Source organism: Excalfactoria chinensis, chromosome 13, assembly GCF_039878825.1.
Source record: "Excalfactoria chinensis isolate bCotChi1 chromosome 13, bCotChi1.hap2, whole genome shotgun sequence".
NCBI classification, from domain to species: Eukaryota; Metazoa; Chordata; class Aves; order Galliformes; family Phasianidae; genus Excalfactoria; species Excalfactoria chinensis.
Window position 1 is genome coordinate 14,444,465 of NC_092837.1, and position 71,207 is coordinate 14,515,671.

A 71,207-nucleotide genomic window follows, 5' to 3' on the forward strand; every position below is an offset into this window, starting at 1 on the left:
GTTGCTGTTTCTACTCTTCCTGGAGGCTTTTGACTCGTGGAAGCATCAGCTCTGCATTGCAGCTGTGCATCACTTGGTAGGGGAGAACGGCAGCTGCCTGCTATGGGCAGAGGTACGGGCAGGGCCAACAGCACCCAGCCCTCCTGCCCCCAGCAGGCCATGGCTGAGTTTGGCCATGTGGTTTTTGCTGTTTGAAAGGGTGGAAGGGATCTGAGCAAAGAGCAATAAGGGGGAATAACAGCTGTAAAAACCAGCCTGGGAAGCACAAGGCACCTGCATTGAGGGCAGCTCACCTCTGCACACTGCAGGTCATCTTCTGCTCCATGCTGATCTGAGTCATTTTGCTCTCCTTCGGTCAGTTCCAGCCCCAGGAGCAAGCAGGCTCATCCCTGCTCCCTAAAAGAGTAGAGGGATAACATCTGCTAATTCTTTGGACACACGAAGGTTTTGTAATGCTTCCTGCATGTGTTTGCACAATTTGCTATAAAGCTTCGGAAAGAAAGGCCAAAAAAACCCCATTCCAGATGCTTCCTTAATTCAGCCCACTAGATAAATGCTGCAGAAACAGCTATTTGTAACAGGGCAAGAGTTCCAAGGGTCACCTCCTGCCTGGTAACCAACTCCTGCTCTGTTAGGAAGCAGCTCCCAGCTCCAGACAAGCAAAGAGGTTTGGTGTCTGCCCAGCATACGCTGCAGGGCAGCGTTGGGCAGCACCGCCACTGATCCAGGAAAGAGCAAACACCTGAAACTCATTAGCTGTAATTGCTGCCATCCCTGGTAGGTGCTGACCCACAGCAGGAGATGTGGCACAATCGGGTTCTGCAGAAATACAAGCAGAGCTAAGCAGGACAGGAAAGCAAGGTGTTCCCCTGCATCCAAGTGCTCTCTGCACACGCTGTTCCCCTCCAGTTATTCTATCACTGCAAGTGTTCCCAGCGGGTAACCACCACCCTCCCAAAGCCCAGCCTGTCCTGCTCACACTCCACACTTGGATTTCTGCATCTCACAGCTGCTCAGAGACAAGAAAAAAACTAATAGAGCTTCTGGACATGGTGAGAAGCAGAGGTAAATGAAGAGCAGACATCTGCAAAGGAAAAACACACTGCAGCGGAGGAGAGTCAGCAAGTCCAGACATAGAACTTGGGCCTGGTGCACTCGGCTCTAGTGCTGCAAAGGAGAAAGCTCGGGGCAGTTTGTAGCATCCAGCCCCACTGCTCAGCCCTGACACACTGCTCACTCTGCCACCACATCACCCTGTGCTCATCATTATTTGGGCAATGATACCCAGCAAGACATTCAGAATGGCACGACATCACCGATCCATTCATTGGACAAATTAAGTTCAAAGTCTTTTTTTTTTTTTATTAAGCACATTCCACAGTACAAAGCTTTAGATCATGAACGATATCTGTACAATTTAACAGTTTCAATAAGCTGTTCATACACCAACTTTCCAAACAGGTAATTGGCAAACATAATTACAAGTTAGAATTAGACTATCCCAGTGCTTTGAAACATTAATATAGCAGTAATGTACAGTTGCTCAATTATGTCAGCAAATCAAAGTCCAGAGTGCGGCCAGGATCTCTAACATGAATCCCAGGAGCCGAGTTCCTTGGGTGCCAATCACAAAAGTCCACTGCTATGTTACACAAAGCACAAAGAAGTTCGGACCGCATGTTCAAATAGCATCATCTCCCCAGGAAAAAACAGGAATTTAAATCTTACACATGCATCTAAAAAAAAAGGGCTCCGTTCTTCAGCTTTGTTGGTTGGTTGGTTGGTTGTCTTCAGGGCTGCAACAGATTTTAAGCCATTTGATATTAAAGCTATCAGACGAGGAGGGGAAGCGAGATACCTTCACACTGCACTGCAATGCCTCCCAGCAAGGGATCTTATGGACCATCAGGAGCCGTTTTTAACCTTCTGTACTTGGTCACGTTGGGTCATCATGAGGAGGGGAAGACGTCACAGTAACACGTGAATGGGAGTTTAACACTGACCCCAACACCCCTCTCAGTGTGAAGAGGAGAGAACCTTGTAGATGCTCTGCCGTACCACCTCGGCGATGTCTTGATTCACTCTTTCTCTGAGCTGGTTTGACACAAAGTGACGCCTCCCTGCACTCAGGATCAGCCTCTCAGTAACCAGACAGACCCTCAGCCTTCCTGATGGTCCGGAGGAGAAACTCCAACCCAACAGAGGTGCAGCCAGGGGACACAAACACCCGACACACACAATCCGTGGCGATCCATCCCTGTGCCAACACGTCTTCCCCAGGAGAACGGGCGCGCTCCACGCTGAGACTGACTGAAGCACTGAAGAAAAGCCACCAGCAGGCAGAGTCACACACGGCTAATGAAGGTACGAGATTCAAGTTTGCATCTGTCCACGGCTTACTCCCAACGTCAGAGAAATGCAGTAGCGTTTATGTGAGCACATAAATTAGAGGGGAGGCTGAGACAACATAAAAAGGAACTACCGAGATTCCCAAATAAAAGCATGCTAACAAAGAGAAACCATGAGCAGGACGCTGCAGTATGGTTACAGCTGAGAGCTACGGGTAAGGAACCCTGCAGGGCGATCGGAGCATTGACCTGAAGGGTCCTCCACCATGAGGAAGGGTTACAAACCGAACATAAATAAACTTCGCTTTGGCCCATGGCACCTCCTCCACTGAGCAGCCAAACTAATGCTAAAGGACGTCAGCAGGCGGCTGTGAGAACCTACTGGTGGTAAAAGAAAGACAACTGTAAATACTGCGGCACAAAACAGAAGATACAGAACATAAATTAAACCTCTTGTTTGTTTGTTTGTTGCTTTTTTCCTTTTTTTTTTCTTTTTTTTTTTTTTAATTTTTAAAAAGTTTAGAAATTACGTTTTAAAATATGTAGTTCCCATTAAAAAAATCCTAACGAATACTGAAAACCTCCTTTTTGCAGAGAAAATGTCTGGGTAATTCATATGAACCCCTACAGTGCCAGTAGTTAGAACATCCTGCTGCCAAGTGCTACCACAGCTTGCGTTAGTGTGCAGTGCCAGGAAACCCTGACTCCCAGCACCCGGAGGTTACACTGTTATGTACATCATATCTACATGCTTATACAGTATTTGAAATGAGGCAAGCACACACGGAAAGGTTTTTACTATACCAAACATTAGGAAGCGCAGGACGGCTGTCGTACAGAGCACAGTTAAAAGGAAAAGACAGTGCTATACAACTAGTTTAGATAACCTAGCCTGAATTACAGGAAATCTTTAATTTAAAAGAAATTATCGGAGCAGAAACAAGTCAACTGTAATCCAAAAATATTACTGAGCAATTCAGAAATATTTCTAAGAGTCCAACGTACACTCCTATCAAACAAAACAGGCTCTGAATCTGCCATAAGAGCAAAGTCTAAAGGACAGCGATGACTTTGAAAGCAAAGCTCTGTACATTCTGGGTATGTGTTTGGCACCCAAATTTCATTGGAGAATGTTGGTTTTTCTTTAAAGTCAGACAAAAGTGCAAAGCAATATAAATTAGGCCAAGTCCTTTCTTGACGTCTGATTTATTTCTGAAAAACAAGCCATCTGAGTTCAGGTTCTACGGACAATATACATGTGAAGCTTTGGATTTCTCACTGCAGGGAAGGGAAGGCTTCTGAAATTCATCTACTCGAAGTCAGTGAATTTGTAGTAAATTCAAAGACGACCACTGAGAGCAGGAAAGATTAAGAAATTTAGATATAGAATCGTGCTGCTTTGCATCTACACAGCATCTAGAACCAATTCTGACTTTAGCTGTCGATCAACATCTTCAGGCATGTAGGAGCCAAAATCCAGTAGTTCAAGACTGTGAAACCCTGAAAGAGACAAAAGACAAACTGAACTCACAGGACACGCAAGTCAAAAAGCACCTTTTGGAGACATACGGAGAAGGTTCAGCACGCACCATCTCAAGCACTCCAGGCTGAAACTACAAAACACCTGTGAGGAGAGCAGTGCTTACCACGGTAAGGAGGTACACAGCTTTAAACCATTCTGTGTTAGAAGTCCTTCCTCCAAGGATGGATGGATGGAACACGGGGCACTGCCTTTGCTGCAGAATATGCTCTGAACATCTGAGTGTTTTTCTTACATACCTTCGGGGGAACTAAGAGGTGAACCACCTGCTCATCTTGCTAAATGCTGAGTACCTTATTGAAAGAGTGACAACTGAACCTTCCTTCCCCCCATGCTGCAGAGGGGCGAGCTTTGCTCAGGATACAAACTTCACTTCCAGAACATGGGATTTTAAGAAAACAGACAACACACCAAAACTAGTTTTAGACTCAATTTCCTCCATCCGGTCACACCATCATGTAAATAATTGGCATAATTAAACCCAACTTTCAGTTTTACTTGCCACTTTTCAAAATCACTTTTCTGGACTATGGTGAACCACCCCGTTCTGATATGGAATTCCCATGAAAGGTTAAAACATCTTTAGACGTTAACCAATGGTTTCCCTTCCCCCCTAGCACAAGACCTAGTGCTTAATATAAGAATATCAGACTATCATATGGTAACAATTTTTATCATGTTACAATAAACAACAGGAATTCAACAGAAAGCAATAAAACTCTCACAGCCAACTGCCAGGACTGTCAAAAATGATCCGCTTTGAAGAGGCACAACATTGCAAGCCTTGTAAAAAACCAAGGGCGCGGGGCTGTTTCAAAACACAGAAAACTATAATGTTTGAAAGCATATAAAACTGTTTCATTAAGTGTCATAATGAAATATGAGCTGTTTGACCATAATTGTATGTAGATTTATGCTTTGTGGATTCTGATTTCAGAAAAACCCTTCAGAATATGACATCACAGCATCTCTCCTGTACGGGAAACATCATTAAGGGACAGTCATTTATCAGCACCAGCAATTCCTTGGATCGTATCCCTGCATGTTTTCAGTTGTGCATCACAGGACAAGTCAGACATAAGCTGCTCAAAATTGTCAAGTGTGCAGAATTTGAAAGGAAGAACACACCACCAAAGGTTCTTCATATTTCACCCACAGATCTCCATGACAGCGGATCTTGCAGGTCACAGGTGGCAGGAAAGAAGATAAGTCACCAACATATTCCTCTTGCACTTAAGACAAACCACATATAGCTTTTCCATAAATCAAAACTAGGAACCATTCAACTCCAACAAGCCTCGGAATTTCCACAGCAAAAGTTCACCTAGGGAGAAATTTCTGTTATCTTAAGGAAAACAAGAGTTTATTGTTTTGAGTCATACAACCTGCAGGTGAAACGATAAACTTATATATGTGGAGAGACAAAGACTTACCTTCTGAGGGTAGTAAAGTGCAGACTGTTATCTGGAGATGTAAGTGTATGTTCTAGATGGAGAGCGAGTCTCGTTTGGGGCACTGGGTGGCACGTTTAAGAAATCCCAAATCAGAATTGTATCGTCATGGGAACTACTAATGATCTGAAATTCATCAAACTGGAGCCTAAAGACACGTCCTGAATGTTCCTGTGAGTAATGGACATCAGTTAGCAGGCCAAGAAGAGGATGACATTTCATTATGTTTGTACTCATGCAGAACTGGATGCAGAATGGTGCATTACATTTTTGGTGCACTGTTTAAGAAGCCCTTAGTTATAATCAATCACACTTGACTTTAAAGAAAAGCAGTTTTCATACATAAGCTTTGTTCAGCATAAATAACACACAGCTTTCAAATAAAGCACTCATAAGTCCTGACTGTCCCCTGCAGGGGCCCACTGCACATGTTGAGGCTGACATTATTAAGACTAACAAAGTCTATCAGGAAGCATCAATCTACAAAACTGGTTGGCAATAACGGTCCACACCAGGGCTTCCTTTTCTTACATAAGATTTTACATTCAACACTGCTGCTAGCCCAGTTTTTGTACAGCACTAACACACCACATCATGGCTTCACCTAGGACACACTGCTGCAAGGATCAGTATGGCTCACACATGGAGCAAGTCCTCCCTTTTCTTTGCATACCTCTTCCTTTCAAACTGAAAGGTTAGAAGAAAGGTTGAGGAAAGACTCACAGAATTTCAGCCCCATCATTCCCTTTAATAGGAAGAAATTGAAAACCATCATGACAGTGGTATTACACCACCACGACAATGGTATTGCACCAGTAACTAAAATGATTTCACATAAGGTCATGATTTTTTAGAGTCTCTAAGGATGTCTTAATTTTTCATTTAGTCATTAATGATGTGTACATTTTCATTCATTTTTAGCACAAGAAATAGCCCAGGCTTTACAGAGAACCCCCTGAATTTTTCACCCATCCTAAGGGAATAAAATGCCTCACGCTTTTAAATAGGATATTTGAAACCTCAAATCAATAAATTGATTATACATACCACTAACGTACGCAAGCATAATGTACTTGCTGGGGCACGGGGGTCAAGAGCAGCTTGCAAGTCCCAAACTTTAATTTTGCTATAAAGAAAGATAAGAAGGTTAAAAGCATCGTTTCAAGTGTAAGCACAGAAACATCTAAAAGCAATGGACGGAATATTCCAGATCTTCCCTTCAGCTGATTTATCAGCATTGAGCAAAATGTTAGAATTTATCTTCACTAATTTACTAAAGCTTAATCTCGTAAAACACGGACAGTCTTGTATTTCTTCTTAGCAGCAAATACAGTGATGTCTTTGTGATGGCCCAAGTGGGTCGTTTATACTCAAGACCAACTAACTACATTTGTATACACAAGTCAGTTTGGAACAGCAGAAAAACCTCTAAAGCCCACAACACTACTGATGAAATTCAAAGATCCAACAGGAATTAAGCAGGGACTGCCAACCCCAGTGAGATGATGAGCCCACATAAAAAGCTGGAGACAAACACAGTTCAAGAATTGTTTTCAATAGCCCCACTGCTCACTTGAAGTACAGTGGGGCTCCTGCCTTTAAGCTAAGAGGAATAGCCACTGAACAGTTCTGAGAGCCCTACATGAGATATCTGCTCTCACAATAAGTATCTTCACTGTTGTTTTTACCAAACAAGAATTGAAAAGAAAGCATTGACTACTCTGAGTATGTGGGCTTGTAAAAGGAGCAGTTCCTAAAGGAAGAGACAAAAGAATGCACTTTTTTAGATCGATTGTCACTTCAGCCAAACAAAAGTTTACTTCCTGTACAACGTCAAGCATGAGTGCCAAATACATTTGGTGTGCACTAGAATGTACCAGAAAAACAGTTTCTTGTCTACTTAAAAGTGCAGCCTGATACGCTGAAACAGAAGCCACTTAAATAGTGATCCATCCATCAAATTGGAAGGGAGCTTTTCTACCACAAACAAGGCCCAAAGGCTTTCAAGAACGCTTTGTTAAGGAAGGCAGAACCTTTTGAAATAGCTCTCAGAAACATACCCATCATAGGCTCCACTAACAATCCTCTTATTGTCGAACCTGATGCATCGGACCAGTTCTTCATGGCCTTCTAATACCCTTAAACAGGCACCACATTCAATGTCCCATAGCCTTAAAAGAACAGAAGAAAGTCTGAGCACTTCAGGTTCAGTGCTATCACCTTACACACAGTGATTTCAGCATGCTACTGAATGGGTTTCTGCAGAAAATACCACAATTTGCTAAAAAGAGCAGCTGGTAGAACTAGATTTTCCTTGTACGCAATTCAGAGAAAACTGCATTGCAGCTGCAGTACATAAAAACTAATCTAGACATTCAAAATTACATATAAGTAAAGGCTGTACACTTGCTAGATTGTTTTAAGAAACCTTAACATACTTCTCTGTTCTGCATAAATCAGTGATTACTAGAGGTTCAGAAAGCATGAAAACCAGTGACCAATGTCTCCACCTCTCAAGTAGAAAACAAGGTCATAAACTACAGGGATTGAGGGTTTTGTTTCCCTCCGTCTGAACCTCACAGTCTCACATGGATGTGATATGTTAACTAGTTGTACAGCATCTGCTTCAATGACATACTGAAATGAGTAGGGGAGCAGCAGAGGTCAGGGGAAATCCTGTTATCGCGTGTAAACGTACATAGGTACATACCAACAGCCTGCTGGCACCCACCTAATGGTATTGTCAGAAGATCCACTGACAACCAGTCGATCCCTGTACTGCAGGCATGCGATGCCACGCTTGTGCCCATTTAGTGTACGAACAAACTCGCATGTACTTGTACTCCAGACCTATGAAACATGAGAATCATGCTCAATAAAGGCTTCTGACTTCCAACAGAAGCTGTTACAAACTCATAAGCAGAAGTCTGAGGCTGATTTCTGCTGGACAGCAGAATGAAATCTTCCGTAGTATTTTTACAGGCAAAGAGGAGGCACGTGGTGTTAGTGGAAGGTGGTATTACAGAGCCTAGCAATGACAAGAGCCATCGGCTCTGCTATTGTACATCATGTCAATGAGAAAGACTGGGAGGTTGCAAGTAGAGGGCTTACATAAAATATTTTCAAGTGGCAGATGATACTGGTCCAAACGACCTTGAAAGGCTGATGACACTTAAATCTTGATAAGTAGTAATCCTTTAAAAGTGAGGATGTTACCTCATATGCAAAAATAAGCTGTATTTTTTACCAAATAAACTGCTAGCAATCTGCTTCTAAGATAAGACCAAAGCCATGGCCTATTAAGGCCTGGTGGCTGCTTCTTCTTTCAACGTTTTTGATGAAATTTATTCATTTTTTAATGAACTGTTATTGAAGTTGTAACGTAAAGGGCTCATGTAAAGTAGCTCCTTTTCCAAAAGAAGTGCAGTGGGTTTCTTGGCCGACATTCAGACACAGAACTGCCAAGAGCTTTTTGGCACAGTCCAGGATAGTTCTGGTGGTAGAGAAGGAAGGGTGGAAACGCTTTTGTTATATTGATACACTCTGGGTAACTCAAATTTTCTGGTATGTAAATTTTTCAAAATACAGCATTTTAATTCTTTAAACACAGCAAAGTCTGGTTTAGCTGGGAAGGTGTGGAATGGAAAAGCAACTGCTGATAAATTTCATGTCTGGAACAGGACTGCCAATTGAAATAAAAAAGCTGACATTTGGAAAAAGGCACAAAATGTGCCACATTTAACAAACAAACCCAACTTGAGATTAGAGTAGGCTTTACTTTTCTGGAGCTGTACAACAGTCACAACAAAAACATTACAAGCCTTGTTATGTGCAAGAAGACATTAACAACTAGTAGGAGGAAGCAGCTAGCTGAATGCTAAGGAGAAAGGCACAGAACTGTTTACAAAAAACCTTGGCTACTCCAATTTGAATTGTAACTTTCAGAAGCTTTTCTGGCTTAGTAGGCATTCAGACCCACAGGAGAGTTCTGCCAACTTACTTTAATGGTCCTGTCACCTGATGCTGATACAATATACTTGTCATCAAAGTCTACCACGTTAACAGCAGCACGATGGCCAACCAGGACACGGCGCAGGGTGATGTCAGTAGGTGATGCCATATCCCAGACAGCGATGGATCTGTCCTTTGAGCATGTCACCATTAAGCCATTACTGAACCTCAAATGAAGCACTGCTTCATTGTGGTGAATCAACGTGTTCAGAACTTCACCTGTATTTACATCCCAAACTCTGCAAAAGAAAAGAATTTTATCCCAAATGAAGGAACTATATACATTACGCATATCTGAAGTTTTGTGTTCATTGACAAGTGCTCCACATACAGAGCCTCCTTTCATTATAGGTCATAACTAAAATAAGTCAGAAGGTGATGTAAGAAACCTAAATGAGGTATTCACCCATGCAACTGGTGCATCAGCCATTCTCCTTCATGCTGTGCTTTGAATGATATGGGTCACATTCCTTCACAATGCTTAACACTACAAAGCATGAGATAGACTTGGAAAAAAATGACTGAACATGATGCTTTCCAATGTGCAAACACCTTATTTTTGGAATAATGGTACTACACTCACACGAGGGATGTTTTCTGATATTTGGAGATGATTACAAATATTCCCAACCCCAATATTCACTTTTTTTAAGCTTTTTTTTCCCCCCAAAACTTAACACTCACCTCACTGTAGAATCTGAAGATCCAGTTACAATGACCCTTTCATCGTACTGCAGACAAAGAACCGAGCCAGTATGTCCTGTTAATACTTTCAAACATTCCAAGCTTGTTTTGTCCCAAATCTGTCCAAAAAATAAAAATAAGAACTCTAAACATCTTGCCAAGAACATGGGTTCAAAAAACTTGAACACTGCTGCTACTGAGAGGAAAGGAAGAAACCTGGACACAGCAGCAAGAACCCTTGGCTAGGCTGCATGTCCAGACAGCAACTCTTGTCCTCCCTTCTAACTTGGGGAGTCTCCTTGAAGCAAGCTTTTGGCATTACAGCAAAACAACCAAGGATCATGAAAAGACGAAAGCCTGTTTTACAAGAAGAAATGCCAGGGCACTCAGGGACAGCTTGCATGAAAGCAGCTTGTTCTGGAGAAAGCCAACCATTTGGTATGACAAAAAGTCACAGCTGACAATAAGTGCTACATAATCTTCTTTCATGTAGACAACTCTGATTTCACAAGTGTTTCTTTGTAGCCAGTGGTATTGATTGCCCGTCTGCTAGAGCAAAACACAGGTGAAGATTTCACAGGGCTATAGAAGGCACCCAGTCCTCGTAAACCCTGAAGAGAGAAGCACTGTTGGAAGAATCCTAGAATGTCCTGGGTTGCAAAGGCCCACAGTGCTCATCCAGTTCCAACCCCCTGCTGTGTGCAGGGTCACCAACCAGCAGCCCAGGCTGCCCAGAGCCACATCCAGCCTGGCCTTGGATGCCTGCAGGGATGGGGCATCCACAGCCTCCTTGGGCAACCTGCTCCAGTGCGTTACCAGCCCCTGGGTGAAAAACTTCCTCCTAACATCCAACCTAAACCTTCCCTGTCTCAGTTTAAAACCATTCCCCTTGTCCTATCACTGTCCACTCTTATCAACAGCCCTTCCCCCTCCTGTTTATACAAGAGAACACATCAAGGAAACAAACAGCTCCCCCTCCAAGGCAGAACTACCATTCACTCATAAAGACCAAAAAAAGCATTTACCTTAATGGAGTTATCTCGTAGGCCACTGATTATCTTTTCATCATCATACTGTAAACAGTAGACACCTTTGCTGTTTTCAGAGCGGCACTGAATCCTTTGCAAATTATGTCGCCCACATCGCCAGTTAGATTCTATAGTCTGACAAGAGGTGAAACAATGGGAGTTAGGCACGAGGCTGCACGCTCCAGTGTGATTACCCCAACAGAAGCCCAGCAAATCTATTCTCACTGTTACAGAGTTCACCCTTAAGATTTAAATGTAAAATTCACATACATTTTTCTCCCACCCACCCATAAAAACCACTTATAACACCATGACTTCAGACCTCGGTATTTTGTCATGACAAAAGCAGTGTTCAGTGCTGAAAATCATACTCAAGCTGCCTTCATCAGAACAGTCAGAGTAACCATCAGAAAAATACATTACAGTTTCCCCTTGTACGTATGCAGTCATCTGATAGCAGCGGCATAGAACTTGTATGGTGTGTGCTCAGCACCACTGAGTAACCAGCATACAGATCGATCCCTGCACCTTCCTGCCCCTGCCATTTCTCGCATTAGCTGTCATGCATCCAAGGGACTGAGATATGGAAACTTCTGCTAACTTGCTCCTTTTCTTTTTAATTCTCCTTTCAGGTAACAGACATGACACCTTAAAAGGAGACAAACTATCTCACGACAGAACAAGAATTAATTCCATCTTGTGATCAGCTTTTTCCTGCTTGTGAAAAGACCAATGTTGGCTTCAAAGACACATGAGATAAGGGATTTTGGTCACACAGCTCTGCAACAACACCAGCAGTACCCCACAGGCTGGAATACCTTTCATCTTCCAGCATGGGCACCAGAACAGTCCAGTTGCAGAACAGTGCAACTACGACCTCCCAGTTCCAAGAAAATATGCCTGTTTTAGCAGAAAACAGTGCATTGCTTGGTTTGCCATGTGCTTACTCCTTCAATTGTCTCCCATTACGCAACTCAGAGAGAATTATCCACAATTATAATACAAACCTGATGTATCACAGGAATTTGTCTAAATTAGAAGTACTAAAGGAAGCTTCTGGAAGAGCATGTTGACAAGTTATTCACCCCCACTCATTCTCCTCCAATTTGTTGGGGAAGCTAATGAAATTAAGACAGCAAGTCATCTGCCAGTTTGGGATCAGCTTTTCCAGCCAGCCAGCACGACTGAACCGGGCTCAGGCTGTTCAGATCTGACATCAGCTCCACTTGGGCTCCTGCTCTGAAGGTAGCAGACTGCTCATTTTGCTACTTCCTCAGCATGGGATGGATGTGTCAGGAAGGGAGGGCTCTCAAGCTTCGGCTGAAGATTTATCATCTGTGCTTGGAGGGCAGAACTGCAACTCGTTAATTCCTTCACTGTTACCGAGCTCATAGACCAGCCTTGGAAACAGCAGAGAATTTAAGACACTAATAGCACGAGCCATTATAACTAGAGATCCGAAGGTAAGATATTTAACAGTGCAATAACTAACACTGAACACACTGGAGATAAAGTATCTCAGATCCAAGTCATCCAATTTAAATAGCTTCAGAAACCATTTATATTCAGTTCTAAAAAGTCGCCTAAGGGAGAGTTTTCCCTACAGGAACGTTCTTGAAAAGGTCAGAAATGAGCAGTTTAATGCACCACGTGCTGGATTACTCAGACCTCCAGGCACTGCAACACCATTTGAGCACCTCCACACCTCAGGCTCCTGTGGCAGCCATTCCCAATAGCTACAGAACACATTAAGAACAGCACCAATCAGCTGTCTCTAGCAGCTTTCTAATCAGAGCAGCAGTCGGTAGCAGTATGCTGACCAAACATTTTGGGACTAGTGCTGGCTTAACTCTTAGCAGCTCACTGTAGGAAGCGACATAATAAGCTTACCACAAGAAAAGACTGGCGTCAGATAAAAGAAACGAAGGTATTATTTAACATCTACACGAAGGCACCATAAAGCAGCAAGTCACATGCAGGTGCACATTTGTGAGTAGATATCATTTCATTTCTACGTTAAATCGTGCGGCTACTGTGGGAAAATACTTCATGTTTTTCGAGAACTTGTAAAATCCCCTTACACTGTGTAAATTTTCAGTGTGCTGGGAAAGTAGCCACAATACACAGAGAACATACAGCAGCATTTAAATTAGCAACAGAGTGAAAACAGATGTGTACGTATAGAGGAATAACATTATTCTAGATGACTAAATGCAGCTGAGTGGGTGGGCAACCTGGAGGACCCTCTGAAAAGGAACATGTTTAATACAATACTGGCAACCACATAAAAGCTTCTGCTAGAGGAGATTCCTGGTTGTTACCAAATAGTGCAGTTAATAGGTTTTCAGCTGCAGCTCCTTCCAGGAGATATCTCAATACACTGCATACACATTCAGTAGGTATGCATGTGCATACGAGCAGAGAGGAAGAAACTACTCTGTTTTATAGACTGTTACAAGCACCGTGGGGTCAATGTTGAGAGACTCCATTTATTTGCATGCTTACAGCAACAAACCTAACACCAATTCATGCAGCACTCTACTTTTCTGTAGCAAGTCTCCAAGGTAACAGCCCCTCTACATGGATTTCACAGCTAAAAGTGAGTGGTGCAGAACACTGTCTCCTTGGCTTACAGGCACAGCTAACAGTTTCACACACTTCACTAATGCTCACTTAGGGCGATAGCAGCAAGTGTGCTACACAGCCAACAAAATCTGGACACAAGGGATAGGGAACAAATGTGAAGATGAAACCTGCTATGCGGAGAGCCAGTTAGCAGCTGAGGAACTGCAGAACTGGACAGAAAGGCACTTTGATGTACCCTGTGTTCAGTTCCTTGGCTAAATATGGGACTTCTATCCTTGCAAATATTATTGCAAAGCAGGTTTATCTTTACCCCCAAAACCAAAGGGACTGCTTGCTGAACAGTGTAAGCTGATGAAGTGCCGTCCTTCTGCAAGCAACCAACCTGATACGCAAGAAGCTGTTCAGTGGTCCACTAAGTAACACTATCCCCAAGTCTCACTGCAGACTTGCAGAACCCTTTTTAAAGCCCCGGAAAGAACATATCAGATGTTGAGAGAGATAGATATGGACAATGGAATAGACTCGCTTGTTACAGAGGAAGAGAAGGAGGCCTGCAGAAACTGTATTAAAGGCTTTGGGTGCCAATTTATGGAAAGCAGGAGTAGTGCAGGCAAAGGGAATGAAAAAAGCCCAGCTGAGGACCGGCCCTGTAGCATGGAGAGCATGCAGTTTTCTGCCCTTCTCAGCTATGAGTCAAGGCCTGTGCCAGTTACAATCTGCCTCAGTTTGCAGGCCAGTTTCACACTAAGATGTGTCTTTCAAGTGGCTCAAGTCTGAAAATGCAGAGCAAAAATGACACTTTAATTCTCATCTGAATAAGGTTGACCTACGTTTCCACGGAACCAAGATGAACACTTGTTCCCATTAACTTCGAGAACATGACATTTCTGAAACAGTCTTCTCAACTCATCACATGGATACTCGTGCTAGAACTGCAGGGAAAACCAAATAGTTGGCTGGGCTTCACAAATAATATGGAAAAAATCCAGGGACTTGGGGTTCTGCAATCAGCAGCATTAAGCTTTCCACCTTGTCACGCTGCCCATTAACACAACCCACTCGAAACAGCTGACTTTCACACAGTGCTTTGGGGCTGCACCCAGTCACCTTGCAGCAAAAAACATTCTGTAAACAAGCCTCACAAACCCAGATTCCATTTTCTAGGATATGCCCCCAAAATATACGTGTATATATATATATATATATATCTCCTACAGGAGCTTGGCAATCCAACGTGGAACTTGGAGACATTTAGCACTGCTGGACCACCTCTTGTGAAATGAAACCTTATTAAATATTTGGCTTCACAGTGGAGAGACCTCTTTCCAAGAATCTGATTTCAGATCTCTAAATGTCCTCTTATTTTCAAATCCGATGACTTCAGAAGTGACATTATGTTCCTAAAATGTGTTTGGCATGAAATAAACAGACACTGGCACTAATAAACCTTCAGAGAGGCAAGGGAGCCTCATTTGCCGAATCACAGCCTGTCCTACCTTGCAGTTAATGACACTTCGTGGCTGCGTGGACTTTTGACCTAGAATGCAAATAGAGTCTGAGGAAAACAATTCACATTCACTACATATCGTTCCTCAGATTCCCTTCCAATCATTAATTCAAGCCTTGGATTACTTTTCATTTCTGTCAGTCAACCAGAAGAATGGAGGACATTACTTGTAGAGCTCATCTCCACTCACAGAGCCAGTGCAGCACCAGCTCCTGTAAACTGGTAGCTCCTCACATCAGTAACAGCATAGCCAAACATGTTCCATCTTTGCTCTCTACAGGTACAACACTGACCAATTAGATTTTCTGTCACATCAAATGGTTTTTACTGTATTAACAATAAAGAAATTGGGCCCCTTGGATGCAAGGTAATAGAGATACTAAGTTAATCACACTGCAGTTCTAATATAGTAGCCTTGGTAAGAGGACGAAGGGAGTGTCTGCATCTCTGGCTCATCATGAGCTGCCTAAGCTCTGACAGAAAACGAAGATCTTATTAAAGTTCCAGACAAATATTTAAAGAAAAAACATTTTGATATTCAGAGATAGAAACCTCTTCAACTCTGCTAAAATGAAAGTCTTATTCTGCATATTGCTTTGAAAAGTGAAGAAACTGGAGAAGTATGAAAGTAAGGGCAAGTGTAACTTTAGGCATAAAAAGCCCAAACAAATGCAAAATCAAAACCAAGCACAAGAAAGTCAGGAATTGTTCCAAGCCTTACAGTTCACTCTTGTTGCCATTGTTACCTACCTTTTAAAACAAAGTTAAAAGCTTCCTTTGACAGTTCCTTAGAGAAGCGGTTTGTGAAAAGAGTTTTAAAAGGGTGATTTATAAGAAAAGAAAAATCTAATGTACTCTTGGAAGCAGATGAATTATAGGGGACTCTGGGTTATCAGCAAAAACACCAACCCCACTCCAGGTTGGAAACCTAAAAACAGCAGTGTTTCAAAAGCCTGAAGCACTGACGTGGTACAACACCACCCTCACCCTTCTGCCTTCCCTTCCAGCTGAGCCATTGCCAAGATCCCACAGTGGGAAACACGCTGCCCATGTTAACCCAGCAGTGCTGACACTGGCAGCAGCCATTAGCTGCTCCACTTATACCTTACTGAATGAGTACTGGAAGAGAATAACTTCAAAAATCTGGGATAAAATAACACTGAACTTCTTCAATATTCTATACAATTTCAAAGGTCGTCTTTCCACACTTTTTCTCTCATTTTGGTTACTGAACAACATAAAGACCTTGCTGAAAACAAAAGAATCACATCAAGAGTGTCCTTTAATTCCATGATCTTACCCATCACTATATTGTCACTGCCATTCCTTACACATACAGCTCCTTTCAAATACTAAGATGTGCATTGCTCAGCTAGCAAGCATCAAATTTGATCCTTCTTTGCCTGTGTGACATTTAACCCTTAGTTCTGCACCTTTAGATGTTCATTAATTGTGTAACAGGGGCTAAAAATATTTGGAAATTGGACTATATTCTGCAGCAGTTACATTTTACAGGTAGACTAAGAGTTCTGAATGATTTTACAGAGTGCCAAGCAACACAGACTGACGTTTGCCATAGCGGAATGATTCCATTAGATCACATCTGCCTTAAACATCAGAACACATTTCCCCACTAATGAACTTCAGACCAAAACTTTACACCCATCACGTGGCTGAAATAAATAGAAATTCTGCTGCAGATATTACATGTCAGATAACATACCTCTATGTCCTGTATTATCTTTGGGTATAAGGACCTGTAAAACGAATTTGGGGGGCCATCTGTTGGCCTGTTTTTAAACAGGTACTGATCCCTAGAAAGAACCAGAAACATATTTTTCAGTTTATCACAAAGAAACCAAACCGCAAAGGAATTCAAAATCTGCACAGAACAAAAGCTTACAATACATTCTCAAGGAACACTTGTCATAATTTGTAGTATTGAAATTATAACCCTTGTGACTTTACAATTTGACAGCTATATTTGAAAAGAAACAGGTGTTTTCTTCCTTGTGGCTTTCTGATTGAGGGTCCTGTGCTTCACAAGGCTTTGGCCAGCAGGGTGTCCTCCTCTTGCATAGCTCCTTACAGCATGCCTTGCATTTTCTTAGGCACACCACTAGAGAGCACAGACAAACACATTTCTAAAGCAGAACACCTGATACCTTCATATCCTTGTGAAGGATGAAAAGCTTCTTTGCTGCTGCTGCCCCAGCAGTCCACAGGAGGGATAAGGACTGCAGTGACACTCACTATCAATTGCTCTTTGGTAAAGCTCACGATTAGTTTAATTTATCAAGGGAAACACAGTAAGAGATGAATTATTGTCTGGGTACTTACCAACCCCTTCTTTCTGACAGTCCCTTCCACAGCGGATCTGTGCGTACCATTCTTTCAATCAATTTTTTCCATAGCATTCCCTCCGAGATGACTCTCTGCCACTCCTTACATACCAGCTCTGCTGCACAGAGTGATCTGGCATCAAGATAGGAAAGGATGTTTTCTGCTATGTGATCTAAGCCTTGCTCTACAAAGAAATAAAGGCAATCAACACGTCAATCACTTCGCAGTAAACTACTAAACATGTTTTACAGTACACTGAGAGAAAGCTAACACAGCTTTATATTTAAGGCACTGGAGCAAACGTGATTATTCATATCATACACAGAAGCGTCAGTTACAAATAAATCCCACCAGATACACCAAAACACCTCTCTCCTTAGTCCTTTCCTACTACTAGGCTGTTCCATTTTCACAGAAAGAATGAGAGCAAACTAAGCTTCACCGCTGTGCATCAGCAGCAGAAAGCACTTTGCTGCTTCTCAGCACAGAATGCTGGATGTTTGACGCACATAATCCATGGGGCTACACGGCCCAAGAAGCAGGTATTCCTCAAGATCTGTAATATTGATTCCTGCTGCCTTATGTGTAACATTAGATAACTTAGCAGAAGATAGACTCCACATCAAAGAACACAGACATCCCCTAGGAGAAGCATTAGCAAAGATTAAACACAGGGACCTCTTTTGTATTTCAACTCTCCGGGTGCCAATGCCTCTCCTTAATTTTGGATATGCTCCATGCCCTGCAGCCTGGTGTAAGCAGAAGAAAGCAGCAGGAATGCATCAGACAAATGCATTACATGAACGTGGTGCTTTAACAGCTCAGGCAGTTGTGATGATTCACAGGTGGCTGCCACCAGTCTCCATGCTCAGGGAAGTTATTACTGAAGGGCTACACCAGCAGCAAAGGGTGGCTGCAGCTTCTCTGAAGCTAAGTGTAAGATTCAACTGTAGCCAGCTCAGGGTCCCCAGGAGTCAAGTACTTCTGAAATACTGACAGGTGGTGGCTCAGCTTCTGAGCCATACATGCTAGTCCAAAGTAACACTAGTTTAGCTTCAAAGATTTCACAACATATGTAAAACAGCCACAATAACAGATGGTATCTCTGCAGCTCCTCTTCACCTGCTGGGGATAGGTTGTGAATGCTCCATCCCTGAAGGCATTCAAGGCCAGGCTGGATGTGGCTCTGGGCACACTGGTCTGCTGGTTGGTGACCCTGCACACAGCAGGGGGGTTGAAACTGGGTGATCATTGTGGTCCTTTTCAACCCAGGCCATTCTATGATTCTATGATTCTCCCAGTGAGTCTCCAACCCAAGTACTCCCAAAGTCAGGGAACCCTCTCCCAACAACAGAGCATCTCAGTGCAGCTATGAGCAGCAGCACCACTTGCACTACTAGCAGCTTCTATCTGTACACATTGTGAAAGCTGTCTCACAGTCTGCTCCACCCCAACCTTGCTAGTAACTATCAAGGATTCAAAGCACTGTTTACTGAGGATACATTGAAGTTACTGTGATTTGGCAACTTTCCCAAGGTTTCTCAGGGCAATGTAATCATTGCAAGGTCCTTCCCCAACGTTATAGGCACAAACCCACTGGGAATCCAGACGATAACTCCACTCACAGTGAAAAGCAGGACACAGCTTGTGAAAACAAGACAGCTCTGCTGAGTGAGCAGATCTCTGATGCTGAAGGTTATAGGTGTTACCAACAGGGCACAGAACAGCTTTTGCTCTTCTTCCAGCACCCATACCACAGTGTGGAACTGCAGGTGCACCATGATTTGCACAAGGATCCTTAGTCAAATCACTAGGCAATAAGACTAAGGAACACTAGGAAATTACAGAACTGATAACGAGGTCAGAATCAGGCTGCTATGTTTCAAGCTTAAAAAGGAAGGTAAACATTGATGCCAACAGAATGTCTGTACAACAGCAGGACAAGAGCACTGACTTTCAGTGCTCTTCCAGCCCAGAGCTACAGGATGCTGTCCTGTCTCTGCCACGTGAAAAATGGGTTTAATCAGCTGCAGCATGCCCAAAGAGCAGGGGCACACACAAAGCTAATCTCAGATGACCTTAATTTCTCTTTATGTTTGAGGAATAACCCACTCTGGCTATGCCTGGGTTCCATAAAAGCCAGCAGCACGTGAATGGTGACAGGCAAATGTTTCATCATCTACACCCTTAAGGTGTGAAAGAAATCCTTCGCTTGAGCATCTGAAAGCCTGCAGCTGAACGAGCAAAAGAATCACGTGAAGTTCATCAAATAATCTAGCTGTGCCACCAAGGGAACAGCCGTCCTCAGCAGACACGCTCTGGTCAGAGTCTAACTATGTATCTCATCACAAAGATTGGACAGTGGGATCCGTGCTGAACAAACCCTCCTACTGGATGCTTCTGTAATTCCAGGCCTGAGAAGTGTAATGCTGCCAGACTGGCTAAACTTAAACAAAAACAACACACCACACGGGCACACTAACACTCACAGATGGGCAAAGTTAAATGTTCTTAGATGATTAGTCCTAAGCAAACCCTAACTCCACAGTTTTTTCAACCATACCCTCAAAAATGAAGGGTATGGGACCAAGTCTCCTTGCTGGCATCCCTCTGTTGCTAACACCTTGCTCACGGCTCTCAGCAGTCTCTGCAATGTAAAGTCCCAGTTCCCAAGGCAGAACGTGACAGATGACACGGGATGTCCAAGCACTGTTCATATGCACTTATACTACTATAAAAGTTTATCTGTTACTGCCATCTCCTGGCAATGAACTAAATAATTACCCCACCACAAAGCAAGACAAGAATGCTAAGGAGCTGTGAAGTTACCAGTAGCTAACCCAATGAACAAGCCACACTGCAAAGCATCCTCTGAACTGAACAAATGCACACACTGGCCTCAGCTCCTATTGTACCATACCTAGATCATCTTCAGATAGCACCAAACAGACCTAGGTCTGCTCTAAGCAGAACTGAAATGTCTTTCAGAGTGAGGAGGGCAGTACCCCTTGCTTTCCAGCAGCAGGTTAAGCATTATAGAATCAAGTACAAGCAGCAAACAGCACACTGCTTTATTGGAAATCCAGACATACTATTTGAAATCCTTTGTGAAAGAACTTCGGTGTCACCTAGGCAGTTTTGACAGTTTGACTCCCATTGCTGTTTTGAGACCACCAAAGAGCATCGGTTTCCCACCTGTAACAGCAGGCAGCAAAAATCACAGTGGCTCTCCATCTTATCTCTTGTGGTGCTAAGCAAATACAGGATTGTCAAAGCCCAAGGTTTTGTAATTCCCTATTTAAAAATGTGATCAAGTAATACAATGTGCTCATTCAACAGCTTCTCTAATCCAAGGGCTTTTAGTTTTCTTTTCCTTGTGAAATACTACTTTTTCCAAATGATAGTTTTCCACATTAAATGCCATTGTGCAGAACTGATTAAGAAGAATGACAGGCAAAAGCAGAAATGCTTCATAATTGTTCAGTCTTCAAACAGCTGCATTTGAAAGGGTAGTAATACTCCTTTGAAAAGCAGTTGTGAAAACCTGGATCTAAATCCACCTCATGCTGCAAGCCCAGAAATGCAATCAAATTAAGAAGACAAATGCAACCTCATTAAATAAATATGATGGTTACCAGACAATAAAATCTACTTCAGTTATTCAAAATACATGGCATGCTTTCTAGCAGGCAATAAAGCCAGCCAAGATGAGGGCAAGGCAGCAACCAATCTGCCAGCACATTGACCTCAAGCTGCAGCCTGAAGGCCCAACAGTCTCTCCAGAACCTGTGCTGACCTTTAGGGGGATGATGAGCAGCTACTTGCTGGATGCCCACGGACACTGTGAAGCTGCTGATGGCTGCTGTGCTGCTTGGAGCCACTGTCCTTGCTCCTCAGGCGACTGGAGCAGCACACAGCACAGCTCTGGCCAGCTCAGGGCCACCTGCTGCACATGCAGAGCCCACAGCCCTGTTTTATAAAGAGCTGTAACATAGTTTTTAGGGCTGGAACGTGGTTCCTAAGCAGAGCAAGTAATCTAATTAACTTAAAATACACAGAAAGCTTTCTTTCTTAATAACAATTGTTTTCTACAGACTAGGAATGCTCTCAAGAAGGTTAATACCTGAGCACCCATCAGCAAACAGATGCTTTAAGGAACAAGGCCTGGGGAGTGTTGAGGCAGGAGAGGTGCTTGGCTGCTTCCCATCACTTGACAGACCCAGAACTGCTGCAGACTCCTGCGTGTGGTGCAACCCTAGTACCAAATACTCATCAATTTTGCATTGAGTTAATCGAGGCTGTTCATAAAAGCTAGCTGCAATCAGCTGCCACAGCTTCACAACAGCAAGAATGTCTCTACACATCCCAGTCTGTAGGGGTACACTTTACACTTCAACACATACAAACTGTTTTTTATGAAGCCTGTATTTCACTGAGTTTTAAGGACCAAATGCATATTAAGAGTATAAAACCTTCATTAGCAGACACATAATTTTTACAAGCCTGTACAATGGTTAAAAATAGATCTGTAAAGGTCAGCAATGAATGCTTTCTGATGCTGTTAGAATACAGCAATCTCAATTTCCATGAGCACATACAGCCTTGAAAGCTGCATGCAAAGCACAAAAGTACAACCTCTTCACTTTGCCACCAAGTATATTCTTACAATTCTTTCTGCTTGCAAAGACATACAGATTGACCTCACTCTCACCAAAGCCATGTCAACTGAAATATTTATGTGGAGTTGCACAATGGGACCTGCTAGTTACACTGCAGCTCAGATGAGCCTGTGATAATGCCATCAGACAACATGCAGGACTTCACTTTCTGACAACTTAAAGCCCAAAGTGGCTGCAAATGCCTGTTTTGCATTAAAAGTCTCTGAACATTTAGTGTGAAAAGTAGATTCTAAATTAGGGACTAAAACCTTTGAATTTTCTTTACTAAAATGTATCCAGCAGTTATTGGTGTGCTTACTTAATAGAGAATCATGTTATTACACCCTCACATCTCTTCCAGAGCTTTTGCAGTGTTGAGGAAGATGGTGAAAAAAGAAAGCTGTTGTTCATTATAGGTACCAGGTGAAGATTTGGTTGAATTTCAACAGTAAATTAAGAAAAAAAAATTAAATCCACAGGAATTTGCAAACTCAATGAGCAAATATCACTTTGTATGACAACAGAACCCAAATTTGGGATGTCAGCTCTATGAACCTGACCAGTACTAGACACAAAGCAGTCACCTGGCTCATGCAATTGCATTGACTTTGATCACTGCAGAGATCCGGGTGGGATATGCAGGAGCTGAGGCAGCATCAGCTGTGTGCCAGGCTTGTGGCAGCAAGAAAGAGCCTGAGCACAGCCTGACCTGTAGGGACAGAGTCATTCTAACATGGCATTGATTTCAATCATATCAAATTAAGCTGTTGGGTAAATCTACACAGTAACACCACGCGTTCAAATCCACTTCTCCTTGTGCCTGATGGTAAGGGAAGAATTAATGTCTCCTTTCTTCTGCTCTCACAGGAGCCGATGTGTCCTAATGCAACCCAAGAAGTAACGAAATCTGCATCGACAGCGCAGAGTTCCCACCTAAATGCTGGAGACTTGGGATAAAGACAAAAGGCAACAAGCACCACTGTTCTCAGCAGAAACATTTCAGACAGGTGCCTGCATGCAGGGCAGCTCCCTGCTCAGCAGCCCAGCCAGCAGCACAGGATCAAACAAAAACTTGGCTTCTATAGGCCATTCTGGGAAACTGTGTTTTCTACCATGAGTATCTGCAGAAAAATAACTTTTCTAAATGAATAAAAACATCATAAAGCCCCCAAGGTTTCCTCATGACACGAGGCAGCTGCTGCTTCTCAGAGTGTTGTAGGTAGTGCCAAACATAAGCAAACCAAAGCAAGGTAACTGAAAACAGCAAATCATCCCCAGCGAAGCATCTCTTTTTACAATATTACCTTTAAGAAAGGCTGACAGAGGAAATAGGAACAGCTTCCAATATTCACATCTTCCAAACAACAAAAGTTGTCAAAATAAATATCTATTTGTTACATATATAAATGCAGTAAAAACAACTGTCAGCTATGAAGCTCCCAGAAACATCTCAGCAACACAGATGTAATACAAAAGAACTATGCATCTCCATTATATCTGCCTTGACATGTAACATAAAGGCAAACAAAAGTATAATTGAAGCTCATGCTTGCACATGATGACTGTGATGGTCTATTTCACTTCATTATTTTTTTGTTACATCTCAGACATTCCCCCAGAGAAATGAGGAAATCAAGAGCAAAGCAAACTGAAAGAAACATCCACTACTGAAAGGAGAGCTCTCCAGTTAGAATGAAGAGCACCTTTCTATGCATGTGCCTTGATAAGCTAAGCCCTCTTTTAAAAGAAATTCTATGAAATGGAGATGTGAGAGAAAAGGCAATTTCCTCTTTCATGGCCTCCATTCTTATTTTGAAGACCTTTTATTAATAAAAAGGAAATAGAGCACATGAGATTCTGTATTCTTCTTCGTCCTACCCCATATTCTTCATCCTCCTACTTCATCCCTCAGGCTACTATGAATTTGATTTCAACCATGCTTGACAGACAAGTCAAAATCCCATCACTATCTCCAAAAGTTGAGTTCACCCAGCCACAGACTCACTGCAGAACCCATTTGACCGCTCATGTGATGCATATTTCTCACGTATTTACCTATCAGAAGAAATCCTTCCATAAATTAGTGGGAAGAAAACCCCACAATTTTCCAGGAAATTAAAAGTGAAAGATTTTGTGTACCTACTTATTAATGCTCTGTATTTTTCAAAGATGAATACCTTAAGCGAAAGAATATATTTCATATTCAAACTGTTGGCAAAGTTTTACTCGGATTTGTAGCACCGGAGGTTCTGAACAAGAAAGAAATCAAGACTGGACAACACACAGAAATCCCCAGTTGTTTCTGCTCTTGAATCAGCAACAAGATCAGACAAACTGGATTCATTTATCTGTGCAGGCAGCTTTTCATTCAGGATTTGGAAAACGCGCTGCTCTTCAGGATATCCAACTCAAACTACTCCTCATGGAACAACACTGGCATCCAGTGGCCAATTCAATTAATCACAGAAGTGAATGACTCAGCTGTCCTCTTGCATTTCCTTCGACTAGGAGACATCACATTATTTAAAGCAGCCAATCTACATCTAGAGGATGTAAAAGCCTGCATATATTCAGTGCATCAGAAAAAGGCTTTCATAAACACGCTTCTTGTAAAATGAGTAATAATTTACCTGGTAACGCAGTGATGAAGTCCCGTTGTAACATGGGCTTCAAGTAAGAGTTAATATGTCCATGCTGATAGTGACACATTCGTGAAATAAGGTGTTCCACAAATTCAACTTGATCTGATTCAGACCACTGGTCAAAATATTTAATACACAAGTCTTTTTCCTTTTCGTAGTTTCCTTCTGATGGTCTTTTTCTTGAGACAATCACAGATGAAGTTCCATTACTTATCTGTTTATAGAAACAAAATGTCAGTACTTAAAATGAACAAGAGCAGCCTTATAAGAACTATCCAATGAAGAGAACATGAGAAGAAACAAAGACAACAACCAAACTTCTAAACATTGTTCAAGCTACGAGCGATGCCATGCACACCTCATCTTCCACTGATAAGGCCAAGTGAAAGGCCCTTCTTCCAAACCAGAAGTTATTAGTTAAGCTGAGACTTGAATTCTCCCAGCTCTTACAATTTTAACTTCAAAAACTTTACCTGTTTTAGAACAAATTTTTCCAACTAAGTGGTTTCTTCTGCACATGCCAGTTTGCCTTTGCTGCACACACTGCAGTCTGCCCCCACAAATGCTTTACAGAGGCTCTAGCAGTTAAAATAATACATGCTCGGTTACGTACAAAAGCTGGCTACAACTTCCCCAATTAACATAAAAACCATCAAGACCCTCCATGTCGCTGTCGCACTGTTTGCCCACAAACAAGGCCCAAGAATGATGTGATGTTAAGCAGCAATGCTTGTTTTGTTTCTGAAAAAACAACTCATCTCAATGTTTGAGGCATCCACATAAAATAAACCCTGGGAGCTTTAGCGACAAATAAGGATGCTTCAGAACACCACCCCACGACTCGCTACTTATCAGTAAAGAGAATCAAAGGCTCACGCCAGGCGCTTCTGAGCAATTTATGACATCAAAAAGAGCTGCTGAGGCTCTCCTAAATATTCCCAAAATAGTCCAAAGCCAACTGGTTGCAGCTCCCTTCTATGAGCAAGTGCTGGATTTTGCCTTTTAAACAAAGGTGACCTGCTCTGAAAGGCTGCACCGTATGCACGCATATCCTTTGAAGCACAACTGTGTCATTTCAAGGTCAGCACAAACCACAGAACTTAAGATCCAATCATTTCGTAAGTATTGCTCATTGATGTCATCCTTCACTTGAATACTGAGCTTATTTCAGGATGATAGCCAACCACATATAAGGATGATTATGTATCTGCAGACACAAGCGTGTGGAAGCTTCCCAAAGAAAGCCACGGCCTACCTCTCCCCATGCACACAGACCTACCTGCCATAGGGTATTTTTCTTTGGAGACTCATCTTCATTCTGATCCTCCATCACTGACGTGTTCTAGAAAAAACGGAATTCGGACTTTAATTTTCTGTTTTTCATACTATGGCAATTCCTCGCTGTACAAGCATGATGGAAAAGCAAATTAATTGAACAGGTAACATTAATTTTCCCTGTGAATGGAATTATCAGAGATTTCTGGCCACAAAAACTGCATCTTGTAAATAAATTCCCCTTCTAACTGACACGCTTATCAAACCCACTTACTGTAAAGACAACTCCCCAGCCCCTCTTCAATTTCTTTGAAGGGTTTTCATGCAGCCTTTCAACGCTTTTCTCAGTGGGAAACAAATTCACTTGCATCCTACTCAGGCCAAAGTAATTAAACCTGTCAAAGCAATCAAGTAGCACTTTCTGCCAAAGCAAAATTACACACATCCAGTTGAAAATAATAATAAAAAAAAAAAATCATGATATTCTGCTTGCATGCAACAGAGCATTAACTCCTCTTTGCAGACTTAGCTCAGCATGAGGAGGGATCGCTTTCTGCAGAACAATCTTGCAGCTTGCAGTCAGTTTGTGGTCATGGCCCCTTGGCAGTCAGCAGCTTCCTTCACCCCAATTTAATTTCAAGGCTTGCCCTCCATCACCACTGCTCCTCATCTTCCCTTTTGCTCAGGAACAACAGATGGAAAAATTTCTAGCAACATTCAGCCACAGATACTTCATTTTAGAGGTCACTTGACTTCATAAGAATCTTTCCTTCTTTTAATTACCTGCTCATTTCTGCTGTCAGTACCCCAGCTGCCATTTCTTTCTGCCTGCTCACTGGTGCTCCACACTTGAGCTTCCCACCAGCCTGCCCTCCCCACTGCAAGCTGAAGAACTGCCAGATGGCCATCAAGAAAACCTGACATTGTCTTTATTTTTTTTTAAATCTTTCTTCCCCTCTCTCAGCGGAAAGAGGAACAACACAGTCCAGTCAAACACATGATGAAATAAGTCACACATCTCCTTTACACTTGCCATTGCTGATTATGGATTAACTCCTTAACAACTACATTCCCAAATCAAAACACTGCTCCACATCAATAAACATTTGTCACTTCGTCTCCCTGTCCCTTTGTCCCCCTGTCCCTCTCTTATTAGGAGCGAACCACACCAAAATCAGCAAACTTGAAACCAAAAATTAACAGCATTATCCCTACAGGCAAGTCCTGCTCCACCACTCAGACTCCTGGGCTGGTTCTGAAGCCTACCCTGAGCCCCCTTCTGCCTTGCTGTTACATATGAATACATACACATCTCACACAGAAAGATGTCATTATGAAAACTGTCTGCTGGGTGACAGAACACTCCAGTCTGTCTGGTTACAGCACAAACAGCAACACCAAATACAAGTTCAGGAGATGCAAGCAGGGAATCCAGAATTGGACAAAGGCGATAAAGGTATTCTGCTACTCCCCAGATAGGTATGTTGCAGTGCTTCTGGACACACATGAACAGTAACGCTAGAGAAGTAAGCCTCACTTCCCATTTATGGTCTCTAGAGAAGCACACCCCAGGACCCAGCAGCGCAGCACCAGCACAGCTGTGGCCATGAGACTTCATGCTGCACAGCCCATTGCAGCCTCCTGGCACCCAGCAGGCCCACACCAGCTAGCCAGGCCCTAAAGGCAGGCATGGCTCCAGGGAATGACACCGGGCACGTTTGTCAGTTTAAAATCAATAATATTAAAACACTACTTAAAAATTCCCGCTTACTGTTGACAGTGCTTTCAGTTAGTATGCGCCTACATGAGTAAGGAACATCACAATTTCTTCTGATGTTTAAAAACTTGCACTGATTCTATGAGCTGCCATTACCTAAGAGCCGCGAAGAGGAACTCTCAGAGAGAATATCAAACCTTGAAGTTTCCCACTGCCATGCCTGGCTCGACTACTGCAGAAATATCCCAGGTTCTATCAGTTCAACCCAACCTCTCTTTCCTTCAATAGGTTATGCAGTATCTGTCACTGCTTTCTTCTCCTTCTTCACTGGGAAAATTCTCAGAGGTCACCGTTATCTTTTTCTGGGATGTAGGCTAAGAATAAAGCTCTAAATGCAGTGCTTTTCATTCCAGGAACACACAACAGAGCTAGAGCAGAGCAGCACTCTAACACAAAGCGCACAAGAAAAACTTGACCAAGATGTTCAGACTTGCACACTGTGCTGACTACAAAGCAAGCTCTTATTACAGAAGTTCTGCTCTGGCTCTGATGCTGCTCAGTTCAAGGGTAGCAGGCTTTCAGAGAGGTGCTGTGTCCCTGGTATGTACACCGCTGTACTGGAGCAATAGGAACACTGCATTACTTCAACTCCTCTCCACTTGTCCCTCGTTCTTCAGGGGGTCAGCACAGTTCTGCCCAAGGACAGTTTCTTACTGTGGCACACACAGCAGTGCTGCTGACAGGCACATCCACGTCCTTTTGATGTCTGGGCTGCAGAGATGAGGGCAGACTGCATGGATCCACCTTTAGCTGGAAACTTAACTCTGCCTATGAGACTGTTCTTAACACACAGCCGTGTTAATTTGATGGTATCAAGTACAGTGTTTATCGTGTCTTCTTCTCCTATCGTAAACTTGCACCAAATTGCTCCCTATTATCTTCTCTTCCTGATATGTTCTTCCTACTTCTGCCTTTTACCATATTGAACTTTTCTGGCTATTCCCAGATCACGTACGTCCCAACTCACATGGGATTTACATACCGTACCCAGACTAACACATCAGAACACAAGATGCCCACGTGGATCCTGTCCTGCTGTCTGGAAGAAGCAATCAGACAACTCTAATTTGTCCTACACATCCACAGTACCCATCAGAAGAATTCCAGAACCCATAACAGCTGGTGTCACCGGTCCTTGCATGGGAAGGTCTCCAACTATTGGGCAAGAAGGCAAATAGGCATCTACAAGTTGGACACTCCTCCTTATCATGCCATTCATTCCCTGCTCTCCACCTGTGTCTTGCTGCCTACCCCACCCAGCCTCAACACTCAGCTACCCGCTGCCTTCCTGCACAGCTTCCCGGCAGCTCCCAAGCAACAGTAACTTCACCCACACCCTGTTTCCCCACGCCGTGAACACGGGTGCAGGCACTGAACTCCTTCCTGCTCAGCTGTGCAGCTCTGAGCCCCTGCAATGGGGCTGAGCAGCGTTCACAAGCAGACAGAACAGGCGGGATGCGCTATTGCCAGGACCACAGAAGCCCAGCAGCTCCTCACAATAGAAGCTGAGCTTCTGAATACTGTCAATTAATCCCGCTTGTAAGTTCATTTTTTTTCCAGAAATTCCTGTTAACTTACTCATAGCTCTTGCAAAATTAGAATGATATTTCAAACCAGCTGTCATTCCTTAATTAGTCAGCCTGGAACAAGCACTCTCCATCCCCTACCAGGAAAGGCAGCGACAGTGACACAGTAACAATGGGTCTGAGCAGACATTTCATGCTGCCCTACGGTCACGCTCAGCTGAATAAAGTCACTCCATGAACAGCCTGTCTCCATTCCCACTAACAGCAAATCAGCAGCTGCAACAAAGTGCATGAACTGCTTTTCATGCTGCAGCATCCCATGTTCTTCCAATAGCCCTGCAAGAACTCCAAGCTTTCTTCAACTTCAGCCCTTGGATTTCCACCCTTCTGTGGGATGCAGGTGGACGTGGCAAAGACACTCCAAAGTCTCTTGGGGTGAAGAAAGAGATGCTGACAAGGAACATCATTATGTGAAGTTCATTTCCTTCAGAAATCTGATTCCAAAACGTTCAAAAAACAAAAACAATCATCAACGTTTCCAAAAGGGAAAAATAATGCAGGTATTAAAAAGAACATCATAAATCACAGTGTCAATCAAGATCCTCACATACCTGGTAGCAACTAAACACTGGCATCTCCCCAGGATTTACAGTTCTACAGCCATATAAATGTACAGCACTTCCATTTCCCTGCCAGGTCTCACTCCCTGAACCCAAGAAAAGAGGTGCACCTTTCCCAGCACAAAGCTAGTTCATCTTCTTCCAGCCACGCCAGCTACAGGCAGGTAGAGCTGAGACCTCTGCACCAAGCTTCCGCATTTGCGAGTGCTTTTAGGCACTTAATCGACTGAACAGCAGCAGCACGATGCAGCTTTGTTCTTTAACCCAGTTTTGGTTCCAGTACCGACAGAGCAATTACAGAGGTGATAGCAATAACCCTGGGAACTGGGACGAGACTCACAATCAGCTGCAGCAGCTCCCAGCCAGGAAAACAACATTGCTGAGACTCTCCAGTAACTCCTCCCTGCTGAAGGATGGATCTGTAGCTTTAGCCAAAACTAGACGGGAGTCATGCTACCTTGAGAAACGGAAGAGCAGTATTATGGTGAAATGGAAAGCGGTGGCCAACAAGAGCTTTCACTGCCCCACCATTAGATCAGTAATTTGAATCTGAGTCCAAGTAAGCCAAGCATTTCAAGTTCTCATTTCTGACCAAGTTTCCACTCACTGGAGGAATATTAGTTAAAACTATGAAATGAACAAAACCGATCAAAGCAGTTCAGCTAGCTCTGATTTCCTTCAACAAATCATGCCTACGTTTAGCCTTACAGAAGATGAAGAAATGACAGCAGTAACTACATACATACTTGGATACTCAGAAGTCGAACACAGAGTCTGAAGCTGGCTCCCCGCAGACTCACACTGCCTTCTGAAACCAGCTCTGCCAGGCAGAGACTGCTGAAGGCACTAATTATCAGCACCCAGGGGAGGAGAGGCATCCACCACCCAGCACGACAATGGGACCACATCAGGAAGAGGATGAGGAAGAAAAGCAGCAAGAAATTTCTAACATCTGAAAGGGATGGCTGTGTGTCTCTCACGGATTCCTGCTTTTGAAATAGCCAGGAAGCCCCAGATGGCTTAATAGTACTTTAAAATGAACACAAGTCCCTCTTTAGGAAGTGACTGATCGCTATTATCTGACCCAGGAATCTGTTAAACGATGTTTATTAGAAACATCTTGACACTTGACATCTTTTAACTACTGAGAGCCCAAACACTAAGTGAAGCAGGAGAACCACATAAAACATGTATCAGCTCTTCTCACATCAAGGACAAAAATCTCTTCTCCAAAGCTGTAGAGGAATGCTAAATACTCTGGTGGCTCTGAATTCCAGCTCAGAAATAGGCAGCCACTGAAAAAACGTGCCTATGTTAACAACTGGAAAGACTCATAGCCTCAAAAAGACCTCTGCAAGTATAGCCAAAGGCTATCTAGAGAGGAAGCACATAAAAGATTCTTGTATCAACAGAGTAATAAAAGGTTAGGAACAGTTACTGAAAGCAGGGCAACAAAGATGTCTGGCTTCACAGAGGAGATGGCCCCAGCAACACCACAGCTCCAGGTCTCAGCTCAGGATACCTACAATAAACGGGGCCACACACCATCTCTTTTTTGTCATTCATTGTTGTTCATTCTGATTTTCAACTTAGTCAGACAACTAAGCCCTACCTGCATGAAAACAGTCCCCTGAGATGAAAAGCAGACAGTGGAGCCCACGGCCAAATAATGTGCCTAATAAAGGAGATTCAGAAGACACATGATGGCAGAGAAAACTCTTTATCCACAGCTCTGTCACTATAAAGCACTATGAAAACAAAGCTCTAAGGGTCATCGAGTTCAACTTGAAGGGTTTCAAGTAAATTGAAAGTTGGTTCCGCTGATCATGGTCATACCTATATCTCAGATCTGTACTAATCATTTCTTCTTTCAGCTCAAACTGAACTGTTTATGTAAGCATTAAGTAACCATACAAATCATGCTCAATTCCCTTCAGTCCTCCCCTAGCAGCCAGGCTCCCCAGTTGCCAGGTAGTGCAGTTATTGCTGGAAGTTCAACTGAAAATATACTTGAAATACTGAGAGTGTACCAAGATCTAACAGCTGAAGGCAAAATTAGAAGGAAATCCTCACGCTAGAAATAAAGCATCGCTTTTATTAGCCTCTGAGTAACCACAGCAAGGTTTGCAAGAAGACTCAGTACCAGCAGATACCTTAAACACAAACAGGGTAACAGTGTGAGAACTAACACTTGTGAGAACAAACACTGCTCACAGGCTGAACGTTTGATAAGGATACTTGCTGCTTTTATGCTCCCGTTTGTACATCTCCCGGGGGCCTGATTTCCACCAGGAAGCTCTGCTGGTCAGTAAGAGCTCCCAGTACCCAGCAGTCCTATCGCTGCTCAGAGAAAGAAAACCTCAACTGTTTCTGCACTTCAAGTGCTCTAGAACAGTTATTCTGAAGGTGAGGAAGAACACAAACGGCTACCAACAACAGGTTAACCATGAATGTTTGGAGGACTGCAATTAGTACCAGTATTTCAACTCGGCTTCTCAAGTGTCAATCTTTGCCTTACATCACTGCAAAATTAATTTGCTGTTTTTCAGTAAATACATGATTGTGCATCTCTTAATATTTAGCACATCTGATCTAACATTAAGTTAACTTCAGACGTCAGTGTGGGCCATGTCCACAGAGAACTAAACCACAGCGCCTGCTTTTAAAGTGAAATTCCACCAAAATAATCACAAGTTTAGAATTCTTGCTGTGATCCAACTCCATGAAACACCACAGAAAGGCTCCAACCCCAGGGAAGGACTCGGGTCACTGGCACCTCCATGCAGCGGGCAGCCAGCCATGTGCAGGCCATGTGGCCTGCAGCTGCCAGCAGGGCAGTGAGCCTGGTAATGCACAGCACAACCTGCACAGCACAACTGCTGAGCAACTGACAAAGCAAAACCACTCCTTGCCTTTTCAAACTTCAGAAATAGCACGATACAGGCTTTCATATGGATCAGAATCATAGAACCGTTGCTGGGTATAAGAACTTGACTGACTAAACCAGCAGTCAATTTAGGCTGGAACAAGAGAAAACCCTGCTACTTCTGTCCAAATTACCAGCTGTTTTCCAGCATGTGTATATTTTCACTCAATAGATGCTACTAGAAAAAAAAGCATATAATTACTGCAATCCCAGGAGACACCAGTGTTTCCAGCAGCAGGTGTAATTGCTAACATTAGACAGGGAGGAGAATGCTTTTGATCTGTCAGATGATTTAAATTGCCTGAGCCCTCCCCTATTTTCTTTTATAATATGCAACAGCTTTGCACTTCTTAGGGGAGAGCTTACCAACAGGTACTGCGGGGATGGTGCCTGAAATACTCCTTGCGTAACTGTCCCAAACACACCCTGCTCCCATTTAATTTTCTGAGTGTCTGGAGCAAAGATTCGGTAACTAAAAGCTGCCTGCATCCATCACATCTTAACACGCTGCATGTACAAGGACAGAGAGCACTGAGTTGTGTAATTGTGGCTCAGATGAGTCAGCCCTGCACTGTTCTGAGCACCATGGTGCAGGCTTGCCCAACAGACATCAGGCAAACTGCTTCCCTGCACATAAGGATGGGAGCCCTGCAGAAGGGCAGGAGAGAGCCCACAGCCCTCGGCTTCACACCAGCCCCCCACCAAGCAGCTCCTGCCCTCCAAACCCACACATTAATTTAGTGCTTTCCACACACATCCCTCTCACTTCTATAGCTTAACTTTGCTACGCACTGATCACATTTTCCTTTCAGCTGAGAAGTGGCTTTATCTTCAACCAGCTGGACTGCGCAGCGCTCTGCCAGCCTACTCAGAGGCTGAATTATACCTTCAGCTCACAAGCCCTGCCTGTTTTTAGCCGGGCACCCAGCCCTCCTTGGCAGGCTCAGTGCTGCATGCAGCCGGCCGCATTCCTGCCCACAGCAGAAACATCTCAGTGCTTCTGCAGTGTGGTACAGAGCTCCGGCTTATCGCCGACACTGCCAAAATCCTTCAAGCTGTGGATGGTGGTAATCTCTGAACTAACTGAATTAAAAGCAGTTGAAGTTGTCAGAGCTTCCACTACATTACAGGCACTTGTCCTGAGCAGCCAAAGAACACACGGCACGCTCTCCTATACAACTCCCATCCCTCCTAAAAGTTTCTCAGATTAAAGGTGGGATGAGGAGCATCTCAGAAAGCAAATTTCAGATATAGTTGGTAAGCAGGTCACCCTCAGACGCCTTCAGATTCATCCAAAATAAATCAGCCTATGTACAGATTAAGTATATTTGCAATTTGGTTGCCTGGTGCAAATCTAAAATACTCAGAGGGTTATTCCTGGATGTCCAGAGGGAATTTAGGTTCAGACTTCTGCTTCTGGATCCACGTGAAACCCATTCTACCCAAATTTAGTTACCTCAGCATGCCAGACAGCAGCTGAGCCCAGCTACCAGCACAAAGGTGCCTAAAAATCCATACAAAGAACACAAGTGGGCATCAAAGACTTCAGTCTATTAAAAGAACCCCAATCACCAAGTCATTCTTAAAAATCCAATTCTCCTCCCATCCCCGCTGTCATTTATATGTTTATTTTGTATTAGAATCGCCTGGGTTGAAAAGGACCACAATGATCACCTTGTTTCAAGCCCCCTGCTGTGTGCAGGGTCACCAACCACCAGACCAGGCTGCCCAGAGCCACATCCAGCCTGGCCTTGAATGCCTGCAGGGATGGGGCATCCACAGCCTCCTTGGGCAACCTGTTCCAGTGCATCACCACCCCCTGGGTGAAAAGCTTCCTCCTAATATCCAACACAAACCTCCCCTGTCTCAGTTTAAAACCATTTCCCCTTGTCCTATCACTGTCCACCCTCATAAATAGCCATTCCCCCTCCTGTTTATACACTCCCTTCAAGTACTGGAAGGCCACAATGAGGTCTCCCTGGAGCCTTCTCTTTGCCAAGCTAAACAAGCCCAGTTCCCTCAGCCTTTCCTCAAAGGAGAGCTGCTAAACACACACACACCGAAGCACACAGAGCAACTCCCAGGAACCACAAGGCCACAGGATCAAGTTTGTTATCATGAAAGACTGCTAAATGAGAATTTAAGGATCAGAAGTATGAGCTTCAACTGAACAACCAGTTCTCTAAGCTCGCCTATGTCCTTTCCCTGGTTTCTATAGGAGCAGACCTGGCACTTTCTTCTCCATCCCCTCTGTTTTCAGTGGCCATCAGGATGACGCCAGAACTTGTTCTCTGGCTTTTGCTCCTCCCCAGGGAGCAGGAGAACTGCAGCCACATTCTGCAGAGGATCCTACAGAGGCTTTTTCTTTCTGTAAGTTATGAGAACGTTTCTCAAAAACACGGAGGAGTCTGAAACAGCAAAATCACAGAATGTGTTCAGTAACCTCAAGTATTTGTCTTCTGCAAAACACAAGTGTGGGAAGAAGCATTCCTGCACACAAGAAATTATAGAAGCTAGCACAATACAAATACTCCATAAAAATAAAGCCTCAAACCAGCCAGCCGCTCCAAGAAAGATTCCATTGCCATTCAAGAGCCATTGTAAGACCATGTTTTTCCTCCAAAGATGCACAGCAATGTACTTCCAATTTGGCAGCTAACAAAGCCATATTAATCCACAAAATCCTAACCACTTATTAATTGTATGAAACAAGCCTTAGCTTAATACCCAATTTCAGTGCATTTTTGACATTCAACCAAAAGCCCTGAGAAAGCCTTTTCTTAGAAAAAGGCCTTGGACTAGCTCCGGTTAAGAAAGAAGCCTTCAGCAATGAGAGATGCTCAAATCAAATCCTCATTTTGGTCCAGATCTCCACCCAGCCTCGCCTGGGCTTAGCCAAACACTACACTGAAGTGCTGATTTTACCCAGGTATTAAAAGGAATGTGCAATCGCCTAATTGGGGTTTCACATGATTTATATAATGGAGGTCTAAATGCTCTTGACCTCCGAGGTCAGAACCACTTCTCCCTGCAACTTCAACATGCAGTTAATTAATAGCAGAGAGTCTCTGGTTTGAAGGGTCTACAGAAAGGGATTTGAGAGCAGGGGAAGATGTGCCCAGTGTCTCACGTTCCGCTTTCCAAGGGATCGTTTTCCATCCATCACTCCAGCAATTTGCTTTGTGTTACAGCACAGTACACTGCACCCATCCCACAGAGAGCTTGAAGATTTACAGGATCCAAAAGGCAGCGTCGCAGCCAAAAGGAGCATGTTGTGCAATGAAGCCCTGAAACCAAAGCTGGGACCGCTGCAGCAGGCCAACAATTATCTCCTCACTTTCTGAAGACGTTGGAGTTTCACATCCCTTCAGTAGGAAAACTGCTGCGTATTTCTGAACAAAAAGAGAGCATTCTCCAGAGCTTTGGCTTTCAAATCTGGCTTAATATCTGTATCAAGTAGCATGCGTCAACCTGAAGAATGATAACACTTAAGAACTCAAAAGGAAAGAGTTCAGCTCCAAAAGGTAAGAATCCCTAAAAGCACCAATACAATGCCATGCATCAATTCAGGACTTACAACACCTCTTTGTAGTGAAGGGTTGCAAAACAGTCACGTTTGCCATAGAAACATCCTACAGAACAGTACAAAGTTTTGGTTCCAGTTCCTCCTTTCTCTGCTATATCACTTCTCCCATATTTGATATGTGGGTGTCTGGAAGATGGGCTTGGTACTGTCGGGTTTGTCAACTGCTGGCACATCCGCAACTGTGATTTATGTCCATTCTACCCATGAAAACCAAACCATGTATTTTAAGACTTTCCTGCACTGCAGCCACTAAGACCTCCAGCACAAAGATCAGACACAAACAGAGGAGGCCCAGAGAAACCAGGGAACACCCTGCCTGCTAATCCACAGGGATCCTCACATCCCTACACAGCGATGACTCTCCACAGGCAGTACTATTCACACTGGCACAATCACGACTAATGCTGCTATCAACACTGCAGCTCAATTCCCCACCAGTTTCCTGGCTGTGACCCTGTGAACCAAAACCTACCAGCACTGTGTAAAGGAGCTGAACAAATTTCATTTCCACTTTAGCAGGAAATTTTTATTACCCGTTAATCTGCAAATTCTTTGAAGGAAGGCAGAGCAGACATCTTCAAGGACGAGGACTGCATCAGACATGCATGGAACACACTGCCTTGCACATCCTCTTCCCTGCTATGGCAGACTTCACTCCCTCCCAGCACAAGCATGGCATTATTAGCAGGCAGGCTGAAGAACATGGCAGTTTACTTCACAGATTTCTTTGCGCCCTAACAAGGGCAGGGAGCAAAAAACCCCCACTTTCCCAACAGAGGCAGAGGAAGCGTGCACACAAAGGCGTGCCCAGCATCTCTGTGCACCAAGATGCAGGCTTCTGTAAGGGCTATGAGGAACAACTCCCACCCACTGCTTGTGAAATACATCAGCCTCAGCACAACTGTGTTAGCTTTCCTGAGGAACATAAATTGATACTTGAAGTGATGCTTATCTGTGGCAGATAGAAGCCATGTCTTGGGATTTGCTGAAGCAAGGTCTAGCATCTTCGGCTGATAGGTGAATCCATCATCAAGAAGCGCGTTTGCCTCCTTAGGGATCCCTCCCAGCCTGAGAGAAGGCAGATTGGGATCTCTAACAGCACCACAGAGAAACACCAGCAAAGGCAAGTTAGCAAGTGACTGACGAGTGCATTCCTAAGCTCCCATTTCTGTTCCTACATTCAGAATTCTTCTGCAGAGTGCAGCTTAGTGAAATATCACAAAGAGGGTCAAGGAACTACACATTCCTTCTGATCTCTATCACAGCCATAAAGATTACAGATTAGGCAGATGATTTTTGAATACTAAAAGCTTCTGAAGAAAAAAAACAGAGGTGAGAGAACTGCCCTGTAATTAACAGTCACTAGTCAAGTAACTTGAAACGCTTGCATTACACAGAAATACTTCAAGATGGGGGAATTCAAACTTACAGACATTCAGTGCATGTGCGAGGCCTCTGACATCAGGGAACACTTCTGCTTCTCAGTCAAGGAGACTACAGAGGAAGAGCCCTGGTTCATAGCTCGATCTGAGCCCACTGGCTAACACTCAAAGTCATCCAGCAAGTAACCATCCTCTTCTGCTTAAAAATAAACACTGTGAATTGACCCAATAAAGTGAAGGTCTCTCTTCTTGCCCCGATGAAGCAGCAGACTTAGTTAATAATTAAAGTCATAAAACTGAAAGCACTCTGATACACAAAGGATGACTGGAAAAAGAGCTTATCGCAACACTTTCCTCTGGATAATAAATCATTCTTGGGAAAGAAAAAAAATCTCCCAGCACTTCACATTTCCTCATCCTATGGGTGTCCAGCCCCCATCAGGGCTGTGCAGCAGGAAGCTGTGCTGGGCACCTGGGAGACCTGCATGGTGAGAAGTGCACTGGCACCAGGGAGAGAACAGGAGCTGGGTGAAAACCTTGCAATAGCAGTCTATGCAGCAAACACCAAACTGAGATGTTGCAGCATCCCTCAGAGCCTGCAGCAAACACTAAGAACCGAAAACAGGTTTGAGAAGCTGCTGAAAATTGATCCCAAATCGTTATTCATTTTTGGAGGGGACTCCGACATCTATGCTGGGAAGTCCCACTGCCGATGAGCAGAGAGAAAAATGGGCATTAACCATCAGGTTCACAGACCCAGCATCATCTCACTGTACAAAATAGCAACAGGTGCGCTGGGCCACTAACCACAGCTTGAATCACAGGACACCATGCAGCCATTGAGGCTGGAAAAGCCCACTATGATCCTCAAGTCCAACCATCACATGAGAGCCTTCCACAAAGGCTGGGCTTGGCTCTACAGCTTTGTGTCTCAGAAAGAAGCCTGTTTAAAGCAGAGGGGCAAGCACAAATATTTCAGAGATCGGAGAGAACACCGCGTTCCTTCCAAAAACAAAATTAAAAGGAATCAAATCTGCATTTCTTTTTAATGGACCTGTTGGACTGTTTCCAAGAAGGAACGGTAACAGTCCGACTGTTTTGAGGCAAAATACCAGAAAACATGTCAAAGAAATATTTGTAAATGATTTCAAACCTAAGAGGAGAAGGAAAGCAGTTGTCTGGCTATTACAACTCATTTTAACAGCTGCAGGGAGGAATAACGTTTTCAGAAGGAGGCAGGCAGCACAGTGACAGGCTATTCATCACTCTCCCATTTGTGATTTTGCACACCGTAGGAAAAGGCTTTAACAGAACGCACCTACTGCACGCACTGGGATTTCAAGAGTCCTGCTTCAAGTCCGTGTCTGAATCTGTGCTGGGAAAACAACAGCACGGCAATAAAAAAATAAGATGCTGAAGTTTTCACATCGATAAATCAATTCTTAGTTTTCAGATACAATCTTCTCTGGTTCTAGTTTCCATTTTTATACTTCCATCTGGTATCTGAATAGCAACGCCAACCACCAGAAACTCAAAATTAGTGAAGAATAACAAATAGAAGTGTTGGCAAGTTCATGTTAAATTGTATCTTAGCAATAAATAAATTACAGTTTCTTCCTTGTGCCCTCGCTCAGCTGTGATAGCACTGAGATTCCTTATCGCTAGAGAATCATTTCCTTTGCAGAGTATGCCATCATAAGGAAAAGAATATTGAAGCCCTGACGCTTCATAACACCACTAGCAAATTGTGAGTTCCTCCAAGCAGTAATAAATTATGAATCGGTCAATTCAAAAGGCTCTTAAGACATTTTTGCAAAGACAGCTTCCAGTTATGGGGTATAAATCAATGCATTCCTGTTGTAATGTGCAAGCAGGAAGGGCTCTGGCAAGAACCACACCAATGTCACCTTCCTGTGGCACACAGCCCTGGGAGAGCGCTAAGGAAGCATGGGACACAGCAGACAACAGTGATGCCTGACAGACAGCAAATAAAAAGGAGCAGCAAGGAAACCACGTTGGAGGGGTGTGAGTGGGGGAAGCAAGAAAGGGCACACCGGTAGGAACACTCATGTAAGACACTGGTCTGCTTTCAGTCTTGCAGTCAAATTTGTATCAGACAGGATGAGAACAGCAGCAATTTGAATCCAAGTGTGTTCAGAATGGGAAGGCGAACACCCTGTCACTAAACCACTATTAAAGACAATTCAGTAGTCACAAATAAGCTCTCAGATTCTACAGTATTTTCATCAGGTAAATGCCATTCAATACATGCTTTTCCATGCAGTAACACCAGCCGTGTTGTGGGGTTCTTTTAATTACGTATCTCTGTCCATTCATTAACAGGTCACAGAAAAAGGGCAAATATTCACAGAATGGCTTGGGTTGGAAAGGACCTCAAGGATCATTGATTCCAACTCCCTGCCTCGGGCAGGGCATCTGTCCAGAAAATCCCACAAAATAAGCAGGAATTTCTCTGCAAGAAAAAAGCACAGAATAAAAAGTGACTCAACCTAAAGAATTAGAACATGGCCATCCAACCCACTGGCACCAGAGGACATCTGCTTAAATGCTATAGTTTGATTTTAGAAGCACAGTTAGGTTTTATGGCATCGCTACACCTAACCTTGGCTTTCTTCTTCCAGGTTGGTGTGAGACCACTCTTGAATGTTGTACAAGGGGCTAAGATGGAGCAGAACCTCCTAAAGAAACTGCAACAGCTCCAGATTTAAGACTAGGATTTCTTCCTCCTTTGGACCATTCACTAACTAGCCTACATACGTAACACACAGATAAGTGATACAACACTCTGATAGCTTCATGCCACTGAAGAGCTTCTCTATTCACTCCCTTATACTCACTATTAATCATTACTCTAATATTACTGATCACGTACCTCCAGGCAGACATGCCCTGCCCATCTCCACGTGTGTGCTCATAAGCTAAGGAACAAGGAAGGCAAGTCACGGTGCCACAAACAGAAAAATGGGAAAAGCAAGCTGGTGCCACTTTCACTTTCAAGTTCCCCATGGGGCTCACTGAGTCACACGCCTGAAATGAGAACTCTTTTTTTAAAATCCCTCACAGCTGCTCCTAAAAGACTGAAGAGCTCTTAACCTCGGTTGTAGTCCTACAAAACATCCTGCTGCTGCACACACACATTAGGGCCTTTATTTTGGAACAGCGTTATGAGCAGTGATGGCTACAGCTGGCTTTGTGAACAGCCTGCTGAGAACAGCTCCCCATCCCCACCTTACAAAACACCTTGTGTACTCAGCAGTACATTCACCAACACAGTTCTGTGCTTCATCCTACCATCAATAATACCAACTGAAGTCTGGAATACAGTGTGTTCAGCACCAATTCATCTAATGCTCAGCCTGGTCTGAGCTTACACCTGCTACGCTTACAGCTAACTACTACGTACCTGCTCAAACTGTTAAAAGGTGCTTCAAGAAAAGCTGCTCAGAATAACACAGTTTGCCATTATTTCAATTCAGTACTACTAAAGAGTCCTCCCGGTTCCCAGATTGGGATTTGCAGACATGCACACCCTGACTGAAATCCAGACAGATCCCACCCAGCCCAACACATTGCCCAGCAACTTACCCCCCTCACGGCCTGCAGTCACAAAACGAAGACCCTCAACCACCACCGAGAAGCCTGTTGCTCACAGCAGAACTGCCGCTATCTAATTCTCAGGCCATCCCACACAGCTGCACATAAGCCACGTGCCCAAACTCCAAGGGCAGCTCCAACCTCGTGCCCCACACTGTCATGATTACAAACACCAGCTGTTACCAGGGTTTGGCCACAATGCAGTACCCCATCCTGTAAAACTATTATCCATCTATACATTTACCTTAGAAACTTTATTCCCCTCACTCAAAAACCATAAACATAAAACATTCCAACAGAAAATGTGTATTTTGACAGAAATCCCGACGTTTAATTTTGAAACTCAGAGCTGCATTTTGTGTGCCAGAGGTTCTCAAGCAGACTGTTGCTCCCTAAGGCCAAGCATTCACATTGCCCCGTGTCTGAGTGGAAACTGACTGCAAACAAAGCTCACTTTGCTTACGTTCTCATTCACAAAAGCAGTTTCTCTCAAATGCTCGTTTTGTGCACACGAAAGACCAAACCACCGAACAACGCCACTGTGTGACAGAAGTTACCAATATCAAATAATCAATACATCTGCTAAAAACAACGCGTTCCGAAACACTTGGGGAAGCGCCACACAGACAATGCACATGTTCTGCATTTACTTTCCAAAGTAAATATTTTGGGAGCCTCAAAACTGAGCTGGTATTAAAAAAAATCTCCCTTTCGTTACTTATCTTTTCCAGTCCCTCCCACACCAGTAAAGCAACAGCAGCAGTTCCCCACCCCTAAGAGCCACCCCCATCCCCTGCTCCTTGCTTTCAGAAGCTGAAGTGCTAAGGGACTGTGAACTGCCCAAGCTGCAGGGCTCCATGCTAACTGCCCTGCCTTCAACCACGAGCAATGATAAACGTAAGGCTGTAAGCAGGGCTGTTCTTAGTAGAAAATTAAAAGCTTATCCTTTCTAAATTAAATCACAAAAACATTACAGGCTTTTCAGTTCATTACAATTTAAGAGAAATGACAAAGCTCAGTATGTGTTGTGGGTTTTTTGTTGTTTTTTTTCTTTTTAATTAAATGAGAAAGCAAAACGTAGCAGGCAACATGCACAACTATGCTACTTATATCACAACTTCATAAACAGGCAATAGAACACAAAAGCTCACCACCCCCCAGAGAACCTCCTGTACAGAAAGCACTCTTAAGGTTCACTCCTACAATGCAGTTAAGTAGAAGATTTCAGAAAAAGGATGCACAACAAACATTTAGCAGACTTAACAATTTGATTAAACAGAGTCCTATGAGTTTAACAAAGTTCAACAGCATACGCATAACATTTACAACAAGAAAGAAGAAAGGCACCTGGAGACATCTGACACTGGGCATGCTCTGCAGGCATCTCAGTGCGCACATGCTCTCTACCAGGTTGGAGCAGCCTAGCCACAAAGACCTTGGCACAGAACACTGCAGGGTGACAAAAAGGAAGGAAGAGAAGAAGCAGTTAGATGCCACAACAAATCACTCAACGCAGGCAACTCATTAGTACGTTCACATGGGTACTTATCTACAGCATTTCTACGTTCATTGCAAGGTTAGTGGCCAAGGGTAAAATAACGACTGAAGATCCTTTTCAGGAAATAAGCCATCCCTCTGCCCTAGTGAGGATAACCAACTGATTTGCCTCACCTGCAGCTGCGTGGCTGTGGTGCCCAGGTACCCACTGAGCTCCCTCCCAGCAGTGCCCCAGCTGAGCAGCTCAGCCATGCAGGGTAGCTGCCTGCTCAGCACTGGGACTGACTGCCAGGCACTGCTGGCTTCTGCCTCCCCCACCCCCCGCCCCAGGTAAGAGGAGCACAGGAGCCCTTCATTAGGTGGCAGCTCTTCAGAACGCAGCCCTGGGGAGTTGGTGATGAAGGTCTGGCACCACACACTGTCTCAGCTTTCCCCATTTGTGCTTATTTGTTCTGACAGCAAAGCCCGTATTGACTTGTGAGGTTACAGCCAAGGTGTGGGACACCAACACAACCAAAAATAGTAATTCTTTTAAAAGAGGAGCTACACCTAAATTCAGACTGCCAGACCAAGCTGTACTTAGTCAACATGGTATCCTGATTAAATGGGTCACTGGGGGAAGAGCTGGCGTTATCAGTTAAAGGTATCCAGGCAGACAAATTATAGCCCAACAGTATTTATGGCTCATCTCACCATCCGAGCTGGGAAGAATCATGCTTAACTACTCAATGCCACACTGGTGATGCTGGAAGTTGGGGAAAGTTTTCAAACATGTTTCTCTGAAGCTGGAGAAATTCAATGCAGACTGACTCTCCAGACCTTTTATAGCCACGTGGTATTATTTCACAGCTCCTTTTAAGGATACAATAGCACACTACACAACCATCAGATAAAGTTAGAGAAAAGGATTCAGTTACTGTCAAGCAGTCACAGACCCAGCTCTGAAACCTGCCTTCCTGTAATTTCTACGTGGGCTTCCAAATTAGTTGTAACAAACACCAAATCGTTATAAGGAAAAGGCACAGATGTGGAAGCTGAGAGCAGAATACTCGCAGGTGAAGGCTCGAGGAGAGCAGTTAATTTGCCAATAAGGAGGGGAAGGAGGGAACCCAGAGCAGCTGAGGAAGGCAAAACCTTTTTGCAAATTTTACTTCATATCTTACGAATAAAGCACAAGAAAGCCTGTGATTTTCACCTCTGTGCTAAAGAGAAATGAAAGCAAAACCAGGACAAGGATGATCCCATCAGCACCAAAACCCACTTGATTTCTCTCCTCCAGTCCTACGTAGGAAGGGTGCAGCTCCAAACGGATGTTCTGCACTATGTACAGTAATGAGATCTTATGGACAGAAGTACAAATAAAATTAATGCTTTTTCGTATTTTTTTTCTTCAATATTTTATGTTATTAAAAGGTTCTTTAAAGCTCAGAGAAATGTGATTTTTCCATTAAGCTACCAATTAACCCAATATCTACAGCTACTTGACGTGACGTATCCTCAAATGAACCCTTGGAATTCAGTTTCCAGAACTGCTGTAGACAATCAGTGATATCAGGGCAACTATCTGAATTCCAACAAGACAGCAAAAAAAGGTTTCTATATGTTTAAAGTTCAAAGCACTCATCACGTGGGACAGAGCACAGACAGTCTACAGCACTGCCTTAAAAATGAGGTGGTAATGAGACTGCATTTGGTTTTAGGAAGGGCTCTCACTAAATGAGCTCACTATGAAGAACTGCAGAGCGACGTGGGTAACCTGAGAATAACTTCTTAATTTAGTTCTAAACACATTAGACAAAGAAGCCATTTCCACACCAAGTCGAAGCCACACCAAAAACCTCTCCACGGTATTACGAAATCCTGAATAAAAGGATTCATAAAGAACACTAGTGTAGCAATGACATTGCACAATGCTACAAATTCTACTTCACACTAAAACAGCAATGTGCAAATATTTGTGGGCATCCCTGACGTCTTATTTTCTTGACCCTGTCTGCATCGGTGCCGTCAGTCATAAATATGAGCACAGCGCTGTATGAAGACTTCTACTTCTTGAGTAACACCCACCTGAGCTTCTGCCCTCACTTCCCACTTGCCTTGCAGCAGGTTCCCAGTGAGCTGCAGCACTATAAATAAAGACTGGGAACGGGAAAAGGAAGAGAAAGCTGCATGACTAAGTCCTTGCACAAGGCTCTGGTTCCAGAGAGGCTGGCTCCTGCCCCAGCACATCCCAGACAAAAGGCGGGTGGAAAAACATCTTCTGATATATTGAACTGCAATTAGTTTTAGGATAAAGGGTAAAAACAACCTCCTCAGCCCTGAACACCTCAAAGGTTTGGTTCACGCAGGACTTCCCATACGTGCAAAGTGCTTTTTTCTTAAAACAAGGTAACACGTCCAGAGCATTTTTCATTTTGGTGCCTCTAAAATTAGCATTTACTGCCCAACTGAAACAGTGCTGATTTCTGTCTTATGTAAAAAAAAAAAAGAAAAGGAATATTCTGTCATGCTCACTAAGTTAACTCTAGAAACAAATGTGGGCTTGAGCTTGTGCTCCCAATGGATCTAATTTTCGATCCGGTGATGGCAATGCTGCAGTGTTACAGTTAAGGCAGCATTAATGACTAACCCTTATTACCACAACTTCTATAAAGTGCTGCAATTGTGACCTCAGCATTTTTCACCAAAATCACATTCTATTTATTTATACAGAGATAACCTGAGGCAGGTTTACAGACTGGGGGAGTCCACTCTTAAAGCAAAGCCAGTCCTGCCCCTGCAATGCTTCTAGGCAGGTCAACAAAGCTTGGAGGGAGCTCCTTTTTAATTACAGATAGAAATACAAGAAACACATTTGTCAAGAAGCATGGCTAACCAGATGAATTCACTCCTCCTGCAATGACCTCCTGATCACACAGTTTACTACAAAATCAAAATTGCTCATAGGCTCCTAACAAATCATCCAGGCTCCCATGTTCTGAAGTGCTTTTCCCAACTTCCTCATGAAAACCAATCAGCTCCTCAGTGCTTCAGCTCTTGTTCTGCATTTCCAAAGAGCAAATATTTAGACTGGGAAGGCCAGGCACAGTCAACAAACTTCAATCTTCCCTCTGAATTCTCTTCAGGTGTTCAGTTGTAAAAGACTTGCATGTTATTCAAGATTTTCAATTTACTTTTTATTTAGGCCTGGACCAGCAGAACTGTTGCTTCTTTCTTTCCATTAGTGCTTAACATTGATAAATTCGGGGAGTAACAGCTGTTACTTGAAATGCTCTGTCTGGGAACAACACACCCACTGGCAGCCCATTTTAAGTGCTGCTGAAGGGGGATTCTGACACACCAACTTTGACTTTCAGATGGGATGACTATAGAATTTTAATGCTCCCAAGGCAAATTCAATATCAAGCCCAGACCCTGCTCAAAAACCAGCATGAACCACAATAAGAGAAGAAACAGAAAGCAGTTAAGACTGTTCAAAGGCCTTCAGTATTATTTTACACTCAGCAGGGACGAGTTGGCGACCACCCCGGGCCTTCTGCTAGTTGGGACGTCATCTAGAACTTACCTGGCAGCTTTACCTGAAGTGATTCATTCAAAATACTGATAAGCAAAACAGTGCTGAACCAACTGGATGTTGGAACAAGTACCCTGAGTATTTGCAAGTGGAAAAGTAGAAGTGTCAAAGTATATTCGTAATTGTGAATAATTAATTGGAAGTAAAGTGTGTGGGCATGCACATAACACAAAGAAGCACGTTCCACAAGTGACAGCCTGGCTTGGCACAGTCGTACATTCACTACGTTGCACGTTTTGGCACACTTGGTATTTTTGCTGAGGTACTCTGAACCAAAGAAAATTTGTCAGACCAATAGCAAGGCTTTGCACTCTTCCTATTTTCGTTTCAAAACCAAGTTGTCCCTTGAGAGATGTGGTGTATTCACATGCGTCATACGAGTATGAACCGGTGCCATCACATCACTACCTTTCCACATACAAAATGCAATCTCACATCCAGGCTTGAGCGGCTGTTTTGGAAGGCTGAGCACCATCCCCACAATGCACAGAGTGCAACTCCTGTGCTTATCTGTTCTGCTTTAAGAATGGCCACATTCCCAGGTCAAGCAGGCAGTCTCCATACAAGAGATCTGGCTTCCTCTTGCATTGCTGGGTTTGAAAGAGTAGCAAACTCACTCGAACTTGTAAAACATTTTTGATTTTTCCTTTACTGTTAGCAGACCATTAAAAAAAAACAAACACCAAGAAACCAATAGCTGAGTCACAACTCCATCAGAAAAACCTATTTAGATAAATGATTGCCATTCCAAAGCCATCACTGCTCAGCCTCCCAGCTGTCATTCAAGACCTGCACGTAAGATTCTCGCATTTGGGGAGAACACTAAGTGAGAATTCAGGAAGCTCAAAGCAAGACAAATGAGGAGAATTTATCTGAAAAGTTGTTTTCCATTACCACGCAGTTCTTCTACATAGGGCAATGAATTCACAGAAGCGTGATCAACAATGCAGTCCCGCTCTGCTCCTGAAGATCAAAGTATGCGTTCGCTACAACAAAACGAATGCTACAAAAGGAACACGGGTTCAGTGGAGAAAAGATTAAATGCATTTTTTTTCTATACAGCAACACAACCTCGCTCCGTTATAATTTATTCATCAGGATAAGACTCGTGAAATGCAGTATCTCGTTTTCAGGAGGACACGGAAGATTACAAAGAAAATCCTAATGCATTTGCAACATAGTTATTCGATGGTGTTCACTGAAATCACTCCGAATCTTCTGAAATACAGTATTTAAGTTAATCTTTATGTCCTTCAGACAAGACATCCCAGTTCCAACAGTTTCAGAAGCTCAGAATTATAACAGTCCTTGCTGCACTGGCACATCCTATGTTACACAGAGGCCACCTCAGAAGAAAACTGGCTTTCCTTCCCTTATGCTGAAGGAGCAGAGGTGTTACAGACATTCAGACATCAGTACACCTGCTAACAGTAAATCAGAACCAGAGGGAAAAAAGCAGCTGCAGAGACCTAGTGCTGCCAACTGAAATAGTGAAATCTTACAGTGAGTAAGCTAAGCACTTCAAAGCCTGTAGATGAAGCTTATTAAGAATATAAAAGTTGGCTCTGACTCTTTTCTGTATTAAGTTATTAAGGATAAGGACTAGTGCAACCTAACAAATATTAACCTGATTTTAAAAAATCACATATGGACAAAGCAGCGCGTACCTGAACTTGGAAGAGTTGAAGTACGTGTGAAATCCAACCTTAGCGTGTTATAAAATGCTGCAGTCACGTTCAGAGTTTGTGTTCCTCATGTTGCAGGGGAGTACTTCAGCAGCCTTTGAAAGCTGACTTGCACTTTGCTTTTAAAAATGTAGGATTCAAAACCTGGACGAGATCTAAGCCTGCAATGTGCACACACTTACATCTGTGCTCAGCTTAGCTTTCTGAATGCCTCTGACAGGGCTGTTCCATGTTTCAAGCAGTTCAGCAATTCCTATAATATTGAATACCAGCACACTGGGGATCTTAATCAGCAGGAGTACACATTACAGCTTCTCCTTCCCTCCCCCCAGCGCATGTTAAATTATTTTCTCATTTCAGTTCTCATCGTTAAAGACATCAAGATCAGTTCTGTCTCCCAACTCTCTCATTTCAGCAAAGGGCACACTCAGGGCAGCAAATGCTCCAGGAGGTTCCACTGCAGTGTAACTCCGAGGTGAGGGATGGCCTGATGGAGTAGGAGAGACTGCAAGAAATGCGTCAGACCAAGGATTAACCCTCAGAGTCGGTGGGTTTTTGTAGCCTGAACTAAAAAGCACACCCAGGACTTCTTCACCCTAACCTAATCCAACTATTCAAAAACTCAAGCCTGGAAACAACAGTATCCTGTGCACAAGCAATTCATTATGTATGCTTTCATCAACTAAATGCAAGTACAATTCTTGCAGAAAATACCATACCAGCAAAAGAAACACACAGCTAAAATAATACCGAATATCAGCTGCACCTACAAGAGTTTCTCCTACGGTATATTAAATATTGAGGCCTTAACATTTGTTTTAATAGCTGTCTACAAAGGAGAGCACTCAAGCGGCTTAGTGTTATTGCTATTAATATCAAAAGGAATTGAGGTGTACCTGCTTCACACTAGCTTCAGAAATGAGTTGACAAGTTCATTAAAGCACTAATTCACAACAAAGCTGGGCCTTAGGAGAGGGGCTCACAATCCCACCAGACATTCAAGGTACAACATTCTTCTCTATCAACCAGCAATCTGACTTTCCCTCTTAACACACACAGATACCTCCCAAACTTATCTCAGACACCACGCTGCAGCCCTTCACAGCCTTTTCAAAGTCTCAGAGCAACAAGACTCAAAACACACCCACAGTGCTACTCTGAAACAAACCTGCTGCGGCTCCGCAGCACCGCTCTGAGAACCATCAGTAACAGAACCTGAAGCATTGAGATCTCCCTAAGGATTTAAAATGCTGATTCCAAGTGCTGCCCAGAACAGAACTGCAAATGGTATTTCAGCAGGACAAAGCTACTGAAATTCGTAACACAAACGAGTGGAGAAGTCCTCTACATTTCCAATGAACTCGTGAGAATATACAGCCAGAAATCAAAGCAGATAGCTGCTACTTTCTGAACTTGTCATTGATGAGGCTGCCTCCTCCTTCCAGAAGCAAGATCTGGGAAGTGTTTGCTTAATGCCCCTTTATGTGTAGATACCGCTGTCTAGCTCCACAGATGGTGCATCTACCCCACGTTCCTAGGCCTTGCCTTCAGAGATCAGCAGCATCCTAACAATGCACAGCTGTCTTCTCTGAACACGCCTCTCCTCACTCTAAGCTCACACTGGCAGCTAAATTGGTGTGTTCTGCTATCTGAGGGACATCGAGCAGTTAAAGCGGGTACTGAATTTGCGGACAAACTCATCTAAGCAGAAGCAGCAGGATATAGTACAGGGTGACTGCTTACCTGAAACCTTGTTTCTGCGCTTCAGATCCACCAATCCAGAATGAAAGGGGATTCGAATGGGCTTTCCTTCTTTTCTGTTAAAAGAGAGCAGCCAATCATCTTCAGCTTGGTGTATCTACTCCTTGCTTGAATGAAATCCCAATTATGCACTGCTAGCACTGTTAGGGCCAATACACCTTACCGGTAACACCTGAGTTAGTGGGGCATTGGATTGGTGGATCTAAGACAAAGAAATGGACTCACAGACAAGAAATTGCTCTTTCCCATGTTATAAATGAATGAATCCTAAACAAACTGTTTTGGGGCAACAGCTCACTTTGCAAAGATCAAGATGAGAAGAAACTGTGCTGCTAATGGTGACGTAACCACCGTAGCTTCATCCACCAGCTTACACCTGACAAACACTGCGTGCACTGACAGGCTGGGAGTCCGTGGCTTTGCAAAACACTGCAGCAGCTCTCCTCACTTTTCCACAAACAAGCTCTAAAGCATTTCACTGCCATGTTTGTTTGGGGTTTGGTTGTTTTTTTTTTTGCCTTTTCCAGACTCAAAATGATCCAGCTTTTCTCATGCACCAGCAGCACAAATGGAGCCATCCAGCCACAATAGAGCACTCAGTACTGCTGCACCTCCAGAACAGCCCAGAGCTGGGAGAGAGCAAGACAAGGCACACCATTCCTGACCAAAAGGAAGGAAATCCCTCACAGAGCGAGATGGTAAAGGACTTCATCCAGAACCTCTAGCAACAAGGTTACAGTAGGAAACATTGCCTCTGAAGTAGCTTTAACTGTAACCTAAGAGAAAACCAAGCCTGTGGAAGTTCCAGCTACACAAGTAACAGAATAACAAGAGCTCACCCTAAGCAGACCAGGCTGTGACTCCCAGCCAGACCTTTCTACAAGTCTGAGACAGACAACAGAATGATTTCCTGTAACACCAGCCAGAAACAGCAGAAGCATCTTCTAGAACACACAACTGCACTGCCCACAGAGCAACGTGCTACCACCATCTCTCATGGTGACCCTTCCAATCCAATCCTTGTACACCAGCAAAGAAGCATCTTCAGTGTGGGATGCTTTCTGACCCTTTGTAAAGCAGGCAGCAACCATAGGGCAACACATTTCAAGGGCAAAGCAGGGCTGTAAGTCTAATACCACGTCCAATACATGAACCTTAAGACTGCCAAGTAAAGCAATAAGATGTCAAGGCACGTGACTCAGAACTGTAAGAGTACAATATAGCTCAGCCAGCTATCAAAATTATATAAATGTACTGATTTGCTAAGTCACAACAGAGCCAGCAGGATGTCAGCAGAAGCACAAAGGCATTCCTTAAAAGAATTTGAGTGTGACAGCACAGGTCTGATTTTCTCTTGGAAGCTCCTCCCCATCAAGGAGTGATGGAGACAACACAAATATCGAGTTTCCCTGCCTAGTCCTTTGGTGCCAAGACAGAATTGCTTAAAAGATCTCCTATCAAATACAAGCTGTAATTGGAGCTTAAGTTTTGCAAACAGATTCTGAGTATAGGCTTTCCAGGAGCTGCATGCATTTTTGTCTGAAATGCTTCAATTGGTGTGACTTAAAAAGGCAGAAGATTTCAGCAGCACATCAGTGTGTAAGCCATCCTGTACACACACCTCCCCAGGAGGCACACAGAGCAGGCTGTACACGGCTTTTGTGCCAAAATTCCACACTCTGGAACCTCTCAGCAGCACAAAACAGAACGCAGCCCGGCCAGACCACGCACAGCTCGCTGCCTTAGCCAGGCCAATGAAGGAAACAGAACTTGGCCACGCTGCACAGCCAAGAGTTGACCCCAAAAGCCTTATGCCAGTTTACACAGAAAGCACACTGGTCCCCCCTATTCCTATACCAAGCAGGTACCTATCTACATCTTAGAAACTGGTCTACATTTGTACAGAAGTTGGCCCAGGATGTGGAACAACTCCATGATTACCTCGAAACACTTTGGGTTTGCAGGCTACAAGTATGGGTTTGCAATTCCTATGGGGACCTGTTTCAGTAAAGCAATGAAGGAACATCACACCTCCCTCCAAGCACTCCCGTTGTTATGTTAGCCTGTTTGAGAAATGAATTAATTTTCCAAAAGGAGACTCCCTTTTTTATTATTAAAGCACAACAAGTATTGCCATATTGCATTATTTGGTCTCGGTCATTCACCACTCATACTGGGAAATGCATGGAAGTAGCACAGGAAAATGGAGCAGGCTGTCAGATGTCACCCCACTGAGCTCATAAACACACCGACAAACTGGAGAAGGAAGGGATTTCCCAGAGAAACTGGATTTGCTGTGAATAACGAAGTACTATCAGTACCACGGAAATCAAGCTGTGAAATCAGATTATGTAATAAACAGTGGCAGTAGTATAAAGAAAAACATCACCAGAGAAATGAAGCTAGAATGTAAGTACTGTTATTAATCAGCATTAGTTTAAACAACTCAGTACATATCCTCGTTTCCCTTCCATTTCTTCTCTCCCTGGCAATAACAGCAGCTCATTGCAGAGCAGCCCTCTTACAGCCATGGCCTCTCATTCTCTCCCACACGCCATTCCTATCTCACTGGCCCATTTGCTGCACCATCCATTTCATGTGAAGCCCATCTCGCTTTTCACCCTGCTGCACAAGCACTCAAAGCAGCACAGGAAGATGAAACTGAAAATGCCAAAGCTACGGTGACCTCTAAACTGCACAGCAATAAAACGTAACGCATCAAAAGCCATACATCAAGTTGATTTAACAAGCAGCGAAGGTGTTTCAGAAAATACACACAAAATGAAAAGGTACATCCATCCTTCAGAGAAATGTCCCCAAGCCTCTCTCAGGGCACAGCTTGGAAGAAGACAGCTCCGTTTGTTTTGTTGAGATGGTGCTGCAACACTCGTTGGTGAGCCAAACTTTAACACCCAACAACTCTCCCCAAGGGACAGACACAGCCTGCATGGCCTGAAACGCACCAATGCCAAACGTGCACCATAAGAGTTCCTATAGGAGCACCCAGGAGCAGGTCAGAGGGCTGGGATGGTACATGCCTGCCTGTGGGTACCATCCCACACTGCCATTAACACACTGAGTTTCTCAGCGTGATTCAGGGCCTGTGCAATTTCAGTGCAGTGCCCTGGAGCTCCCTGGGGATGCTCATAGGGGCTGGAGGTCACACATGCTTCTCAGGCACCAAGGCAACTCTGACTGCTGCTCCTTATGTGCTCACTGCCATTGCAGAGGCTGGCAAATCGAGTCATGCTAGATAATTTAACTGAAATGAGGCAAAAATAATCCCAAATGAGATTTAAAAGGCTTTGGTGAAATGCCAGCATTGAGCTTCCCGAAAAAACTGCAAGCTTCCCTCAGAAAGAATTTAAAGATACTTAGGTTCAGAATTCTCCCTACGAATGGAGCATCTGCAGTTCTCCTTCGCCCCAATAGACCAGTAGCTGTTGCCATCCAAACCAGTACCTCAGCTGGCTTTTCTCGCCTGCTACCTACACTGAACATCTTCGTACTCACCGTGGTCCTTCTTCCCTTGGTAACCAGTTCCCCACTCAGCCTATTGTTTCACTGAGCCCTTCCCAAAAGATACAGCTTTCCACACTTCTCTGGTTATTTCTCTCATTTCTCCATAGCTCTGCTGGCTTTAAATTCAGTTACCCAGCTCTAATTCATCTTCTTCAGCTCTTCCTTCCCACTCTGTACTGTTGCCAAAGTCAAAGAAATCTATTCACTTTACGCTATCATCCCTCCTCTTACGGGCACTGTGAAACATGACTGTCAGTCCGATGACCTCTGCAGCAGTGCAGACCTTACATCTGCTGCCCCAAAGGCTCTTCTGTGCCCCCCAAGCAGCCAGCAAGCAACCTCACCACGTCAGACACCTGCCCTCACCATTTCCCTTTCTGCCCCTAACAGCTGAAGCAGCCCAGCACACTGCTGGCTGCACACTCACGTGTCTGACACGCAACTCAGAACACTGCTCATGTAGCTAACAAATAAAGCTAACTGTAAGGCATAGCCTGCTATCCCAGCAAAGAAAGCACATTAACTAGTGAATAAACAGGTCTCCAAAGGTCCTGTTGGCTCCCAACCTATTCCCAGGTTTTGATTAAGAGCAAAACAGTGACACTGGAGCAAGAACAGTGCCTGCTTTGTGCCAGATGCAAATACGATCATTGCCCAGTCCATCACTATCTCTACCACCACAAGAGCAAACTCTTTGAAGGATTCCTCCTTGAAGGATTCCTCTGAGAACATTGGGAAAAATCTGAACAAAATGCAACTGCCTGCTCGGCATGCACTGATTGAGACAGGGAGGGAAGAAACAAAGCAGAACGTTATAGGCCTATCGAGACACATCCAGCTGTTGCATTTGTGTTTCCAAACACAATGCTCAGGTTTGTTTTGCACTGTAAAGCTTCAGACGGTTTGGGGGCATGGAATGTCCAGCTACAGTGAGCACCAGCATGATCTACACATGTTGCTGCTGGTAAAGTGGTACTGCAAGAAACGCTTTGCTCTGAGATGTTACCTTGTGAGTATGAAGATCTGCAGCTCCCATCAAAGTTCTGCCAGGAGAAACTGAAAGACTTTTGGCAACATACTGAATGTTGAAGTTCCTCACTTATATTATTTACAGAGGCACTTAAACACTGGACAACGTAATGAGAGAGACATTCTAGACAACAAAGGTGCCACATGAAGAAGAATATTTTCCATATATGTAACTTTCAGATACAAGTTCCTACACAATTTAAACAAGCACATGTTGGTACTGTTGAGCACAGCCCTCCTTCCCAGCGCCCTTCCACGCAACCCCCCATTGAGCAGCAGTGTGCAGAGCTCCAACCACCAGCTCTGAGGCAGGAGGTGAGCACTGGCAGTGCAGCACAGCACAGTGCATGGAGGGCACAGTGGGAAGAGCTGATGGCAGCTCAGTTGAGTGGAAGCGCTGCCACTCTCTGCCTTCCTGCCCACTAACCATGCCCAGGGCTGCCCAGCAGGCACAAGATTCTGGGAGAAAAGGAGTTAGGTTTTTTTGTGATCCAGATGTTACAACGTAGGCAGTTCCATCCTTACCTGTGTCACTTTTTAACCTGCATACAGGTCTATTTTCCATAGCTCTGCATTATTCTACAGCCACATTAACGCAAGCTAAGAAACTATCCCCTGCCTTAAAGCCTGCTGGTGAAACAAAAGCGTGGCTTAGTGCAGCTTTCAGAGGGAAGGAGAACCAGGAGGCTTTTAGCAGGATTCAAGGCAAACACATGTAATGGGTTTGATGCAACTGAGCTCAGATTTTATAAACAGCTCAGAACGCGTAGATTAAAGAAAAACAACACATTTCACAAATCATTTGTTGTCAGTATTTCACCTTGAGAAAGTTTGATCGTTTAGAAGAGCGAAAAGGTTCCTGTGATCTGATTTCACAGAGAAAACCAAAACCAGGCAAAGGAAGAGCCCTTTCCATCATTTTGGCAAGCCCTCCATCTGTTCTGGATTACCTCCTTACTCCTCATTGCCAATCGTTCACCCGCTCACACGGCGCATCCAATGGACACAGCGCTCCCCGAGCCAAACTGCAGCCCTGCACCCCTGAGTGCCAGCACAGGGCCAAGTACCATATCTCATGTACAACTGAAAGCTACAGAAAGTCCTAACTAAATCACCTGCTCATCGCTGTTAAAAGGCTAACGACGTGATTTCCAGAGCTAGAACGTTATAGCTAAAGCCTCCAGCTGTCCTAAGATGGCAACTTCAGAACACCAGCTAGAACTTCATACAGCAAACAGAAGTTGTCACTCTGAAACCTTAAGATATTTCTCTTAGATTTCAGCTTTAAAAATAGACTGGGGTTATTTCTATGACTGATTTTTCCTTAAATAAATGCAAATGATCCATCCAGTGCAGGAAAAGTTGAGGGCTAGAACACCCTGTTCTCTGACTTTATGCAACTAACATGTCGATACATTATCTCTGGTTTATCAGCTACTCAGAACTGCTTCTCAGAACTCCTGCATCATCCACCTGCACCTGCAGTACTGAGGACTCAGCCCTGGCATTGGAAGGCACTGAGCAAGCACCCAAAGGGCTGCAAATACAGCCTCCTGGATCAATGGGAGGCTAGAACTGTAAGCAAGCATCCATTCTTCTTCCTGACAATAACACTCATGAGCAGAGGAGCATCCCATCAGGTTTTGCACCTTCATCTCTGGCTTTGCAACGTTTAACGCTGCTATTAACAACAAGAGGCTGCACAGAACACTGTCATTGCTGACTGAAAACTGCCAACACAACTTCTACTTCTGCTCTCTTTGTTTCAGCAAACCTTCCGGAGAATCTCATCTGCCACAACAGCAGAGCACAGAACCTTTGTGGTAGGGCTCCATTTCGGTGGGCTTTTGGTGACTCCAGTGAAGCATGAAGTGGTTCTGCACAAGCCTTTGTAAGGATCAAAATTAAACTACCAGCTGTGCTTTATGGAATACCAATTTCCATTGGGAACTACAGAATTAGTTGTTCACCGTACTAAAATTTTACACAAAAAGGAAAAAACTTATTTCTTAAGCCTCCTAAGTAATGAAAATTGTAATAGCCCTCCCACATTTGCCTTTCCCTTTGCACATTTCCAAGATGCAGCTGTACCAAGGGGATAGGGCCATTAGCAGCACTGAGAAATTACATTTGCTTCTGCCCATTGGTAATCTGGCCAAAACCAGGGAACAAAGGGCAACCAAGAAACCTGAGCGAGGCCGCTATACCTTCCAGCCCCATCACTGCACCTCACACACCCCAAGGCCAGGCGGTATTTGCACCCCACTGGCACAGTTAGGAAAGCAGCGCAGGGATGCACTGCCTGTGTTGGAAATGCACAAGGCAGCTTTCTGCAGGGGGCTGCTGCTGGGACGCACACCTGCACCGCAGCCACTCTGATGCTGCTGACAATGAGTGAGCTCACCAGATCAATGGGAACGGCGGGATCACCGAGAATGGCCTTTAAGCTGCTGGCTTCAGCGATGGACAGTGAGCATCGAAACACCATTTCCTTTTGACTTTCCATCTCTGCTTACCCACAGCAGGCGATACCAGAGGGAAGCTGGAACTGCCGGGTGAGCTCCACTGCGTCCAGCTCACCTTCAGAGCGCAGTAACAGCCCATTCCAGGTGCTTTTTTACCATATAACTCCACTGCGCTGAGCAGCACCCCGCACGCAGCAGCAGATCACACATACAGAGATAGGAAGCAGAAAACACTGCAGTCCTGCCCGTTCTATTTCTCAGCTCGGAGCTGCTCACCCCCAGATGCGGCAGAGCGGGGCCGTTCCCGCCGTGCTGCGGTTCGGGCGCTCCCTGCAGGGCGGAAGGGCAGCTCCCCCCGGGGCCCGGAATTCCGGACCGGAGCGGCGCACCGGGCGCACGCAGCCCGCCTCCCACCCGGCGCTCAGCGTTACGCGTTCCCCCCCTTCACACAGCGACCATTCGGATGCACGTTGTTTTTTCCCCGTCAGTTTCTCTATTCCTCGAATTACTTCTTGTTGGGCTTTTTTTAACGTTATTCCTCAGCGGCCCCCAGATGAGGATGGAGGCGGCGGGAGGAGCGGCGCGCGGCCGGGCCCGGCCCGCAGCCACCTCCAAGCAGCGCCGGGCCCCTCAGGCCCCACAGCGCTGCGCCGGGCCCTACGGGAGGCTGCGGAGGAGGAGGGGCGGGAGCGACTCACCATCAGCTCGATAGTCTTGTCCTCGATCACCGAGTCGGGCTCCATAGCGGCGGCAGCTCCGCGCGGCGCCCGCCCGCCCCGCGCCCGCCAGGCCCCGCCGCCGCCGCTCGCCCACCCCCCCTCCTCGCGCGCGCGCACACGCATGCACGTACGTGACGTCACGGCGCCCGGAAGAAAAGCGGCACCCGCCGCCTCCCAATCTCCTCATAGCGAACCACAACTCCCGGCGGGCCCCGCGGTGCCGCGCTCCTATTGGCTGCTGGGGGCTCCCGGCGCGCTCAGCGGCCGCGAAGGGGTCGCTGGGATGGCGGCGCGCTGCCTGACGGGCCGCGCTCAGTGGCGGCTCCGGACCCGGCCTCACCGAGCGCTGAGGGGACGGAAAATGGCGCGGGGAAACCGCGGGGCTGAGCTGGGCCGGGTTGTTCCCACCTTCACAGCACAGCCTGCAACTGAGGGCTGGCAGAGAAAGCTGTGCTATGGTTGCTGTACAGATCCCGATCCGTTCAGTTGTTCATTCCAGGGAGCAGCCAGCAGATATTTGAGACATCAAAGCAACAATTCAGAATGTCTGAGTAATTCTATGATTCCAATTCAAAATATATGCAGGGAAGAGCTTTGCTGGGCAGGACAATGCCGGGTCACAGGGCCACCTACAGAACACCTTGTACTGTGTGTACAAGGCACGAATGTATTGCTTTGTGAAAGTGCGAAGCATTGCTGAATGTGTAAGAAAAGAAACAAAGATTCCTCCAGAGGTTTGAAGGGAGGTAAATCCGTGTCCTGGCGGCTGGACGGAGCCGTGGTTAATGCATCAAGAGCTACAGGAGCACTTGCAGGACTCGGGAACTGCAGCAGCAGCTGTTGGAGGAAACCTGGGCAAAAAAAGATGTAACTTGCATAATCAGTGGCAGAAAAAACAGCAAGAAAGAGGTGTTGGCAGTAATCGAGGTAAGCAGGATGAAAATCGGATCATTGGGTTTTGTGCTGCATACCTGGAAGGTTGAGACTACACGACATACAGCCTTTTATCTTAACTTCAAATTGTTTCGGAGGCACTTGGCAGCCTTCTCAAGGCAAAGAGGTTCCTCCAAGCCAAGGCCTAACGAGGTGGATGAAGAACCAAAGCTTTGATGAATGTAGTCCGAGATACAAAGAATGCTCTGCTGAGTCACTTGGCTTTGGTAGAGTCGAGCACTTTGCTCTGGTGAATCACTGCAACAATTTGAAGAGCACATTTTGGGGTTTGTACTCTAAACCTGCTCATCAGCTGCTGGGTAGGGGTGGCAGGCTGCTCAATGGTCAGTAATGCACTGCAGTGCAGGAAAGCAAAGGCAGATACCATTCAAATGCCCCTGCTGGCAGAACAGTATTACTTCACTTAGAGCAGTTAGGAGCAGGATACGAGCAAATGTTCCACTTAGGGCTGGGACAAGCACATTCCAACTATGAAAATGTTTCTTCCTCCTTCAAATAAATATTTTGTATCCAAACTGGATGACACAAAGTTTGATGGTTTGTTCTGATTTAGATAAAGAGCTGGATGCGTAACAACTCCTACACCTGCTTTATGGCAGATGCAGTAACCCTGGTCAGGACAGAGCCCTGAGGCTCTCAGGCTGCAGAAAGGGCCTGCACAGCAGGACCCTGCAGGGCTTCAGTAACAAAGTCTGTGTGGCTGCTGAGCACCAGGATGCTGCACGGCTGGACACACGGCTTTTGTTACAGGCAGCAGTGCTGCTGAATGAGCTTCTGAGCACCCACCTGCACCAGACACAGCCTGCTCCTCCTGTGGCCTTGTTTGTTGAATATAGATGTAGAGATAATGGATCAGGGAAGGAAATGGAGATCAGGTGTGGGAAATGAGGCTGTGCCCAGCTGCAGTGCCCGGATCCCATGACTCATGGCTGGGTGGGGTGTGCTGGAGCAGCCTTGAGGTTGTGCCACTGCTGCACACACAGCTCCCACGGCCACTGCAACTGCGTGGTGCAGACGAGGGGCAGTGAGAATCACCCCAAAGCTGGAGCAGAGCTGGCCTCATGCAGAACTATGGTCAGCCCTCATCAAACCAGCAGGAATGGGCTGTGACCCAGCTGTCCCAGCACTGTTGCTCTGTACCCTGCAGTGCTCAGGGAGGTCTCCAACTCCACTACAGTCAAAACCATTACACCCTCCTCATTATTTTCTAACTTGGATGCCTGGAATATATTTGTTTTTACACCTCTGTAGACATGCTGTCACATCTTTCCAGACATGTCTTGGCTTTCTCCACAGGAGGCAGTCCTGGCTTCTAGCAGGAACCTGGGAATGCAGAGGTGGGCCTAAAGGAGTGCCATCCCTGCACCCCGTGGCTTTACAAAGGTCTGTGCAATCCCTGTGGGCTGTGGACAGCTGCCAGGCTCTGTCACACCTGGGAGCCACAGAGCACATGGGAGGAAAGCGTTTAAAATTCACTAAGCTCAAAACAAAATCCACCCTGGTATAATAAAATAAGAAGATTTAGTGGAGATAAGACATCACTGTGGAAAAAGAGGGAGGAAAAAAGTGACAAGGAAGAGACGGGGTGTGTTGGAATGTGACGAAACAGCAGTGACAAAGCCCTGGTGCAGGATTGAGGCATCCTCATGTCCTGCCCTCCCAAAGCACATTCCTGGCTTCCAAGCACACCTGGGCAGAGCTGGACTCCAGTGCTGTCATCTCACCCACAGAGTCCCCACGCTTTATCTTGTATACAAAGTGCTGAAGTTGTGCCCTCCCACAGTGAGTCAGCAGCAGCTTGCTCAGGCCGATGGCACGTTTGGGGCACAAAGGAGATTTCTCCTCATGGGAAGCGGCCACGTACGGGTGTGTGGGCACCAAGCAGGGGCTGAAAAACAAGGAAACTCAGCTGCAGGGATTCCTGGGATCCCCTTGCTGGAGAATGCTGTAATTTTGTGCCAGTGCAGAATCTAGGTGGCCCAAGAGGCGAAGCAGCAGCTTTGCAGAGAAACTTGTCCTGACATTAAAAGAAAGAAACCATGGATTAGAAACAGGTTTTGCCTTGCAGCTTTAGAGGTGATGGAGTTGAAAAGAATAATCCAACACTTGCCAAATAGTTCAGCAGCCCGGACTTACACACAGCATCCTTCAGGAGCTCTGCTCTCCACGTCCTGATTTCAGAGCTGCCACATCCATGGAGTGACCACAGCTGCTCCAGGAGCCGGCCCGCAGGCACAGCACCCCAGGAACTGAGGGAGATCTCCCTCTATTTGGAGAGTAGCCAAAGGGAAGCGGCCTGCAAAGAGGCACAGGAAGAAAGGCAAGAAGCCAGCAGCAGCCTCAGTGTGGCAAGAATCAGACACCTCCATAGAGCAGGACAGGCTGTGCCACCACCCCTGCAGCCCCTTCTCCCATGCAAGGCAGCAGCCCTGCAGCAAGGAGAGGGGCTCATCCCTGCTGACCCCACTCAGGTGAGGTCACTCTGGTGTCCCTTTGTTAGCGAGAGGCCAGTGTCTGCCCTTCCATTTATTTACGCATGGACAGAGATTCTGAAGTGTTGGAAGTGCAGTTTTTTTGCCGCCGACTAAAAATAGCCGAGCGAAATTCCAGAGCTGCCTTCCAGCGCCGCCGGCTGCGCTCAGCTTACCAGGACAATGGCAGCTGGAGGCTGATGGTGACAACACGCAGGCCGGGCTCCAGCACCCTGAATAACGAGTTCTAAAGGGCAAAATTTGGCTGTAATTACAGCTATGAAAAACAACCAAAAACCCAGAAATGGTATTTAAAAAGACTATTATCCAAATACCTGAACACACGTTGCCAACTTCACACTGGACAGGGGGATGCAATAAGAGCGGGACAGACTTACTTTGTATAAAATAGATGTTCAGCCAGCAAATCCGGAGCAGATCCCTTCCAGGAGGATGCTCAGTTAGCAGGGATGCTGGGAGCGACGCTGCGTGGCTTTTTAAGCACAAACCACCCGCTCTGTGAGCTGCTGCGGTGACACGTGGTCACTTCTGAGCTCTGCAGGGTGATGTCCTGGGCACATGCCAAGCAGAATAGGTGCCTGTCACCAACCCGAGCCTGTGGCACTATTCAGGGTGAAAAAAAGACTAAGTCAATGCTTTTGAATGAGACTGTCAGAGACTTTCAAATGTGCTAACGCTGACCCTTGCAACTCAAACAGAAGGGAGCCTGCAACAAAAGCAGTTTCTGAAGGGCTAAAGGGATAGGTGCCCTTATGTCAGCAGTTACAAGCAATAGCTTCATCACTTTTCTCCTCAGTGGCCCCATCCTTCTGCTGACACATCCCTGGGTGATGTCAGGGATCCGAGTGCCACTGCTGTCCGCCAGCTGGAGGGTACCAGACACACACAGTGAGGGAACCCAGCCCCACTCACATGGCTGCTCTGCAAAGCAGACTGAATTGTGTTTCCTCACTGAAACGTGAAGGGGAAGAGATATGAGAAGCTACCATGTAGATTACTAGAGGAGGTCACAGCAGCTTCCAAGCACATCTGGTGTGGAGCTCCTGTGACAATGAACTAGAAAGCTTTCAGGCATCCCTCCACAACAGCCAGGCCCTGCTCTGCTGCTCCTCTTTTTCTCTTTGGAATAGAGCTGAACATCAGAAATCAGGTTTGCTGGTAGTGTCATTAAAAGGTTAACTGAGGAAAGTTTGCTGTTCCAGAAAACAACATACATCCACAGCTCGGTTACAGCAAGCAGTGAGGCTGGGTGCACGTTCCCTGCTTCTCCCATGACATGCCCCGACCAACGGGATGCCTCATTTCACGCTGATCTCAGCTCAATGCTTTGATCTGCACCACAAGCTGAACGCAGTCAGCTGTTTGTACCAGGGCTGCAGAGCATGGGATGCACACAGCAAGCATTCTGTGCATCGTTTTTATCTTATCAGCAGAAATGCCACAGCTCCACAGCCTCCAGCAGCCAGGAACCTGAGAACCACCAGCCTATACAGCACAGAGCAAGGAACAAGGCAGGGAGCTCAGAAGCTGAATTCCATATCAAACTGCCCCAGAGAAGCAGCAAATCTTACTGCAGTATTAGCCTACGTGGAAAGGAAAAGCAGCCCAGCAACTGCAACACACATCCTGCTGTCTTGGCACTGCAGCACAAGGGTGGGTGCTCAGCTTCAGACAGTTACTACCAGGTGAGAGCAGTGGAGGGCTAGAACTTAGGCTTAGAACTCCTGCTATTGATGGCATATTTTACATATTGCCCCTGGCAATACGTATATCAATTCATCGACTTTGGATATAGGAGAAAAGCACAGCAGGTAGGCCAGAGTACAGCAAGTGCAGCTCTGATCTGGGTTAGTCCTGCATGAAGGGTTGGGTAGCAGGGGCCTCTCAGCACTCAGGTGATTTGTGATGGGAGCACTAAACACCAGCTTTTGCGCCTGCAAAGTATTTTTTCAGCTCCATAATAGTTCTAAAAGACCACGTTAGGTAAGGTAATACACACAACATGGTGTGGTGTGTGTTTTTGATCCGCCTCTCAAGTCAAATTTCTGCCACAGCTTAAGAGAGCAGCTCAGCACGATGAGCAAAAACAAGGTGTTCTCAAGCTCAGTTATGTAGCAGCCACCTTAAAGCTCACATACGGATCTGCAGCCTTGCAGGCACAGAACAGAGTAAAGCAGGTGTTTCTTGGGCTAAAGGAAATAAATCAGGAGTCCATACTATATTCTTAAATATGGTTTAATACTCTTCTCCATTTCTGTACATCACAACACCAAGATATCACTGCTTGGGATCTCTCTGCAGAGGCTATATAGTATGCGAAGGCTAGGATTTTTCACCCCCGTTTAATGTGTTTGTATGTGTAAGTGTAATACATATCAGTATATATTGATATACACATCAATATATAATGCAATATATATCACTGAAGAGAACACATTGATTAAAGAAATACAAAAATTTGGCATCATTTCCAAACTTAAATAGTAAAAATAAAAACTACAAAAAGGAGCTGCATACCCTAATGTATCATGTGAAACAACAAGCAGTATATTCAAAAAAATGTAAATTTACACCCAATTTTTCTGGTCTTGTCATGTCACATTAGACCCATTTACAATGGCAAAATCCAGAACATACCGCTGTGAAGGCCGCGGGTGTGCTCAAAGCTGGGTTTGTGCACACCGACGGCAGACCCAGTCACACCTTCCGAGAGAGATTCCAGCTTTGATGTGAAAACAACAGCAAAGCCATCTGCCAGGTTACAAACCAGGGTTACAAGTTCTATTGCTCACAATGACAGTAATTTTGGACCTCAAAGAACAGTGTGGCAGAAGTTTAAGACGAGCTCCTCCTCCATTCAAGTGAAACAGGATTATTGGAAAAAAATAAAATAAAATAGGCAGGTATGCAACCATAGCAACAGAAGCTGCTTTTGACTGATGCATTCAGAGCGATCCCAGCAAAGAACACAACTCCCAGGCACGAAGGTGTCAGAGTGCCCATCAGAGAACCCAATAACCCCCAAAAGAAGCAAGACGTGCATCATCTTGCACCAGTGCTAACTTCATCCTCCACCTGCAGGACCACCTGAAAAAACCCTTGGCCATTCCTAACGGATCAAAACGCATCCTATATAGCAGGCATGACAAGAAAAGCTTTGGAGTCTCGATGTAACACCAGAATTTTTAACCCATTAAGGGCTCATCAGAGTTCAGCATCAGATTTACAGGACACTTGAGAGTCACTACAGCGGAATTCCTTAGTGCTGGGAGATGGACACCTCGGCAGGTTGTGCTGAAGCTCGTCTTCGCACCAAGCAGCCCAAATCACCAGCACTAAGGTTTCAGCCAAGGACTCAGATTACTGATTATTTCTGGAAATCACCCACTTCCATTGAAGAACTGTGGGTTCAATCAAATTCACATAATCAAGGAAACCTTACGCAGTCCTAAAGCAAAACCAAAACAAAACGACTGAGGAACAAAACGAAGTGTACCTTACTTCACTTAAATCATGTTTATTTTTGTCAACACTGGAAAAAATAATCCTGAAGGCTGCACTGCTCAAATCCAATTAAGCCCAAAGACCTCAGCAGCATTTTCATTGCAATCAGTGAAGTGCATTTCCTAGTCTGTAAGAGCAGTGCTTCTGCAAGTAGGCAAAAGCACGTTTGGCTGGTAAGCCTCCCCAGACCATCTGAATTTGCAAGCCACACCTCATAAAGCTAGCACAGGTAAGTGCTTCCTCACTCTTTTGAAGAGAATGAATGGCTCCAATTTCATTACATTTCTTCTTCTGCAGTTTAAGCTGAGAATGCCATGTAAATGGGTCACGTTGCTGCAAAATGCAGCAATTGATTTCTCCAATCAAAGTAGAAAGAAACAAACCAGTAGGATCTTATTTCTATTAATTTTTGAAGGAAGAGGTTTACAGCAGTTAATGCATCATGAAGGTTAAAAAAATCATTCTCATAAAATACAAGAGCAACCAATTTCACCATTGAGTAAAAGTAAAAATTGGGATTCTTTTTAAATTAGTCCAAAGTGGCATATAGGAACTTAGTAGTTTGCTGCTGTACTGACACTATGACAAATCAAAGTGTAGGGTTTTGCTTTTTTAAATCCAATGCTTGAGGATCAAGTTCTGGAAATGTTCCAATTCTAAGGCAGGGATCTGTTGTGTTTTCCACCATGAGTTTGCTCCTTGGGTTGGATGCTGGAGGGGCGAGGCACGTTTTTGCCGGACCCAGGTCGACTACCTAGTAGTCATCAAGGTCAAAAAATTCATCGTCTCCTCCTTGGTATTCCATTCCCTGGAAGTCCACTCGGTACCGCAAGATACCTGGTAAAAACAACACACTTTAGCTTCTTCCAAATTCAAAGAGCTACGACAGCACTGACAGCTTTATTCCCTCCCTGTACATCAAGAGTTTCTCACCTGAATTTGCAGAAGCTAACTTTGCACTTGTATAGCAAATAGGTTCAGGCTGATGGCTGATAGCAGACACACTGCAGTAGTGAAAACACCACGGCCACGTGTCACAGCTCAACATAATATACTGCCAAGAGAAATACCTACCTGCCCAGCACAGTTTCCTTATGGCAAACTTGGTCCACTTCTAGGAGGACTGTACCTCCAAGAAGCACTGGAGGACAAAGCTCATTTGTCCTAACACAACTGCTTTGACTAAGGCCTAGCAGTTACGTTCAGAGAGCAGCTGATGTTGAAGCAACTTTTACAATGGAGCGTAAGCTGAACTCAGCTCAGCAGCCATCTTCCTGGAATCTTCTCATCCTCCACACCAAGCCAGGTTTCTGGGATGCTTTTATCCCTGGAAACATCTACCTAGGTGAAGTTTATTTGAACTGCAAGAACTGAAGCCTGGTAGCAAACAGAATCCCACTATGCAAAGAGCCTGGATCTGACAAGACCAGAAGTCTCCCACAGTTACAAACCCTCAAAGGGTTAGCAGCCTGCTGTTTCATACACAGCCAAACTCCTCAAGCTTATTTCCTCTGAGTGCTGTTCTTCAAACCTTTCAACCCCTGACTTTTGTCAGACTGAAGACTGTTAACTACCTGCACCTCCAACAGACTACAAGCTCAGCTTCTTGGTGAGTATAAAAGATGGACTGAATGGCTGCAGAACTTTTATTTCTCCACAAAGTTGGTCTAATAATACCTTCTCTTGAAAAAAAGCTTCAGACTGGAGGGCAAAACACAGATAAGTTTTGAAAGACAAGTAATATATCCATCTGCTTCAACAATGAGACTTGTGTTTGTCACACACCAGTTCTACATAGTAGGGCACAGCGTTCCACAGTGCAGCTGTACATACAGATGGAAGCAGCTCACAGCCCTTCTGAAATTCAGCAGCTGGAAAGAAGGACCCCCCCCTCCTGCCCCGTGCACCCTGAAGGACAAAACAATCTGAGGAATGGCTTGGAAGTGACAGCTGCCTAACATGCACCATCGTCTCACTGGATGTGGAACGTATGCAGGAGATCCCTGCTGAACACAGGTTTCTTAAACTGGTGTAATGATTAGTAAGAGTAGGACTCCTCTGTTTAGTTCTCCATCTGTGCTGGCACCAAATTATCAGATCACCCACTACAGAAAAACAAAACACAGCAACATTTTCCTTCTGCGTTTTACCTCCGATTCCTCCAAATCCTTTGACAAATTGGGATCCTTCCTGTGATTTGTCTGTAACAATTTCCAATGTTGCTCCAAATTTCTTGTAGTTGTTTGCAAACCACTCCAGAAGGGGCATACTTTCTATCAGTTCGTGTTCTTGGCCAGTCTATGCAGACATTTGGGAAGGAAAAGAGAATAACGTTATAGTCATTGCATATTAACTGCCAATAACACATGTTGCAAATTGTCTTTGCCTTCAACATCAGTGTCTTGTCTGTCTTCAGACAGACACATTAGCCCTTCGTGCTCTACAGGTCAGAGCAGCATGACTTTTGCCAGGGTCTCAGTGGTAGACATTGCTGGCACAAGCACAAGACTCCTGGTGCTAAGAGATTAAATATTGACAGCTCTTGTTTTGGGCTTCCATACCACAGAAGTCAGTGAGGAAGTGTTTATTCTTCCACTCTGCTGTCACCTCATGCTGCACTTAGTTTTCACTGTTTCTTTAGATTTACTTTGTACCCAGCAAACAGCTTATTGGCACTCATCTAACCAGGCACTGTTTACTCTGGGAAATACTGGTCTATGCAAATACAGAGGCAAAAAGCAGAGTGTTGTAAGTAGAAGGTCAAGTGATTATTGGCATAGAAACACTACATCACTTCAGACAATAACGTCAACCAGCACAAAGAAGGAATAGGCAATTACCCCCAAAAGGAGAAAAAGCAGCTAGGAATGGCTGTGCTGGCAGTCCTAATGCAAGATAAAGATGACCACCATTTTTATACAGGACAGACTTTTGCCCAGCTTGCACTGCTATCAAACAATACAGACCCACCTTCTTGAGGTTTTCTAGCCTGAAAAGGCATGAAACACATTGACAGTCAACGACAGATACTTTTTTATATTGACTGAAGCAGTGAACAAAGAGCAGGGAGTAATATCTGGGACCTTGGACCACATGACACAGAGCATCTACCAAACTCCTCTGGTGAATGGGTTGATGGTGGTCAAAGATACTATCTTGCCTGTCACCTAACCTAATTTACACAGCCTCCGAACAAGCAGGATGAAAGACTGGACCAAAAAACCCAAACCAGGGGTTATATTGAAGCTGAATTTGAGGAGCCACAGCCTACCCTCCCCAGGTTTCCTCTGAGAGCATGGAAGGTCACCATCACATGCTTGTGACAAACTAAGTCAGACATTCAGTCTGGCTTCACCAGTACCACCTGCAAAGCCAAAATACCTCTTTGTCTGTGAAATGGGACTTATCCTTCTCTTGCTCTGGTGTCAAATACAGGATCTTCTCCTCTGAAAAGAAAAAAAAATAGTAGGTTAGATGAGACAATCAGAAGCAGGTTGAAATCAGTAGGAGACCAGAAGAGCCCCCACAACAGAGGGCTGACACTGCCTTCCTTCCTAGCAGATGCTCTGTGGGAAGCTGAACGAGGTACACCAGTGTGTAAAGGAAAAAAAACCCACCCAACAGCCACAAAAAAGCAGCACACCACAAATAAAGGCAAGGATCATGCTACAGGCATTTGTTTTGTGTATGATTTCTTTTTTAATGGCCATAGAGCTCAAGTCAGTCTCCCTTCTATGATGCACTGGTATCAGTGCATTTATACTTACACAGGCGAAAGACAGACCATGGCAGCGTTATGACATATTGTCACCCTAGCACTGCAATTCTTTTCTCCACAACGGAGGTTTGTTAGTTTTAGACTTGTCCCCTAGAACAGCAGGGAAGCTGCAAGTTAGATTTGGGCCTACACAACATTCCCTTAACCTGTTTCTTAAGATCTACGTGAGGATCTTCTCCAGCCAGGTCTACCCAAAGTTAGGTGGCTTGGGTGTTACACTCTTCACGCACCATCCAGTCCCACAAAAGCACCACCTACCCTCTGTGCCTTGGCAGTGCAGAACGTATCTCATTATATCCAGGTTTTCATAAACTATCAGTATTTCTACTGCTCCCATCTCCAAAGCTTTTAGTGTATCTTCAACGCCAAAGCAGTACTTCCCCGTGTCCTGACTGATCTCATCGAAGTATCGTCCTGCAGCCAAGTAATACAAAGAAATAGATTGCCATGAACAAAGATCACACCACGTGGATTTTTAACAAGCCCCATCTGAATGCAAGAAGAAACAGAACTGCAGCACTGCTGTAGGAAAATCAGGTGTATGTCAACTTACCAGAGCATGCAGCTCAGAAGATTCATCATCAGTAAATTGATTCTATCAAATCCTGCTCTGTCAGAAAACTCATCCATCTGAAGGCTTACCTTAGCTAAGGAACAGCCAATCGGACTGATCCACCAGCAGACACTACTTGGATGTGTTCTCTTCAGTGTAAGGTAGCTATTGTTATGTTACTACTGCCCTATCATACTTTCAAATGAACAGCATCTCTCTGCTGACAGTCAGACAAGGGATCATTTCTACTGCCACCTTAAAAACAAATCTGAATTCTTATGCTGCAGATTCGAGCAATCTGAGGAAACGTTTTCTTCCCTCCCATCCCAATGTCACCAGAATGCCTGAAACTAAGGCAGCTGCTGATTAAATGATAGACAGGAGGTCAGAGGAGCCCCAGTGGGGAAAACAGCAACAAAGCAAACACTTCTTGAAGTGACATTAAATCCTGCAGCATTTAAGAAGGTGTCTGGAGAACAGAAAGCATCACTGCCAGCTGTGCTTTTCTCAATTCAGGAAGTGCATGCATTCAACCAGGCCTAAAACAAGATCGGAGTATTCAGTGAAGTATATTTGGCTCAGGAAAACACTAAATACGTAATCAGATACCTATTAGTTTTTTCTCTTGAATGAACTTCACATTGGAGAGGACCTCAGTTGACAATTCGATTGCTTGATTGAATCCATTTTCTCCTCCATAGGAAATGTCAACTAGTTTGAGCACTTTGGATTGCAACCGCTAAGCAAGAAAAAAAGGAAGAGACAAAAAGTATTAGACAGCTTTACCATAAATAGAACCGCCTCGTAACACCTCAAGAATAAATAGCTGGCAAGAGTCACATCATTAATTTATTTTGTTCACTTGTAAGCAGAGCTTGTTCTGAGTCAGAGGGACCTCAAAGCTTTCAGAGTGAGAAGAGGAAAATCACTTACGACATCAAGGTTACTTGTTTCTGGACATGCATCTCACACCAGAGCTGCTGTGATACCACCAACAGCTCACACACTTGAGCTTTACTCAGAGAAGTCCACTCACCTGATCAAACATGTCAGATTGACTCAATTCAGTTTTGAAGTCGGCCGATCCAGCTAGAACGAGACCAGCCACGTTCACCTTGTCACCAGAAATGAAGAGCTGCACAGCCGTCTCTGCTACCTTCCTTACATAGTTGTGTCGTTTTTCCATTCTCAAACGAGCGAAACGCAAGGCAGACTGACCTCCTCTACCTTCACAAGAGAACAGAGGTGAGGTAGCAATTTGGAAGACTTTTCATTTCAGGAAGGCTGTTAGTACATGGTCCCCACTGGGCCCTGAATAAGTGAAGGCAAGGGCAGATGCAGCCTTCCGAATGAGTCTGCCACAAGCTGAGCTAGGGGGGCATTCAGTTGGAACAGAAAGCAAATGGAGTTATTTATTCACAGAAAGATTTTTCTCTGTGCATCTCACAGCAGGTTTATTTATTTAAGTACAGATTGCGACTCTATAGAAATGTTGCACATCTGCACACTCTACATCCTGTACCTTCAGTAAAAGCTATTTTCATTGCCTCACATACTGAACTTGCTGACACACCGTTACCCAGCGTTTCTGTAGCAGAGAATATGTCTGTCTCCATAGCTATGGAGTTGGACAATAAGCCAAGAGTAGCTAACAGACAATTTGCTAAATTCACTAGTGACTTAGTGCAACACAGCACAACATAATGGAGCTAGAATTGGAGCCTCTGTGCTTCTTGCAAGGAACAGGCTTGTGCTTTTCATTGTTGCTTGAGATCCCCAAATGAAGTAAATGACCAGATGCATCAAAAAAAATAACAAGTAGCCCTTTAAGGAGATCAGCTGCACATTACAGTGATTCATTAACTTTGACAGAAGGCTCAGACTAGAGGCTTCGCTGTCGGATTTCAAGGGAGCAAAGAACTGAGTTCAGCTGTACACATCCAGGCTAAGTTTCCTGCTTCTACCTTCACATCCCCCTCCCAACACATCAGTATTCAGCAGCTTAGAGGTGAACCAGTACATTACCATGCTTCTTTGGGAGATCCACAGTGAATTTGTGCAGGACTTCTCTTGTGTTTCCTTGAAGAGTTCCAAAGAGTGCACCACTACCATCTATTACAATAAAGCCAAACTTGCTGTCATCAGAAAGCAGCGCTGTAAGAGCCTGGA

General features: G+C 44.6%; 2 protein-coding genes across 8 annotated transcripts; both read right to left on the minus strand.

The window, feature by feature from the left end:
- Positions 1-3,481: 3,481 nt before the first annotated feature.
- On the minus strand, positions 3,482-57,911 carry FBXW11 (F-box and WD repeat domain containing 11). 7 transcript variants are annotated; one of them, XM_072348149.1, is made up of 16 exons: positions 57,737-57,856; positions 50,005-50,078; positions 47,471-47,579; positions 42,853-42,954; positions 26,078-26,140; positions 24,787-25,012; positions 17,496-17,682; positions 16,879-16,969; positions 11,060-11,197; positions 10,035-10,153; positions 9,340-9,589; positions 8,071-8,189; positions 7,400-7,510; positions 6,387-6,465; positions 5,322-5,510; positions 3,482-3,848 (listed from the first exon to the last, which is right to left on the minus strand). In XM_072348149.1, exons 4-15 carry the CDS (start codon positions 42,901-42,903, stop codon positions 5,349-5,351), a joined length of 1,596 nt encoding a protein of 531 aa, XP_072204250.1. In that variant the 5' UTR covers positions 42,904-42,954; positions 47,471-47,579; positions 50,005-50,078; positions 57,737-57,856; the 3' UTR covers positions 3,482-3,848; positions 5,322-5,348. The 7 variants fall into 7 exon arrangements, with proteins under 7 accessions (XP_072204250.1, XP_072204251.1, XP_072204252.1 ...); XM_072348150.1 differs by lacking the exon at positions 47,471-47,579; XM_072348151.1 differs by lacking the exons at positions 50,005-50,078; positions 57,737-57,856 and adding an exon at positions 48,244-48,330.
- Positions 57,912-63,421: 5,510 nt separating this feature from the next.
- Positions 63,422-71,198, minus strand: ETF1 (eukaryotic translation termination factor 1). Its single transcript, XM_072348519.1, has 7 exons — positions 71,064-71,198; positions 70,075-70,265; positions 69,648-69,777; positions 68,744-68,899; positions 68,089-68,153; positions 66,858-67,005; positions 63,422-65,544 (listed from the first exon to the last, which is right to left on the minus strand). The coding sequence occupies exons 2-7, from the start codon at positions 70,222-70,224 to the stop codon at positions 65,462-65,464; spliced, it is 732 nt and encodes a 243-aa protein (XP_072204620.1). The 5' UTR covers positions 70,225-70,265; positions 71,064-71,198; the 3' UTR covers positions 63,422-65,461.
- Positions 71,199-71,207: the final 9 nt, after the last annotated feature.

What these genes read in the sequence shown, in the direction of transcription:
- FBXW11 (XM_072348148.1), bottom strand. Translation starts at nt 57,781, where the DNA reads ATGGAGCCCGACTCGGTGATCGAGGACAAGACTATCGAGCTGATG. An exon ending in TCTTCAGATTCTACAGTGAG is followed by an intron (nt 9,590 to 10,034) that starts GTGAGTGTTAAG and finishes TTTCTTTTGCAG; the next exon opens with AGTTTGGGATGTAAATACAG. An exon ending in GTTAGTGGAGCCTATGATGG is followed by an intron (nt 6,466 to 7,399) that starts GTATGTTTCTGA and finishes CTTTCTTTATAG; the next exon opens with CAAAATTAAAGTTTGGGACT.
- ETF1 (XM_072348519.1), bottom strand. Translation starts at nt 70,224, where the DNA reads ATGGAAAAACGACACAACTATGTAAGGAAGGTAGCAGAGACGGCTGTG. An exon ending in AATCTGACATGTTTGATCAG is followed by an intron (nt 69,778 to 70,074) that starts GTGAGTGGACTT and finishes TTTCTTGCTTAG; the next exon opens with CGGTTGCAATCCAAAGTGCT. An exon ending in GCACTGCCAAGGCACAGAGG is followed by an intron (nt 68,154 to 68,743) that starts GTAGGTGGTGCT and finishes TTTTCTTTTCAG; the next exon opens with AGGAGAAGATCCTGTATTTG.